The following is a 72,089-nucleotide window of genomic DNA, read 5'->3' on the forward strand; positions in this document are numbered from 1 at the left end:
GTAGCATTTCAGGTTTGTGTCGTTACAGTGAGTGGCATCTAGTTCTCGGGATAGGAAGTCGGCAGTTTGGTTTTGTTTTCCTGGTAAGTGTGTGAGATCGAGATCAAACTCTTGAAGAGTGAGAAACCATCTTGACAGTCTGTTGTGGTTTAATTTGGCTGTTTTAAAAAATGTGAGAGCTTTATGGTCGGTGTTGATATAAATTTTGTTTCCCAACAGTAGTGTGCGGTATTTTTTACAGACTTCTACTATACTTAATAACTCCTTTTCTGTAATCGAATAACGTCTTTGTGCTGGGTTTAGAGTTAAAATACTAGTACTCCTTTGTCTCCTTCGGCACTTTTCTGAAATATTTCCGCTCCTATGGCGTAATCTGAGGCGTCTACGTTTATGTAAAATGGTTGGCTCATATCGGGATGACTTAATACAACCGTTTCAAGAAAAGCTTCTTTCAATTCTCGAAATATTTTCTCTTCTGCTTCCGTCCACTTCCACGCTTTGTTGGTAGATAGCACGTGACTTAATTGGGCAGTGTAGTGTGACATATGGCTGTTGAAACGTCTATAGAATTGAAGAAATCCAATGAATTTTTGTAGTTGCTTTCGGTTGGTGGGTGAATGGAATTTTCTGATGGCTTCTAATTTACTGCTATCTTGGGAGATGCCGTCTGGGGTAATGATGTGTCCTAGATATTTGCTGAGGAGATAATTCCATCATCTATGTAGAGTGTACAGAAGTCGGTGACATCTTCTCCCACAGCTTGACGAAGACAACGAATAAATATGGCCATGGCGTTCCTCAATCCAAAAGCTAGGCGGGTGAAGCGGTAGTTTCTTCCATTGAATAAGAATGATAGATAATCTCTTGATTCTGTTGCTATTTGGATTTGCCAATAACCAGCACATAGGTCAACTGTAGAATATACATTCTTCCCACTAAAGGTTTGAAGTACTTGTTCTATCTGGTCTGGGCTCTCACGATCATCCTCTAAAATGCTGTTAAGCGCTCGTGCGTCTAGACATAATCTCACGGTGCCATCTTTCTTAGCAACACAAACAATTGGTAAGCTATATTGAGAGCTTGATGGTTCAATAATCCCCAGTTCCAACATTCTATTTATCTCTGCTATAGCTGCCGGGCGGTATGTAAATGGGATTGGATAAGATTTCCGATAATAGGCTTCATGAGGCTTGACGTTGAGTCGGCATTGAAAGTCTTTGGCTAGGCCGGGCTGTTCTGAGAAGACATCTTTATTTTCAATGAAAACATTCGCTACACGGTTTTTTGTATCTTGATCCCATTCGGCATAACAGTTTATCCTATCCAATAATCTTTCCAACATTTCTTCAGAGGAGATATCTTTATCCGTCACATCGTCATCTGCTGTCATTGAACTCAACACTTCAAAACGCTCCATGGTTTCTTCGATTTCATGAATACCCCAAGTCCTAGGGACGCCTTCCATGTGATATGCAAATTGTACTATCTGATTTTCTCCAGGATGTCTTTTTAAACTGAGAGGTATAATAATTTCGGTGGTGGTGGTTTCAGGGCTTGCATGGAATTTTAGCGTACGGAAATTCAAACAGGTTCGAAAATACTGTAGAAAATCAGCGCCTATTATCATTGATGGACCTTTGACTGGTAATACTAGGAAAGTATATTCGAATATAATTCCTTCTATTTCCACTTCTAAGAGACATTGAGTGGTCACTCTTATTCTTCTGCCAGGATTGATACCGGAAATGTATACATTAGTAAGGGGTAGTGTAGCTATTGCATGTTTATCTTTGATGTTTAAAAACATATCCTCTTGCAATAAACAGCATTGTGAGCCACTGTCAATCAGGGCTTGTAGTTTAGTCCCATACAACTTGCATTCGATATAAGCTTGTAGCTGACTGTCTGATGTCACATCGGTACTGTCAGGATTTTCTAAGAGTGTTTCACGCAGATCGTCCCAGAAAGTAGTGTCTATGTGGAGAGATTTAGTAGGTTCCTCTAATTTGCCAGATGAATAATTATCCTTTACTTCTGGGGTGTCATATAGTCATGTAGTTTTAGAAGCACTTATTTCTTGGTTTGGTGGTGGGTTATTTGCATGTTGATTTTGGGTTGTTTTTGTTGTATGTGCGACTGTGTAAGATGTATTTGTGCGGTTATGATTTTGATGTGTTTCACCTTGACTCTTGTGACCTCCATCTCGCTTGTAGTTATTCCCATTTAAACGATCTCGGCCATCATAATATGCTCCTTTATCCTGTTGTTTACTATTGTAATATTGAGATCTATTTCTGTAATTATTTTCAAATGATTGACCTCTGTTAATATTTTCGTTGTATTTTGGATATCTAGTGTTTGCTCTGGCATTTGACATTTGATTCTCACCATTATAGTTTTTCCTGAAGCTATTGTTATTAAGCTATTGTTATTATGAAGAGAATGATTGGAATCTCCTGCGTGATAGTTCACCTGACCTGATTCAGAAGTAACGGATTGGATACAGTGTAAATGTTCGATCAGTTCTTTGCAACTGGAAATCAAAGATACTGCCAGTGTCATGCGAACATTGAAAGGAAGCTTTTTTGATAATATATTTGCTAGTGATGAGTCCGCCAGAGATTTGTCTAGTTGCGAATTCTTGCACATCATCTTAGCTACAAATTCAGTATATGACTGTCTGCCTCTATTATCATATGTGCATGATATAATCTCTGATAGTGCGTCCATCTGTTTACGTTTACTCCAATACTGCGGCAGGAACTGGGAGATGAAGTCCTCCAGGCTATTGATATCTTGCATCCGGCTCTGAAAGAACATCAGTGGCTCGCCGAGTAGTAGACTGGACAGTTGGAAATGCCATACTAACCAAGAGGTGGGTATCAATTCCTGAATGGCTTTTATTTGATCTATGAATGGACAGGGTTGCATGTGACGGTGGGAGTTGTCAAATTTTCCGAGATTTTGGAAAAGTTGAGTGCCGTTTACTACTTCAGTCGGTGTGTAATGCATTCGACCGACTGGGATACTTGCCATATGTGTCTCTATTCTGGAGACTTGTTCTTCATTTGCGATCCATTTATCATTCATAATTTTCTTGTTTGTATTCACTTCCTCATACAATCCGGTTAGTTTCAACTGTAGTCCGCCTATAGCATTCTCCAATATGCCGTACCTCTCTCTTGATTTATCCCCCTCCTCTCTTAGGCTTGCTATACATGTTTGCACGTTGATCTGTTCTTTAACTATCTCTACTATTTTCTTATTATTTTCTTCTACCTTTGATTCCATCTCATCCTTATTTTCTAACACTTTTTCCATGACAGTTCCCATGATAGTGGTGCTTAACTCTTTACCCAATATGCCCACCTGTTTTCCTACTTCCCTGGGTACCTCATCTAACCGCTCATTCACTTGGCATGTGACATCATCTATGCGGGTTTCTAACGTTTTTATGACTGCAGATTGCGTATCTATCTTGATGTCTATCATGTTTTTCATTTCCTCCTTGAATTCAGAGAATTTTCCCTCAACTTTCTCTTCCATTTTCTCCACACTTCCTTGTACAGCTTTGACATCTTTTTGGATGATTTTGGTATTTTCTTCCCCTTTATCCTGGCTTGCTTTTATCTCTTTCATCAACTCTGCCATAGCTTGGTTGATCATGAGTTTGAACTCACTCGAGGAATCATTCATTAGGTGATTTGTAACACAGCCAACTGAAGAGTCTAAGGTAATATTGCGTTTTTCCAGGTTTGTGGCGGCGGATGGCGGTTGACTGGTCATGTCAGATGGTGACTGGATGGCGGCCTTCTCTGTTCCCTCGGCGGTGCTTGGAGCGATCTGCGGAGACATTGGTACCGGGTTGGACGCCCTCACTCCCTCATCTCTGCCAGCTGGACTCTCATCAGGATTTATTACATCGACGACATTATCGATCCTAGTGGAAGACAAATGGGCCAGGTTTTGCGGGTCGAAATTGATGGAGCATATGCTGCCTCCCTCTCTCTCTCTCGTGGGGTCTCCGCTGCATTGTCCTGGGGTTGTTGATTGGCCGGTGTCATGGTTGTAGGGTTTTGGGGGTGGTCGCTAAAGTAGGAAATTTGTGAGTTAGCTGGCGACTGGCTCATTGTGACGATATTATGGAATACTTCGAATAAATTGCCAAGTGTACTACCAGATTACAGGGATATTAAAATGGACTTATTGATAGTGCCTATTCTGGATAAAATTGTGTGGTGTTAAAAGTTTCAAGTGTCATGTACATATATTACGAAAAGAACATCCAGTGACTCAGGTATGAATGCCAACATAGACAAATTACATTAATATAACTCTTAAAATTTTAGGTAGGGTCTTATCTTCCTTAATACTAACAATGCGGTTGTATTTCAAATAATCTATAACCCTGGTCAGCATACAAGATCTAGATTCAAAGATCAAGATCAAAAATTTGCTGTAAAATTTTATGGAAATTTCCATCCAATTTTTCTCTATTATGCGAATTACGTTATCCAACTCGTGTGATACAGTTTGTCTGTATTTATGCAGCTTGAAAAATTTCAATTTGGAGGGCAACTTACTTATTTTAGCCAGAAACTTACAATAGATCATCAGATATATCTTGTTGAATCAACTTCAGATTATGTTTCTTGCAGCTTTCCGTTTTATCAATAATTTCATCAATCATTGATAGTGAGATTGAGTAGGTAAGCTTTTCATCATGCCTCACGCTTGTGGTGCCATTGTATAAAGTGGTAAATTGCAAATCCTTCACAGATGATACGATGTTCTTGATATTTATAAGAGCAGTTGCTAAGTTCCTTCTTTTGCGAATAAATTCACAAAAAATTAAGGCCATCTGGCTCGCAAAATTGCTGGGTTCAAACCTCAGCTCTAGCTCAGGGGTAGAAACATGAATTTTCTTAATATAATTTGTCACCATAGGGTTCAATGACCGGTGATTATTAATTCTTACTGCTGCCTCTTTGAAGTTCTTGAAGAATACCAAAGAGGAAATCAAAAGAATATTTGATGACTGATTATCAGTAAACATGTACCCACTAGAGAATAATAAAGACCAACTATAGTTTTTTCTAGTTGATTCTTGAAACGCTCGTCATGAATACAGGTATTCACCAATTTATCCTTCTGAAATTCCTTAGAACTTACAGCGCCAGTTCTTGAAGCTCTCTGGATCCTTATATGATATAACTGGAACCTTATTAATATAATTTTCAATATACTTGTTCTGGCAGACTAAAATGATTATCATCAAAGGATGATAAATACTGAGTGCTCTTAATAAGATCAATATTAATTGATTCAATAATTTTATGGGCTGCTGAATATTTATTGGTATCAAAACAGCTCAAACTGTATATCACGAGATGAGTTAGGATATAATAAAAATTCTATGATTTTGTATGCTGACATAAAACACAAAATATATTCCCATAAAACAGCATATATAAAATTTTCTTATATCTATAATTTTTCTTAAATAAATTCTTTTCTAAAATCTGAATAATTATCACAGCGTTTTATAGTTTTCACAATAGTGAGTTTCAACATTTAAAAATATATTATATTTAATACTGATGCTTAGACTTCCAGTCCATTCAAAATTCTAAAAATAAAAACCTGTTTGGTCTATAGATTTGATATGATATACTTTGCTCAATTAGCAAAAAATAATAATTAATAAAATTGATATTTAACAAATAAAATCTCAGGGTTTTATATGAGTTCAGGCCGTGCATGGAAGTAAGCTTCCTACATATATCAAATAAATTTATAAAATGTTCTTATGAACTATGTGATATCACTCAACACGTTGTGACTTTTTCTTTAATTTAAGTTAATTTGAATAGCGCTTTTTGATTAATTCCCCCACTGTACGTAGAAAGGCCTTAAAATGAGCTCGTTTGACTTATCACTCACATTCATGAAGTTCTTGACGGTCTCGTGGATTGAATTAATTATTTCCAATAATTAATTAGGCCGGTCTCTTTCGTCACTGCTGGGCTAACGCGTGGTCCAGATTTCTCTTAGATTTCTTTCTAAATTAAAGATATATTTATTGGGAATAATTACAATCACGAACTCTTCAACAACACTGAGTTCACAGATAATTTAACATTTAATACAAATATTTCACATTTAAAAAAGGGTTGGCTTGGTAATATTTGAAATTTAAAGGAAGAAAGAACCCTAAACTCTATGTGCATCCTCTCAGGTCAAGATCTTAAGCCAGAAGAAGGTGGTTTTCAGAAGAATTTATCTCTTCCTAGAACAATTTTGTAAGCTTCTTCCTGATTGGTCTTCAATTTAGTAAATTTGATACAATTGGTCGCCTCAAAATCAGGGCTTCTTCAACTTTATAATGGAAAAAATTAAATAGAATGTTTTTCTGTAAATATATGGAGTGATTATCTTAAATTATATTCATAAATAAATCACGATATACGATGTTAATAAACAATATACATTTAGTTTTTTATATGAGTTTTGTATGCTCTGGATTTTCGTGCTTTTTAGATTATAATAAATATTTATACAGCAATAATAGTTGTCCGTATTTCTATACATCAACCTTCCTTAGTATATATAATACATCTTTTGTGAGTAAATTTTTATAATTCAACCTATATTGGTTGATTGATAATCAGCTGATTCGCTAAGTATTGATTCAAATAACTATCGATTTATTCTAGATCGATTGATTCATTTAAAAGTGTAAACAAATAATTCTAACCTCAATGTACATACAAACTTTTATTTTTTATAATCCGCCAATAATAAATAAGCTGCTTTATAATTTTTAATTCTGGCAATGGATTCCTTAGTTGTTGAATCACAGTTATGCATGTTTTTCCTTATCATTTTAGATAATACAATTACTCTTTATTGCTAACAATATTCGATTTAAATGGATTGATCCTTTGACTAGGTCTAACTTTCTTTTCCATTTTATAATTCTATTGAAATTCACTGGTTCATTTCAAAATATTTGATGGTACTTAAATACCACGTGACAATGTGAGAGAATATATTGAGGCAAAGGACATTTACAGCTCAGAACAATATGGCATATTCATCCAAACAATAACAGTAAACAACCTGAACATCTCAAATGTATACAAACCACCATCCGCCTGGCCAAGCCCCCCTCTTCAAACTTTTCAGCATCCTTGGTTGGCGTTAGGAGACTTCAATAGCCACCATACTGACTGGGGGTACAATAACTGTGATTCAAATGGCTTCTTCCTTAAGAACTGGGCTGACTCTAACAACTTGTCACTTATTCATGATCCTAAACTGGGCGGATCGTTTCTGTCAGCTAGATGGAACCAATTTTACAATCCAGACCTGTGTTTCAGCACCCAAAGTGCTGACCTAACATCTGATCATATAAAGCCTATTAAAATAAGGAACTTCCCAAGAAGCCAACACAGAGCCATCATTTACACGTATGGGCTGGAAATTCCCATTATAGAGTCACATCCAGTGCCAAGATGGAACTTGAAAAAGGCAGACTGGGAAAAATTCTATGCTATACTTGACGCAACTGTGAGATGGATCCCTCCCAAGTGTTCATTGATTCACAGGTGCAGTTTTGATAGCTGCAAAGAAATCAATCCCCAGAGGATTCCGCAAAAAGTATATTCCGGGATGGGATAATCACTGCTCTGACTTGTATGACAGGTATAAATTGGATGGAGACCAAGAAACAGCCGAAGAGCTCCTTAGGGCTCTTGATAGTGCAAGGCGAGCTAGATGGATTGAGAAAGTAGAATCTCTGGACTTTACAAAATCAAGCATCAAGGCATGGTCCTTATTGCATAAGCTTGGATCTGCAGCTAACAACTAAAGGAAAAAAAATGGAGCTGATCCCAATGAAATTGCCTCTCACCTAGTCCAATTGACTAGAGGAAAACTGACCAAGGGAAACAGAAGCAAAGTGAGCAAGTCTCTGAAACAAAGAAAGCGTATAGTCTGAGATCTGCCTGCTGGTGCTTTGGAGGATCCATTCACCACAGATGAAATTGAAATTGCTGTCAGAAAGATGAAGGCACAAAAGGCACCAGGCATTGACGAGATACTCCCAGAATTTATTATACACTGTGGGAAAGGTGCAGTCAGATGGCTAAGAGGAATGTTCTCTGAAATGCTCAGGAATGGCACTCTCCCTGCTATTTTTAGAAGAACAAAAATTATTGCCATCCTAAAACCAGGGAAAGACCCAAATAGCTGTGCAAGCTATAGGCCAATCACACTTCTTGGTGTTGTCTTCAAGCTTTTTGAGCGCCTCTTGCTGAATAGATTACAGCCGATTATCAATACTGTTGTCCCAGTGACTCAGGCTGGTTTCCAGCCAGGGCGAAGTTGTGAGGACCAGGTGCTGGCTCTGACATCTGCAATTGAAACTGGCTTCGACAAGGGTGACAAAAGCATTGCTGCATTCCTGGACTTATCTGCAGCCTATGACACCATATGGAGAAAGGGCCTCCTTCTCAAAATCTCAAGGATTGTCCGAAGCCTCAAAATGATTAACATCATTGGTGAAATCCTCAGCAACCGGTACATCAAGGAGTTCTCTTCAGGAAGTGAAAGTAGCTGGAGGAGGCTATCAGATGGATTACCACAAGGCTCTGTACTGGCACCAATATTATTCAACCTATACATAGCTGATCTGCCTGAGTTGAAGTCCCAGGTGTTCACTTATGCAGATACTTACTTTTACTTTTTCGTGTCCGGTCTTTCAAATTTTTCCAGCCCAGAAGTGGGCCAGGTCCTCCGCAACTGCATTCCCTCTCCAGAGGTCGTCATTCGTGCAGTGAACAGGGCACAGTGGGCACTGTGTGAGGTGGTCGATGTCCTGTGCCTCTCCGCAGTCACAGTAGATATCGTCCTCCGCTAAGTAGCCCCACCTCGCTAGGTTGGTCTTCACAGGGGCCACGCCAGTTCTTATCCTATTTAGCGCCCTCCAGGATTTCCATGGCAGACTGGTTCCAGTGGTCTCAGGATCCGGAGTGGGTACCAGTCTGGAGGTTCTGGCTGTGTGAACCTCATGAAACTTCTCCTGGATTTGAGTCGGCTGCGCGATGGCTCCAGCTGACCGTGCATCACGTGCCTCTCATCGAAGGTCTGTTTGAACCTCTCCAAGTATTCGTGGTTGGCTCTTCTGATCTTGGGAGTGTTCATTCCTGCAGCCCTGTAGAGTTTGTCGATGGGAGTTGGTTTCATGCAGCCGGTTGCAATGCGACACGTCTCGTTAAGGGATGTATCAACCTTCTTTGTGTGGGCTGACCGACACCAGACGGGGCAGGCGTATTCCCCAACAGAGAAGCAGAGAGCCTTTCCTGATGTCAGGAGCACGCTGGGATTTGCTCCCCATTGGCTGCTGCATAGCTTCCTGATGATGTTGTTCCTGGAGTTGACTTTTGATGATGTATTCTGACAGTGCTGTTTGTATGTCAAAGTTCGGTCCAGGGTCACGCCAAGATATTTTGGTGAGTCGGTGTGTTCCAGGGCCTTGCCCTCCCAGGTAACGTTCAGTCTTCTCCTAGCCTCCCTGGATCTTAGGTGGAAGGCGCATACCTGTGTTTTCCCTGGGTTTGGTTTGAGGTGACTCTCCTTGTAGTAGGTTGATATTTCCTCCAATGCATGAGTCAGTCTTTGTTCCACTCCTTCAAAAGAACGATCTCTGACCAATATAGCCAGATCATCGGCGTACAGGAAGTGGAGAGCATTGGGTGTGATGGGCTTATGCAGATGATATAGCACTCCTTTCTGGGAGAAGTAGATTTGGTGAAGCTGAACTGGATTTAACTGGAGACCTTGATAGGCTGGATAAGTTTTTTGAGGAATGGAGGCTAAAACCCAATCCTGACAAAACGGTTATAACACCATTCCATCTGAGCAACAAGCATGCCCGTTATGTGCCAAAGATCCATTTCAGGGGGCAGTTGCTAAAGTGTGAGGAATCACCCAAATATCTTGGTGTGACACTAGACCGGACCCTCACTTTCAAGAAACACCTGGAAAAGACTGCTCAAAAACTCCAGACAAGAAACAACCTGATTAGCAGGCTAGCTGGCACTACTTGGGGTTCTTCTGCAAATGTGTTGCGCACTAGTGCACTATCACTTGTCTTTGCACCTGGTGAATATTGCAGTGCAGTATAGGCCAGGAGTAGCCATACCAACAAAGTTGACACTCAGCTGCACAGGGCAATGCATATAATAACTGGTACCTTGAAGTCTACTCCAGTGGAATGGCTGCCGGTTCTAAGCAACATTGTCCCCTCACACATAAGAAGAATGAGTGCTTTAATGAGAACATGGTCAACTCTGCAGGGAAAACCACATCTCCCCATTCATCAATATATAGAAGCACACACAGGAAGACTTCCTTCAAGAAAGCCCCCTTGGCAGTTAGCTAAAGAGCTATCAGACTGCACATTCAGCCAATCAGGCAACTGGAAAAGAGAGTGGGAGGAATGTATTTTGAGAGCACCTTTCAAGCCTGAGGATCCAACACTGAGACTCAATGTTTTTGAGCTACCTCGCCGCACCTGGCTTCGTCGAAATCGCCAAATTACTGGGCATGGCAGATGCGCTGACCTGCTACACAAATGGGGATGGGTTGATTCCCCAGCTTGTGACTGTGGTGCTGCTGTGCAGAACATCGACCACATAATAAATGCATGCCCCAGAGCCTTCAATGGAACATTTGAAGATATTTTCAATATGATGGACCACGCTAAGGCATGGGTAGAAAACCTAGACATTTCTTTGTAATTAGAAATTTAGATCATGATCGACAAAATATATATACACCTTCAACTTCAAGCAATATGATATATATATACTGTCAGTATTCCTCACTAATAGCATCAATGGGGAGCATTCTGACAAATTAATGTGAATCTTACTATAATCTGGTTACTTCAGATCAGATGGAGATAATAATGTTAATGATCACTACTGTTTCAATTTCAATCATGTTTGACATTTTTGCTTTTGATGCCAGCTGCTATTATTATGTGAAATAGGCTCTCCTTGAATGAAATCATAATCATCGAAGTCGATTATACTAAGAAAGCAATTTCAGTTTGAATATGTGTGTTTGTGGATATGTATGTATGTTGGACGGATCTCGAAAACGGCTCTAACGATTTTGATTAAATCAAGAATATAGTGGATTTGCGACAAAAAACATTTTTTTGGAACAGGTCTCAACTCTGGGAAAACTCACTGGAGTTCCTTGAGAAGGATTATTGGTCCCTCAAGTAGCAGCTGATCAGAAAAAAGTTTTCCATAGTCTGTTGAAAACGTAAGAGAGTGTGAAAAATATTATAATAGCTGTAGTTGAGTTACCAATTTTGGCGACCTTATTTTAAAACAATGCAGTATTCATGGAACATCTGGAAGAATAGATTCAGAAACTGACCGGATGATAGTAAAAGAAATTTAAAATCGGTCTTTCCAAACATATGGTAGTTGAATGTGGTGTTCATTGCGAGGTGATAAAAATGTGACTAATTTTTTCAGTATCTATTGTATTGGCTCCTTTGTTGCTCTATGTTTGTACGCAGCCATGGCCTTGAGAGAGCCAGTTGCACTGTCTGTTAATTCATAATCCGGACTAAATACCACGAGAACCAATCAGAGAAGCCTTCTATTAAAAAAAAAAACCCTGCTCTGATTAATTCTCATGGAATTTAATCCTGATTAAACAGGCTTTTGTGCTACCACTAGGCCTAATATTTTCATGTTTCAAAATCAACTAAAAACTAAAAAAAAAAAAAACATAATATTCCATCAGCTGCTCCTATTTCTTTTCGTGATGTAATTGCATGGCACAAGCCAAATCTATTGATATTGATAGATCACAAGTAAATACTAAAGTTGTCAATTTAGAAATTAAATTGAGTTACATGTTAGTTTACATCCAAATTTTCATCCCTAAGCTTTCGGTTTTAAGCTAAGATCGAAGAAAGAAATCATATAATGGTAGTCATAAATAATCAAAGTGATTGAATACACCCTATTCAGATTCATGTAAATTCACATTAAAATGATCCCACTTTAATATTTATTATAGTAAAGTTTAGGATATAAGAAATCAGCCACAATATGTTATACTAAACTATTATGAATGAACTCTCATGTATGAATGAACTTCCATGGGAGAAAGAATCAGTGGATTGGCTGCTTTTACACTTTTGGATGAGTGAAACGAAAATTAAGCGACAAGCTATTCCGAAAATTCGAGAATAAGGAAGAGATCCATGGATAGGCTACCAGAGTCATCAAATTCCGAATCAACTTAATTTGGAATTTAATGTTCAATTGCATCAAGCAAAAACAAAAATAACATGATCACTGCTAATTTTATAACTGTCAACGGGAAATATTAATTTCCAATGAATAAAGTCGAGATCGGCTCTTAAGCCCCGCCCAATATTTAAAAAAATTCGCTGCAATAAGACTAGCCTACTCTTCTACACACACTTCCAACACATTAATTAATTATTCGAATGTTTTGACTCAATTATTTTCATGCCAAGTTGTGGCGTAATCTCAAAAACAATTTTAACAATTATGGTAGGATTTAGATTATAAATGTTTCACAAAAATAATTTTATCTTTCAATTCCCGTAGCGAAGCACGGGTACCCTGCTAGTATATAATATAGAAAATACTTAATGTTTTCTCAAAAGAAGATGTATTGACCAGTCACTCAACGCGGCTCATGTCATGGTTGAAGTAGCATTTTTGAGATTGGCGTTGAGTGTAAATTTAAGTTATACTATAGTTTATAGAAACTGAGAAAATGTAACAACTCTATGACTTTTCCTTTTCTATCCTTCTCATCATAATTTAATTTTTTCAACGATTCTGTCCATTTGATTTAATATCTTGAACATTGTTGAATGATTCCAATTCTATTATACAATATCAATATTTTATTATTGTAGGTATACCTTTCAAGAAGACTTCTGCCTCTTTCTCCAAGGTATCGAAAGCCATGAAGAGTGGTCACGTTGAAAAATTTATTCATGTAACTCCATGCCGGATGGAGTTTTCTTGAATTGGCCGTTTCTGAGGTTGACTGAGAAGACAAAATGAATGAGAAAAATATTAAAGTAGAAACATTTTCACAAAATGTGAAGGGAAAATAGTTGAAATTATTGTCAGGCATTAAATAAGTGTGAGCGTGAGGTTGTTTTTTTAGTATGTTGAATGATTGATTAAATGAAACTTTTGTCAATCTCCGTTATATTATTGAGTTGTAGAATAAGTTAGTCAAGGGAGAAAACAAGGGAAAATAGAAATACAAAAAAAAAAACTTTTTAAATAGGACGGCAGTAAATCCCCGTATTCTCATAATAATGTAGGCTTTCTATAAATGAAGAATATTTTATGTATTGAAAATATAGCCTAGTAGGTTATATTCATTTGAATAGTATCATACTAAAGTTTTTAATTTTTTTCTCTTGCCTTGGAAAAAGGTTAATTATTTTTTCTTCTCTCCTTATTCATCAAACCCATTTGAAATAAATATCAACTATGTATTTATCCACTTTTTTCAGTAGGCTGCAAATTATTGCAAAAAATCTTTCCTCTGTACATAGACTTTGCTTAGAAAGGAATACCTGTCCAATTCAGTAGCCTAGAGGCCTACTCGATTATTTGAACGATCGTATGTCACGTAGAAGAAAGTATAATGTATTTCATGCTGAATAGGGGAAACTATAATTATTATTAATAATGTGTTGTATTATACATATATTTGTATTTGAGACAATATACGATACCTTTCTATTATTTTCATTACGATGGATTGGGATCATGCTTCCCGACCAGACCTACTTCTGGAATGCCAAGAAACTATGATTTCAATCTTTTAAATGAATACTTGAATAATATATTGACTAAGACTGTAGTATATTGTGATTTTTCTATCTCTTTTCTTTTCTTTCTATCAATCTTTTCAGCCCTTATTTGTTTTTAATACAGCTAGCAAATAAAATAGTACATTATTGTATTGTGATAATATAGCGATAAGCGATTCACATTTTTGTGGACTATTACTTGAACATGCACTCTAGTGTTGGAGATGTAGCCTGTTGATCGGAATAATAACATTTTCTTGCCCAATTCAATCAGTAAAATGTTTACCAGACACTCTAACAAGAGTCGATGGGGTCTACTCACATATTATTTGTGCCACAAGATTTGTATTCATAATACTCCACACTCGAGAAAAGTTCTGATAAATGTATTTTTACACAGAAGTTTGTGAATGATATTATTTCTCAAAATGCTTTGCACATCCAATGCTCGAGACAACTATTCGATGGATTTATTTCTATACCTTACTTTACTGATTCATATCTTTGAAAAATTCTATTAGGACTTTATTTGGGAAGATTTTTTATGATAATCAATGGAATAGTATGATAAAGCCTATTTGGATCATGGTAAATGATGGGAATCCCAAACCGGTATCATAATTAATCAAATCTATATGTTGATACAAACTTCCAGAGGGGAAGAAACCAGCTTATTTCCTCGACGGCAGTGGCATATAGCTAGAATTTTTAAATGGGGGGGGGATGTGTGATTAAAAGTAGGGTCTCCAATAGATCTTACCTAATGACCTTGCCCATATGAATTTGAAGGTCGAGGGAGGGGATAAAAAATCTTCTCTTATCAATACCCAATCATGTAGACTATTGCTTTTTCAACTTTGTTTTTTGGATGTTTGGGTTACAGATTTAGGCATCAACGAGACGATTTCTTTCAAGCAATGGGATTGTTATTGCTGTACTCAATTGCAAATCATTTCAATAAGATATGAGTTACCGTATATAGTTTAGTCATAATATGAGTTTGATAGTTTTTATCAGTAAACAATATTGTAGTTGGGAACATTATTTGAGGTCACTTTTACATAGTGCATCTTGAATCTTAGATTTTTGGATCATGTGGTGGGGGTTGAAACATGGGAAACCTTCTCCCCCCCAATTCACAACGACGCTGCCTAATGGAATGAAGCAAATCTATCGATTTATAGGAAACATGATCCAAGAAACATATTAATAACAAAAATTAATACCATTTTTAATATTGATAGCATTTTAATATTGAAACCACTTTCAATAACATGAACTATAGTTCAAAGGCATGACATTGTATCTATAGGCATGTTTATACAATATCGTAATTCATTGCGCTTCATACATGGTTAGACTACAATCAATGGGTCAATGTGTTTAGCAATGCAGACTTGACAGGAAAAGTTGAGATCAAATCGTTTAGAAAGATGATGTATGACTTGTAGAGTCCTCTGTAGATCAAATGGGGGACAGCTGTTGCGAACTGGAAGAGGAAACAACAAAAAATCAAAACCGGTGAAATGTAGCAAACCAGTTTGTTTGACAAAAAAAGGCTCAAAAGTAATGCAATATAGATTTCTAATGCATTTGGAGAGAGAAGCATTGTTGATTCGGAGAATCAATATAGCGTTAACTGCTGCGTCTGCCTCGATCGGGTTCTTAATTCATCTTGCATAAGATCATAATCCTCCAACTGGCTGGTTATGTTGGTATAAGGCTGCTGCATCGCAACACTTCCGGCCAAACTTGAAAGTAAATCCCCAATTATTACAGCATCATGGGGAGCATAGAGCCGGCGAGTCGGCGAGCATTGACCTCTGAACCTTTGGAGATGTTAAGGAAAAGTGTGATTCGAACGAATTGTTGTTATGCTATTTGAATACCTAATTCAATATCGTATCAGGCCTACACCAAAGTTTTTGCCATCCTATCTTGTCCTGCCCAGTTCTACTTTTTCAACCAAAAAACAAAACCACTTTCAGATTCCATCTCCTTTTTCGTTCTAATAGAATATCTGACTCAATGTTGTTTTAATTGATTCAATCGATTTGATTGGTTGAATCAAGTGTAAGTTGAGTTGATGCATTTACAACTACAAAACACAAATACGAGTACCTTTACAACAGGTTTTTGAAACAACCATATTTACTGTGATTCTTTTATTTGACAAATTTAATGGGAATTATACATGATTAAAAAAAAAAAACAATTAACCAAACTTAATAAAGAATTTATGATAAAATGGTTGATTCGTGATTCCATACTAGCCTTGTCACCAACATGGATTTAAAACTATCTAAGTTACGTGTTACACTTGACAGAATAACAAATCTCAACATTGTGTCATTAAAAAAATCCAAACATCTCCAGTTTTACAATTCGTTGAAAAATAGCATCAATTATAACAGCTCAACAAATTTCCTCAATCCATTTGTAAATTACGCTGGCTGTAAGCCAACAATTGCTAACAAATAACAGAACAATCCAATTAGTTGACGCCCAATTATTGTGGTACGGGTATAAGTATTGTATTGTAATATGTAGGCTACCGTATACATAGATAATATAGTACCACGGTATATAGAAGAATCTATCTACTTTATCTATAGTGATGCAGATGCTCGGCATTGTTTACGGAGTTAGTGATCTGTATGCGGGAGTACTCTTTATTGTTGTTAGCGGAGCGCGGTCGATTTCCATGTAAACCGTGCCGCGGTAACTTATCGAGATCTTGTAGTGGTTGCTAGCTGGCTCCCCACGATGTGACGTAATAGGTTAACCGCGAGATTTGAATAATTCGCCCTTCGGCTGAACTCGCCTATAACCCAGAGACTACCCATAGACTATAACAACTACATTCAGCTCACTTTCAACTGGACTTCCTGATCTAAGTCACGTGTGTTTGCTTACTAACTTACTTCCTCCTCCTTCTCTTTCCTATTTTCCTCATCTTCTTCTTATTCGTCTGTGTTCTTTCGCCGCTTATGTGTTACACAACGGCGGTAATGAGCGTAGGGGTCATCTTGAGGGGGCGGGAGGGTGTTAGTGGGAGACATTGGTGGGAGTGAGAGGGAACCGTTAGAGAGAGCGAGAGGGTGACAGTTGAGGGAGGCTGCTTTGGCTCATCAAATTTAGTGGCAATGCACTTCAGCTGCATAGTGAAAGCACCTTTTTCAGTTCCCACACGCAACATTAACTCTCATGTAATATTCTCAATTTCGGAAGTGGTATACAATAATTATTTGTTATGTATGAATGGTGTGCTGTTTTCAGGAAATTCCAGATTCTTCCAATAACTGTGACACTTATTGTATAATACTTGAAAATATCACCAAAATATCTGAGAAGAAAGGACGCTTTGTATGATGCTTACAATAATGCCGACTTTATTTGAACAGTTACTATTCTATTGATGATAATGATTATGGAAGTTTGGTTTAATTAGGCCTTAATAATTGATAATACTTGTGGAAGTTAGGTCTCATTTGGCTACAAATCTGTATTCGAGAAGAAACCAATCTGAGAGTAACAACAAACAATGATGTTTTTTTACAGGGTGTAAAAAAGTCAGGATAGACTGGATTTGAAGAATTGATCGGAAATTTTAATGTCCAAAAGTGGACCAGTTTGAATCATAGTAGGATCTAAAAGCTCGATAAATAGAGGAAGAATATGTATTATTCTCGTATGAGTAATGCTAAATGGTTAAAAAGAGGAAAAATTTGCAGTATTTTCACCTGATAGTGCGAAGATAAAATAAATTGAGGAAAAATATGATCATGCTCATGACTAAATAGATAAATATAGATGAAAGAAGAACATGGATAAGAAGAATAGTATCGTATGGAGAAGGCAAGAATGATAGCAGCAACGATAAAACAGAAAAAAAATGATACGATAATTTGAGGAAGTATAGAAAGAAACCCAAGATAAATGATATCAGATTGGATACATCTCAAGTACCGATCTTGTTTCTCATTCATATTGTATTGAATCATTGATCATTGTTACACAACGCAACGCACTATTCCTGTTCCATGAAGGTAGAGGATTCTACCTAAAAACAAAGGAAATGCTGTCCTATTCAACCGCATGAAATCTAATTTGTATGAAAGTATGAAACGCAATTGGTGAATTGGTAATGCAGCCTTTCCTCTTGAAAGTCAAATACACAATTCCCACTGAAGATGAAGCCCACCGTTTGCTCTGAATGCTTTTCTTCGCTGCAACTTCGAAGAATAAAAAATAAAAATCAATCGGATTGAACTTTCTCAGGAAGTGAAATCGTCTGCAAATCCTGAGTGTGGATTGAAATGATCTTTTCAGATATGGGGGATCCAACGCAACAAATAATAATTTGTGGCCAACCTGGCATGGTCAATGATGGCCGCTGACTGCTGCTGCAGTAATGAACCAATTATTGTGCGCTTTGTCCATTCACACCACACACCGAACAATCCTCCACTATTTGATCATTATGTGGACGGCATCTTGTCATTCCGCTTCTTACCCATAGATAACAATTGTTCGAATTTGATTACGACCGTGTTACATAGTTAATGAGGTAACTGAGAGGCGGTTAATCTCGCCACCTTCCAAATGTGCTTTCTAATTTCATTGGAAGTCTCATGTCATAAGCGACTTGTACGATATTTGATTTAGGTATTGAGTCGAAATAAGAACAAACTAAATTTTTGAACTTGAATAGATAAAAAAGTATTGGCAGGCCTAGGAAAAGATGGAATGAGGATGTTAACAATAAAAACATATTTTGAGATAGAAAATCTCTTTCAAAATTACACCGTTGAGCTAAGAACCAGGTTTAGTTGGGAATAAAAATAATATTCCTACAAATAATAATGATAATATTTTGTGATCTATTGATATTATTATTTTAATATTCCTACAATAAACAGTAGGCTTGAGATAAATTCTACAGTAACAAATAATATGCATTCTTCACAGTCAAGTTGACAAAAAGACCAGTTGTCTGCGTGTGGAGAGAACAGAAAAGTTTGAAAATACAACTGTTGTTTTTATGCAATATGAAACTTATTAAATACCGTATTATTTCATATTCGTTTATTAGATCAAGCAAATCTATATTTGTAAGAGAAAACAGGCGCTGGCCCAAAACTTCTTATCGAAGAATTTCTTGAGAGTATCGACGAAGATGATAGAGACAGTAAATGAAGATTATATTAAAGAGTAGGGAATATAGAGACAGATTGAAAATTAAAAATTCTTTGGACTTATATAGTTTCCTGAATGGAAGAATGATAAATTGATGAAGGTAACTCATTCTATTGATATGTAAATTGGATATGAGAGTTTCAATGTTGTTTACCAGTATAACCATGGAGTTAAATTTCTACTTAAGTGTTAAAGTTCAATTTTTAGCCTATCTGAAACTTTTCCTATAATCAATAAAACTTGAGAAGAATAATCTTGCTAGCAGACGAGCAATTATAATTTCAAGGGCCGTGTTTGAAACGCGATATGAATAAATTTATTGAATTGGAAGATTAAACATCTTTGCTAGGAATGCGTAGTTATAGTATTGGCCAAATAAATATACGTATGTATATGTATAATATAATTATGCATATGTATTCTAGGTTCATTGGTATGGGCTATGAGCATCTACTGATCTGAACTCTGTCGGATAATCACCGGATTTTAATTCGTCAATAAGGCCACAATTTGACACATCAATATTATAAAGGGGGCGAAGTGAACAGAGTGTCCAACGAAAAGTGTAACTGCCAAACACGATAGATTCTACATTAAATTTGCAACAAAAATGGCCAGTGCAATTTTCTTATGTCGATCTTAGTTTTCAAGATCTATCGATTCTTTTATATTTTTGAAAAACGTCAATAATTAGAAAAATATCAGTCAAAATCGTCTTTGTTTGACGTTTTTGAACTTTGTATGAGCGCTCTAAGTTGAAAGTACGATAAACTTAGTACATTTTTGTCGAGTTCAAAGCCTAATTTCAAACAGTTTGAACGCTCATAAAAGTTCAAAACCGTCAAACAAAGGAGCAAATTGTATGAATCTTATTGCAAATTTCTTCCTATTTCAAACCATATACTTATGGAGTTCGATTTTGACTGATAGTTTTTTGTAGGGTTTCGGGACGTTATAATAATGAAATATGTGTTTCAGAAGAAAAAATCATGATACAAAAATTGTTGAGAAAGGGTTTTCAAATATTTTCATGTATTAAACGGTGGAATATCTTTGACGGTTATCAAAATACAAGCGATAAAAGGAAACCATGAAAATGTTGGTTGCCATATTGTTTTCAAGGTGATTGCCTGTGATTTCGATTTATCGTGATAGTGTTTCTCATTCTACTTACTAGTCCAAACGAAGAAATTGAGACATCTTCCACGGTTGCTAGTTACCCAAAAATGACCACGGAGTGCCTTTTCTTAGTACATTTGCGCCTGGGCTAGTCACTATCTTTTTTCGGTCTACGTTGTTCCTAATGAAAAAATAGTTGTTTCTTCCCCAATAATTCAATTATTAGTACTTGTATGAATGAATAAATACAATCCAGGTAAGAATAGTGAAGAGTGTTTGATGTTTTTGTAAATTAATAAAATAATTTTTCTGGAATCACTTCTAGTAACCTTCAAGTCACGAAGTCCAGCAGGAAAAAATCAATATAATTGAAAACATAAAAATAGAATGAATCCTACCGATATCTAATAACTCGAATCCTATCCCTTCTCATTATAATACAAGATGGAGGTGTGATACTGTAAAAATTGATTATCGATTATCTATACTTATAATCTTAACACGCTTGAATCTATCAAATTCATTGTGTACACAATGCAAATAAATTGAAATTCTACAGTGTCAAACTTCTATTCTGTAAAGGTAGGCTTCTTAAAGGCCTGCTAGTAAATATCTAGAAAATAGACTTTATACATCTTTATTGCACAAGAGTTCATGTCGGAATAAACATTCAAGAAAAGAAAAGTATTATATTTTCAAACCCTCTGTATGAACTTTTATTTACATTTACTCTCAACTGAATTAAACTATAATTTTTAGAATAACCTTTAGGCTATTCAGAATCCAGTAATAAATTTTTAGAATATCCCTGTCATCACAAAAATTAATGGTGGAGTTGCTTCCAATTATATGTATTACGTAAATAACTTTTCAAATAGACATCTTATTGAATTATTGATTGAGATTATAGAAAATTCAGGCTCTCATGAGAATTTAGAGTGCATAGCATTTGTTTTATATGTAATCTCTAACTCCCTTAATAATTTGTCTTCGAAATGATTTTGAATTAGTGCAGTAATTCAAAGGCCAAGTCCACTATTTGTTGCCTGATGAGACAGCATCACAACTCCTAACATAATTTGAGTGAATCAGTAAGAGATGAGTGGAATTGAATTTGGAGGGGGATGTGGAGAGAACATTTGAACGATGGCCAGTCTTAGAGGAAGAAGAGGAGGAGAGGCGGAGAGAAGAAGAAATGGAGAAGAAAGTGGAGGTCACTGTCAGAGGAGTGAGGAGTACATATGGGCGCTGGTATATTGGTAGAGGGATGTTACCTTTATATACCGGCTGCACTTAGTTTCTATACCGGCATTTGAGCTGATACGGTCCAGAGGATAAGACATGGCTCCCAAAGCTGTTGTAAGTATAGTTGTGCATTCAATTTAGAATAATGAATCTGATTCTCTTCCAAATGACAAGTAAGTGATTGTTTTTGTAGTGCTGTACTGAGTGACTGAAAATCAATGAACTCACTTGAATTGTGAATCAATTTGCTTATCTCTTAGATGGATTCCAAGTAAGTGGTGATTATGTTTCGTGTGTGTTTTACTCATTGTAAAACTAATACCTCAACTTCTCGCTATCTTGATCTCATGATGTGCTGCTATATATTCTATATGAATTTCATACAAATACATAAATATTAAGCATTCAATTTTGAATATTTGCTCTTCTGAATGGATTCCGATTTTAAATAGTGTTGTTAAAGAATAAGCATTCATCAAAATAATTGGGGGAGGACAAACAGGCACAGCTCAAAACTATCCTCCCTCGAATTTCGATTTATATAATAAATTTACCAGTCCAGTAAGAAGGCTATGGTTCCACTATGAAAGTTTTGTCCAATGTAAGGAATAATTTGTGTCACAAACTATTGTGAGGATCTGAGTAACAAATAGACATCAAACTGGTTGAATCTAGTTCTTTTATCATCAATTTTATATTCTAACTATCCTTACTTCATTTTATGTGCTGCCATATATTTCAACTAAACATGAATTGATATGATATTTCTCTCTAATTTCGGATTCTTTATACGTTTATGTATTGATCAATTTTCAAGAAAAGGATATCAAATTATTTATTTATCCATGTAATCGATTATATACTCTATTTAGTCAACGATATTATAACAGTAATAAAACATATGTTTTAAGAACTACAGTACTTTTCCATTGTAATCTCTCAATCACTTCCAACTGCGTGGAAGTCGAATATTGAGTTATTAGATTGTGATTAATGAGCAGACAAGATATTGAATCGTTATTGAAGACTATTTCGTAGTTAACAATTTGCAACTAATTGCCGGTTCACTCAAATCAATTGCATCGAATACTCAAAACTGATTTGTCTTATTCTTCAAAAGTGGAATCATAAAGAGCTGTAGAGGTACATACTAAAATTAAAACAAAATTATAGTTATAAAGTACCCTTTCTAGTTTATCAACTAGTTTCACCACTCTTCAAGAACCATTTTTAAGTGTATAACTTTCATTGTATTTCAATAATTACCGTAGAGTAGCTCTAAAACGAAAAGTGAGTGAATATTAATATGTATCTCACAGTGTGTTATGGAGATTCACTCACTTAGTCTTCAAGAGCTTTCTATAAAAAAACATTTCTAAAAGAGTATACGATATTGATATTTGAGTACAATATCTGCACTCTTCTCTCGGCAGCGCTTTTGTACAATTCCTCCAACTAATCTGGGATAAGTGATGTGATTTACTGATAAGTAGTTTTTATGACCTTTTGTTCCGGGTTCAGTATTGCCATGTAAGGTGTGACTCCTTCTTCTCACTGATAGCATCGCGAATTACGTGAAAGCATTACGTTACATAATTCGATCGTTAATTGGAAAGTATGTTCAATTTGGAATGATATTTTAACAGTTCGTCCTTTAACGCTTAAAACCAGTCATTGGAAGTGCTAGAACTGATTTGCTCATTCATTAAAAATTGTTTAATTTAGTACATCGTAAAGTAAACAAGATTAAATCCATTTCCCATCCGTCCAACTAATGGACAGGATTTCTTATTTCATTTTTTCTCAATGGGTAACAGGACCTTGTCCTGTTATTATTATTATCATCATCCAAAATAGTATATTCATCTAGATTAATGTTGTACTTTGGATCAGATTTATAGAGAAAAATACATTTGAACCACTTTGCAGTTGATATTTGGAAGATCTATGGTGATGAAGGCTTCTTTAACTGAAAATAGTCACAGAGTTCTAAATTATCGTACTAGACTCGATACTAGATTTTTCCAGTCGCTTGTTAACGATTTGTATCCCATAAAAGAGAGAACCACTATGTCAAAACTGTTGAGAGTCTATTTTTTCTGAATTCAATTTATGAAGGAGGTGGTTGGAGGGGTTCTCCAACTTCAATTTATTAGACTTCCTCTTTTCAACATTAAGGGCTTCCTTTTTTCTGAATTTGAATCACTAATCTGAATAGCAGGAAACAATGGGCTATCACTCGATGAGAAATGGAGCGAACACGGGCGTTTTTTCATGCGTTCTTCAGATAAGTCGGCAGAGCAGAAAGCTCTCCGATAGCCTGATTGGGTTAGTGTTCGGGAATCATCTGATTCATCGAGAATCAGCTGATCGGAGAGCTTTCTGCCCTGCCGACTTATCTGAAGAACGCCTGAAAAAACGTGTTCGCTCCAATTCTCATCGAGTGATACACCATTGTCTCCTGCTCTTCGGAATAGTGATTCAGGTATCACATATTCAAATCTGACCTTCATGGAGGGATTGGACAGGGTCAAAGGGTTGAAGTTTCCGAGCTACCTCGCCATCCCACACTTAAACTATTCAATGTAGTTTATCGAGTTGGCTCATTATTGTTAAATTTGAGGCGGCTCAAATTCATTCAAAACTTGTAAAATTTGAAATCTTTAATTATAAGAATTTTCAAATAATTTAAAATTTCCATGGATGTGATCTCAAGTGCTTGTGCTCGTAAAGAAACTATATTATAGAGAATTAGAATTTTTAATATTAAAATGAGAAATGACCATACCTTGCAAACCATCACACGCTAATTCTATCTCAAGTTCGCGGTGATAGCCTTGATACTCTTTCGCGAAACCACAGATTCCATTTGGTTTATAGTACTCCATCCCATGCGGTAGAAGTAGAATGTGAGTAGTTTCACAATGAAAGTTGTTCAATTTTTTAGAATGATGTTTGAGAATGCAATTCAACAGGCAACAGTACGTAAGCAGTTCTGCAATATACATACGTAATACAGACCTTTGCAAGTATGAGAACTCGATCCAATGAATTTTCAGCAGGAAAAAGAGAGAGAGAGAAGAGTTTGAGAGAAGGATCAAAGGAGAGAGATAGATTAGAAGAGAGGATTAAGAGTGAAGGTTCAGTCTCAGTCTGATACGTGGGTGTGGGTGTAGAGCCAGGCCTTCCCCAACTACCTTCTGTTTCAGTATTACTATAATAATTTATACTCTCGTAGGCTATCACATAATAGTAGCGAAAGGCTACTGCACCTATGCTACGGTGACCCAAGAGTTCATTCACAAGCTTCCTCGCGTCCTCCAGCTTCACCTTTCCAGTTTTACTTTCTTCATGATGATCCTGGACAGCAACAAAATCATCATCATCATCATCATCATCATCATCATCATCATCATCATCATAATCCACATCTTACCCTTACCAGGTCTAGTCACTCACATACGTCCGCCCGATGACAGTTTTATATAGCGCAACTCACTTTCTCCCGTTACGCATAAACAAGCGACTCACTCATTAGCATTTTAGTTGGACTGACAAAAACACGATTGAGTGCATTTGTAACCAAAAACATATAATTACAGAGTGACTGCTGGTCATCAGCATTGGTGATCAGACTGCAGACTAGGCACTTCCTGGAGTTGCCGTCTTGGCTCTGTGGAAGCGGACTTGGTTGGTGCCCGCATAATCATGCAATTATCTTTTAAGAGCTTCACACTTGGAAATTAATAAAGACATGATAAGCACACAAGTCATCTACTTCAACTTTGAAGCAATATTATATGATCATTTTCAAATAATAACAACCTGCTGCATAAAATCTTGGACTTTTAAAATGAAGGCAAAAAACGTTTCTAGAAATATTGAAATATTGTGATTTGGCTTTGGCTGAATAGCAAAGCTGGGACATTCTCTAGATCCATTTTCAAATGAAATATAACTTTTTTTTCTCGAATTTGGCGTCTAATATTTACAACGCAATAACGTTCCATAGCGATGAAGAAGTACAGCATGGGTTTGTTATTGAAATTATAGATACAGCTTGCCCTATTCTCCAATTTTAATTAATATGATCAAACCTTCTATTCTTCTCTTCTATTACATTCTTATATAAAAGTTTTATAATATCAAATTTCATTTCATGTCACATAGTGAGTTAAAACATTATATGCCCATAATAAGAAAATAAGAACTTCCATTTGTTTGGGAGGTTATCATTCCATTGATATTACTCAAGTTTGTGATTCATGAATGATGAGTTCATTATTTGTCTCTTCCAAAAAATGAATACCACATATTACAATGCAATAATTTTCATTTAGCTATTGGTATTTCAGTCACGGAATAGTCATAGATCAACAACTGTAGATTAATCGTTTGCTATACATATACATACATAAAATACTCATAGGATGATCATAATTCGTAATACTTTTGCATTTGGTGTAAATTGCAGTAGAATCAGTCCACGATGAATTCCACGTGATTGTCTTTCTCTGTCATTAGGAATTACCGTGTTGAACAGAATAGGTTTCTTAGATAAGTGGAATCCTAAATTACTACCTATGTGTTTATTAGAAATCAGAACAAGTTCATCCTAGATCCAACTCAAAACTCAGATTCAACATGAGGTTGAAAGTTAGTATGAACAAACCAAGGATGCTCTTGCAATAATAAATGCACAAAGCGTCTAACAGTTACTAACGACCTGCGTAAAAAGTGAATAAAATGAAAGTGAAGTGAATTATTTCATAGAATATCTTGAAAATTTAACGATTTCGAGAAAAAGAGAAAGCAGAATAATACGCTTATTAGCTGGGGTATTGGGGAACTGGATCTGAGCAGGTTTTGATGGGAGTATCGGTTGAAACGAATTCAAGTTCACACACTTACAACTTAGATAGAGAGTAATTTTGATATCATCCATCTACACGTCCTTCCAGTATCTACAATTTCCTCAGTTAATGAATATTTTAAGATTCGTGAAATTTCTTTTCTTGGCCATCACACTTTACAGAATTGCTAGCCTTTTCTCTATTTTGTAATAGGCTTTCTTTTTTATATCTGCATTTTCATAAGAGCACAAACGCTCACTCTTTCTCATTAATTACTGGATTGAGTGTGAGCACAGCTTCATTTCTGCTAATAACTCTCTTGATGAAACTCTTTAAATTCCAGGCGTCACATGCAGTCACACAATCTATAACATACTGTCAGTTCTAGAGTTGAAGAGCCAAAAGAAGCTCTATCCTTTAGAAGAAGAGAAGAATCTCTATCCTTTACAAACTCATTAGTACACTGCACAACTGCTTGAAACAGATTAATCTCTAATAAGAGATATTTCAGACTACTTTTACACTGTATTAACTTGACCACTTCAGTCATTAATAATGTTTGGTAGTTGATTGAGTCATAGAAATGGAGATGATCACTTTCAGGAGTGATGAACTATATTATACTTCTCGTATCATGACAGAGATGAAAAACAATTTATTATTCGAACGAGTCATTCTACAGATGGAATAGATAAGGTCTTTATGAAAAGACTGAAGAGAAAAACTAAACGAGTGGTGAATTTAGCAGAACTCAAATTGAAGAGAATCGATGATGAGCAAATTTATAAAAATGATTATAGGTTGGACGAATAGGCCTAATCAGGAAGTTCATAGAATTATTGGAATCCAGTTGAGAATACAAGCCCGTAGTACAGTAACGAATTATTTCTTCTTTGTTCCAAATTACTCATGTAGAAAATATGTTATCCGATAATCTATTAAACACCAATTTATTCTATTTCCAGGTCATTTGTCTGGTGATAGCCACTTTTTCAAGGATATCAGAAGCAACATTCGGGAAAGAACAGTGAGTTATTGTTATAGTAATTTACCATTATAATAGTGAAGGCCTACGGTATCACTTTCTTCAATCAAATTTTATTTTTATAATAATCCACTATTCATCTATCGGTACATGAACAACTTCAAATTTAGTAAGGTAGTAAGGTACCGTACCTTACAGCATCAGTAATCACGTTCTTAGAATACTGTAATTTTAAAAAAGTATGTAGCTGAGAATACAATTTTAACTCACAATATTTTCTCCACAACATCAAACTATCCATATCTCTCATCATACATGGTATTTAACACATTTGTAGTTAGTCAACAACTGTACTAATTGCTTTCGATTCATTCATCTAATTTCAACAAACTGCAAAATAATTTCCAGTAGAACTATTGTATTACCTATTTAATGATGTAGTCTACATAATATGCTCCATCCTTACATACTCATAATCATAAATGTTATATCTGTGTGGAATCCTACGGAAATAATAGCTCATTAATGTTCATGCCGTTCTATTGCAGTGTACACATCAAAGTACACGTACCAACCGTTGTTAAGGAGGTACACCACGAGAAGAAAGTACATCATCACATAGAGGAGCACCACCATGACGATCACGGCTCCAGTGACTTCGGGGGCGGCTTCGGAGGCGGATATGGAGGCGGCGGCGGTGGTGGATATGGAGGTGGCGGTCATGGAGGTGGCTTTGGAGGCGGTCACGGAGGTGGTTCTCAGATCATAAAGATCATCTCATCGGGAGGAGGATTTGGAGGCGGTGGACACGGAGGTGGTCATGGAGGTGGAGGCGGAGGCGGCTATGGAGGTGGTGGATTCGGCGGAGGTGGCTTCGACGACCATCATGGAGGTGATGATCATCACGGAGGCAGCGGAGGTGGATTTGGGGGCAGTGGATTTGGCGGAGGCGGTGGATACGGAGGCGGTAAGAATATTGAGTATTAATACAATCTGAAAATTTTGTTTTTGATTATGAAAAATAATATTCGTTGTTAAAAATTTAGATCTGTCTATGAGATTTACAATAAATGCTTATACAGGGTGTTCCGATAAAAGGTGCCCATAAGCCAGGGGGTGATTCCTCACATCAAAAGAACAAAAAAAAGTTCCAATTAACATAGGTCCGAAAATGCTTGGTTACCAAGTTATACAGGCTGAAAGATATCGTCTTAATTCCAGTTCCCGTGCTGAAACGAAGCCCTACGGGTATTTGTTGGCTGTAAATTGAGATGTACAATTTAGAGTACTTTATATAAAATGAACTGAAAAATTGAATAAAACCGTTTCCAGACCTGTAGCTACAGTAATTTTAAGATATGTGACTAATTACTCGAAACTTGGTACCGAAAAACAAGCTCCTTTTTAAGGTTTGAAGCAGATTTACTATGTTAAATGTACAATAAACACAAAATATTTTTCTACAAAACTTGTAGAAAATGCAATTTTCAAGAGAAAGAGTTAGTCTATAATAGACAAACGCAATCTTCAAAAAAGAATCCTCAATAACATACAAAACCATAGCCACCTCTAATACAAGGGATTCGTTTCAGCAGGGGTACTGAAATTCAGACGAAATCTTTCACCTGTATAATTTGGTAACTAAGAATTTCGGACCAATGTTAATTAGAACTATTTTTCTTCTTTTGATGTGAGGAATCACGCCCTTACTTATGGTCACCTTTTTTCAGAACACTGTATAGGCCTACTTATCCATATAACTTTACTAACGATAAGTGATAGCTTACTATTCAATGGATTTTACAAAGTATGAGCTGTATTTATTAAACAAAAAAAGATCAAATTCAATTTGAATTAACGATAATTAATTATACTTAGCTGAGCTTCAACAGATTACTGCCCATTTTGGAGAAGAATATAAAAGAATATACTCTGAAGATATTTGATGAAGTAGAGTTGTTGTACATATTTATATCAATATTCAAATGAATTAAATACTCAAATTGATAGCTTACAAATTGAATAGCTCAAGGATCGATGCTGTCAGAGGGCCAAGCCACATGAGGCGTTTTTCAGACGAGTCGGCTGGTCAGGAAGCTCACCGATTGACTGATTGGGTTGGCGTTTGGGAATCAGCTGATAATCAGCCAATCGGAAAGCTTCCTGCTCTGTCCACTCGTCTGAAAAACGCCTTGTGTGGCTTGGCCCTCTGAGAGCATCGATCCTTGAACTATTCAATTTGTAAGCTATCAATATGTGCCTTATCACAAAAGAAGATTTTTCAAATTCATGTACCTTTTGTTTCAAGAAATCGTTTTTATTTGAACGTTTTTTAAAAATAATGTTCCACCGGAACTAAGAGGATACAAACCGACTTGATCTTAAAGCACAGATTAAAATAGATTTGGGGTTTCAATTTATTGCGATATTAAAAACGAAACTGAAGTTTCTTGGCGGTCAATATCGAGAATGATGAAGTAATAGGTAATTATTTTCAATCCTATATATGATTTATTTATTGTATTGGTATGTGTTTTTGTTTTTAAATATAATTTAAGAATTTTTCAATTTTCTGACATTGTTATTTTCTCTTCAAAAGTCACAGGGATTAAATCAAATCAAATTTGTGAGATTATTTTTTAAATTTAAATTTTGCATGACTAACAATAAATATATTTTACTGTTTTACAGGCTCTGATAGCTACAGCTACAGTGGTGGAGACAGCTTCGGACACGGTGGTGGAGGTGGAGGCTATGGGGGCGGTGGAGATGGAGGATTTGGCGGAGGCCACCACGGGGGTGGTGACAGCTACAGCGGGGTGAGCAGCTATGGTGGTAGCGGGGGTGGTGGATACAGCGCTGGGGGCGGACATGGTGGTTACAGCTCTGGAGGCGGACATGGTGGTTACAGCTCTGGAGGCGGACATGGTGGTTACAGCTCTGGAGGCGGTGGTTACAGCTCTGGAGGCGGTGGATATAGTTCAGGAGGTGGATACAGTTACGGAGGCGGCGACAGCTACAGTGGAGGCGGTCACGGAGGTCATGGAAGCAGTGGAGGCGGTTACGACGGAGGTAACCACATTGAGAGCTTTGGAGGTGGCGGCGGATTTGGAGGCGGTGGACACGGAGGTGGCTATGGAGGTGGTCACGGAGGTGGTCACGGAGGCGGTGGTGGCTTTGGAGGCGGACATGGAGGTGGATTCGGAGGCAGCGGATTTGGTGGAGGCAGTAGCTACAGTGGAGGCAGTTCATTTGGGGGCGGTGGTCATGATCATCACGACCATCATGGAGGCGGAGGCTATGACAAGTAGGAAGCCATATTGTTCTCCGTTACATACACCACCACACAAACATATTTGTAATTTTTCCAAAGTGGAGACTTGACCAACTGCCAATACAAAATTCAACAGAGAATCTACTGCCATATTTTGAAAAACTTATGAGAGTAAACTAATCGTAGGTAGTTATCAGCTTCATCATCATCATCGTTTTTAGTTTCAATGAACAGCAATTTGATCTCTAGTTAATCTGATATCTGACAATATGGTACCATCCTGGAGATACTCTATAGCTGCATAGTTGAACATTATAGCTTTCATTATCTTCCATCATCATTTAATCTCACTGTCATGTCATGATTCCACTTATAATCAATCATTTTTCATTATCAAATCTTTCAATCGACGAAAATTCATCTAATATTTAGATGCTTTTTGAGATTGATAGTTATGTTCTGAAAAGCCATGCTAAAATTTGGAAATCTTACTACACACTCAAAAATCTGATATGTTGTTCTTCCTCATTCTGAAGAATCGTATTAACTATGTTGTGACAGCTTTAATGTCATTTTCAATCTGAATTTGCTATTTGCAATAACAATATTTTTTTCACCATAGAAAGTTTTTCATGCTTTTTATGTCAACCTATTTCTTATTTGTCTATAAGGTAACGTAGCTTTATATTTGATATAGCGTACATCTAAGACTGATTATTAGTTTTTAATTTTTCAGATGAAAACGTTCTTCAATTCTTACATTAATACTTGTTTTTTTTCGAAATTTCTCAAAGTTTTCTCAATCATTGTTTGATACAGGAGAATATTCGGATAATCCACTACTATTTGAGTTCTGTTGATAAATGTAAAGAATCTCACCCTCTGAACAATGCACCTCATATCAATCCTCAATCGTCACTTTGTGAGTTTACAATGTACAGTATTATGATTCGTTGACTAGTTTGTAAATATTGATTGTTGAATATTTGTATTAAAATCGTTTTTGAGATGTGAGTGTTTTGCTGTTGATTGTACACATATTTCGCATCCCTCACTCTCCCTCTTCCTTACTCTCTCTCTCTCTCTCTCTACATTGTAATCTACATGAATAAACTATTCAATCAATCTCTGTGCTGATGCAGCGAGTGACAACAGGCTAAGGAGCAATGATATTGTTGTGTTTCATGGGATACTTTGATAGATTCTTATTTTGTTGATGCTCATCTCAGTATGTAAAAGTTTTCTTCTTCCTCTCCCTCTCACTTTAAGAAATTAATATCTCTTCTAATTTATTTCTTATTTATTTTATCTATTTATTTATTTATTGTGGATGATGCCCACATGAGCTTTTTGCTTGTGTGTGGGTAATGGGGAGTGCGGGGGTGATTTCCTGAGATGATCAGATATGATATTTATGACTAGGTAACCCGTGCTCCGCAAAGGTCTATTTAAAAACTTGACAAACTGAGAACTTGACCTACTGAAATCTTGTAGAATTTAAAATAGGCCTATAACTATCCTTGGTAAATAAAGAATCTTTATGCAAAATTTGAAGTTAATCAGTCCAGTAGTTCAGACGTGATGATGCGCCATTCGTGAATTTCCTATCCTGTACGCGTATAAGCCTATTCTTTCCTTTATTATATTATACAATACTTGTCCCCCCACACACACACTCAAACAAATTTTATCAGTAGTCAATAAACATTTTGCTCCCCCCCCAAAAGATTCGATTTTGGGCCTGATTTTATGTTTACAACTTTACAAATTCCGATTACTGTTTACAACTCGAGATCGAATTATAGACACTAATCTCTAATACTTCAATGATATTGATATATCAACGAAGTTTTCGGAAATGTTACAATAGAGAAACACACCAACAATCCCTCTTTTAAGCTTTGAAGAAAGGCTGGTGCAAGGGAGACTTTTTAGGACGTAGAGACACGGATTTGGCGCCACCCGCCAATAACTAGTGAGCTTCGCTCGCCTAAATTTTTCATTTGAGTTGCTTGCTTCTGTCTTGCTTGCTCCCTTTCTCGGAAAATCTCTCTGTAACTCCTGCTGATCCTCTGTAACGAATATTGACGTCTTCTGTCCTCTAGTTCTGGAAAAAGGTGATATGAGCTTTGTAGTTGAGGGTTCAAAGTTCAAAAATCTCTGCCATTCTAATCAAGTTGAATAAAAAATATAATTTCCCACGTAAAGAAATGATATTTCGATAAACAACGTCATTTCCTAAACTAAACCTGCATATAGAATCTTAGACTTTAGACTGTATAACCTCTGTAGACTCGCAAGTTCAGTCGCTCCTGGAAACCCTTCTTTCAGAATTTTTGAAACCTCTCTTCACAAAGACTGTTCGTACGGTAGTAGTTTACAGACTAGCTGAATCTCTATTACAGAAGTTGAAATTCTCATATATTTTCGAAAAAGCTGGAAAATGCACAAAATTACCGATTTTAGACGTATTTTTGGTGTTATTTAAGCATTCCTCATTCAACACAAATTTGTAGATAAGATCAGTATAAAAAATTCAAAATTTCAAAGTCAAAAGTCTATCAGTAATAATTAAACTGAGAAAAAACAGAAAAGCGTCATAAACAAATAAAAAATAAAAAAGCGTTGAAAAACGCCGATTTTTGGCGAAAATTTGGAAACCTTTCAATACGAAATAGCCTAACTGACATTTTCCTGGACATTTTCTGTTCTTATGCTCTCGATGATGCTGATAAGAGAACGCAGGTAAACGTTTGAAAATTTTTCAGATTTTTTAGCGAATCTTTGGCGTGATTCCAAAGCCTTTTCACAATACAACATCACTACACCTCAGCTGCACCTGTATACGGTAACGAATTTGGAAGTAAGAAAACACAGAGAACGGGAAACGCTGGGAATCGCCTATTCTGGGCAAAATTTGTCATGATTTTGAAGTCCTCATCTAAGAAAAAATTTCTAGACTCTATGGTGAGGTCCACGTTATATTTCATGTTTGGCATTGACTGAGTTTATATTTAATACCCAAAATTTAACTTTTGGTCAGAGAGAGCTTGTTCGATAGGACTGAAAGTTAAGTCCGGCTGATCCAGTGAAAGAGGCTAGATTTCGGTTCGTTTAATAATACAGTTATTCTGTCACAGATCGGGCAGTATAAAAATAATTGTATTGTTAAGGGAGACGGGTTCTGAGCCTATTCATTGGTTCAGTTAATATTTGTTCTTTTAAAATACTAAAGTCGCGATTTAAAACAGTGGATGCCAAAGGGGGAAGCCATTTCAAAAAAGTAGGTGACTACTGAATCATTGTTCTTAAATTTTCATAACCACAAAGATTGAATCATCATTAGCAGCAAGCGAGTGTTTTCCCCATTAATTCATATCGATAATGTTTTTATATTAAAATACCTACTTGGATCTAGGTGCATTTACACCGGAGTTGATAACAAAAGTTTTTAAAATTGTTGTTATTACCTGCGGACGGCCCTGATTTAAAGGCAAGATTGGATGATTTAGAAATCGAAACATCACACAAACTTACTCTCACAAGGATTAAGAAAGAAGTTGTACAAGAAGACAATTCTTAAGCTGCGTTTACACCGGAGTTAATAACACAAGTTTTCAACATTTTTGTTATCAACTGATGTTAATTACAATAGTCAATAACATCATATTAAGTTACGTTTACACCGGAGTTGATAACATGAGTTATTAATAAAAAGTTGTCAACTTGACTGAATCGACAAAAATTTCTCTTAACAATTGTAATGGGCTTCCTGGGGGGTTACATCTTGTAATGGTCTCCACGTTGTTTGAGGTTCACCTCCGCCCGGGAGCAGGAAGGCCAATACAAAGAAAGAGTGGAATGAGTCCGGAGTAATCGGTCTGGGAGGTAGCTATTCTCTCCTTTCAACTCGATTACACCGTCTTCATAGAACTCAAAAAATATATAAAGATAATATCCAATCACAATAATGATGGAATGTGGTGTAACGTGGCGTTTGCGAATATATCAATAAGCTCAACACTTCCGGCTGACTCCCACAGCCAAGAATATAGTTCAGGGAGACCTTTGCTCGTCTTATAACTATACCTTGTGAGTTTGCCAAACACGGGATAATATGAATTGCTATAGGTTGATAATAAACTGCAAATATAATGCGCACAAAAAATCCACACTTTATACGAAAAATCACAGTCTAATGTGTACAACACATTCAACACTATGATGATAATTTGAAGTGTTACTATATTTAAAGTTTTTAGCAGGATATTTGATTGAACAAAGTCCAGATATTGAATTGGAGAGATTTGTTAATATTTGAAAAAAAATAAATTAATTACTAGCCTTGAGCGACTGAGACTCAGGGGGCTGGCGTGGAAAGCAAGGAATGAGATTACAATTAATACAAATCTCAGCATGTATTGTCGGAGACTCTCGATTTCAAATAATTCGTCGTTAGCGCTTTGTTATATTTTATCGATGCACTGCACTATGCATTGGGCCCAATACAAAATGATGAAATGAAATTACTCACTGGATGTCTTCGGATGAAAATTGACTGGACCTCGGATATGGATCGCTCACGTTGTGGCACAGGCAGAGTGTCGGCAGCTAAGTTCGGTGACGTTTTAATTTTTTATATTTCACTTCACTCCGTAATTAATCAGAAAATATATAAGAAACGGTATTTGGTGCTGATTTACAATTATTTGAGACATTTACTTTAACATTTAAAACAGTTAAACGGGGAACATTCAACCATGGTTGTCTACCGCTAGATGATCATCTCGGAGGAGTGGCCGTAGTCGAGTGGATCAGATGCTGGCTTCATGATTCAGTGGCCCGGGTTCAAATCCCGGCCCGGGCAAGATATTTATCTCGGGCCACTCCCGTGTTTCGGATGGACACGTTAAGCCGTCGGTCCCGGCTGCCTAAAAAGCAGTCGTTAGGTCATGTCAGAGGCCCTGAAATTGATCAGTTGTGACCTGAAAACTCTGACACCAGACCTGAGCCAGCCAGGTCACTCGATATTATTATTATTATCATCTCGGAAGTGGTTATTTTTCAAGATACTTCAGTTCATACACCCTTGGATAATTAAATCTGGGCTTCTGATAGGTTGAATTAATTCAAAATGGCTTTTGTCACAATGACGTTTGCAAATAAAGAAAGTAGTTCCCAGATGTAGTGATTCAAAATCAGCAGTTTACATAAATTTGAAACCGGGATATTTTTTAATACAAACAAAAGTCGAACCTCTTATCACTAGAACATACCGTATGAAGCTAGCTTCTCCCTTATCAGACATCACACTCACGTGGTGATTACAAGAATCACTGACCTACGATAGCATTGGCACAAGCCATGTGATACAGTGATGTGAAGTGTGAGGAAATAAAAAATAATTACAATAAATAAATTTTAATTCTACGAAAGAAAATAAAGCAATAGTAAGGGAGGCTAATTTTGATAATAACGGTACAAAGATAAGCGCTTGACAGGTGATTGTCTGCTTATAACAACAATTCAACTACTATATACCGGTGAGTAAACACTACTTTAATTTATTTATTTTATTGCATGTTGTCTTTCAATATTTTCTAATTCGACATCTTCAATATATTTTATAAATTCAAATATGAAAAATAAAGAACATTCTTCTCGTCTTATTGACAGGTAAATAATTTATGAGGCTGTGCCCCTTTGACATATTTTAAAAACATGTTGACTAAATGAGGTTAGTTTTCTAATAGTTCCCATTCACAACAATAATTTCATATGGAAAAGAGTGTACAATAAATTCATTATTATATATAAATGACATACAAGAAAAGATACATAGTGAAACATTATAAATATAAGGTGAGATAATAGCATTAGTTATGTTAGCTAGGTCTTGTATTGGTTTACAACAGCTTCTCATGATAGAAATATTTCTATTTTCTATAATTTGATTTCCTATAATTTATTTATCAATTTTAGTTCCTTAAAAAGAAGGATATCGTGACACAATTTATAACTCGTGTTTTTAACAGAAAATTCCTTGTTATTAACAAGATTTATGTTATCCATCGAGAGTCGGTAAAGATCAAAGGAAATGTGTTATGTTAATAACAAAAGCCTCTCTTATCGCATTAGCTTTTGTTAATAACAGGTTACTATCTTCCCCGCAACCCCCTCGCCAAGCATCCCTACCCTACAACTACAGCTGTTCCATAGGTACAGCTGCAGACTAAACACGTGACAAAGTTATTAACTTTTGTTGATAACAAAACTAGCAGCAAAAAGAAATGTTATTAACTTATGTTGAAAACTTTTGTTTTAAACTCTGGTGTAAACGCATTATAATTTAATATCGGGGCACCGAGGTTCGATCGTTATTTTTATTTATTGATAAACAGAACACAATTATTCTCTAAAATGATCGTGTTTATATTCCACAGCCGGCTATACGTCATCTTATGAATTTCGGGGATGCGATATTTTGATTTTTCACATACTCACTTTTTTACTATCCACAGCTGTTTCAGCCAAGGATGAATTATCCTTTTAATGTCGTTCAGCGAGTTTTACCAAGGATGAGACCTAGAGCAATCGAATCTTTGTATCATAAACCTACTATGTTCCAAATTTGAAAATCGTTAGAGCCGTTTTCGAGATCCGTTAAACATAAATAACCATAATATAAAAATAGCCAGATATAAAAATAACCAGATATAAATAATACAGAAATTGCTCGCTTAATATAATAGGATTTACATTAGATCAGATGAACATCATTATGTTAATGATCACACATGTTTCAATTTAAAGTATTTTAAAGAAAATTTTTTGCGTTTTATTCTTGCTGTTATATCATATGAATACTGTCATTAAATGAAATCATATGGAAGTCAATTATATTGATAACCAGATCTTGTTAACAAGGAATTTTCTGTTAGAAACAAGTTATTAACTTTTGTCAAGAGCAATTTTTGACGATTCCGTCAAGTTAATAACTAGAAATAAAAATAAAAATAAAAATCTTAGTACCCTTTTTGAAATATTTAATCACAACATTCAAAAAGGGTACTAAGATTTATATTTTTCTTTCTATTTCTATAAAAGTAGCCCTAGACAGAAAAGAGATAAATAAGTTGATAAATTTTTTTTAATAATTCGTGTTATTAACTCCGGTGTAAACGCAGCTTTGAAATATAATAGAATAGACAATTAAAATTCTCCAATTTAGGTAATTTTATGCTGAAAATTATTCAATTTTTATAATAGAAGCACAAATTAAATGAAAATTATGCTAAGTTTCATGTTAAATTTTGGATTAGTTTTTGGATGAGTCAAATTATTGTGTATTTCCAATCCCTCTAATCCAATATTCAGTGATCAATCTGAAAAATAGGTTAAAAATTAAAAATTGCGGTACTTTGTGACAATCAGTAATAAACTTACATGTCTCTGGGAATGAGTTCCTATTCGGAAAATAATAGTCATAGTAAGGTACTATTATCTATTATTCAATATTATTTTGAAATTACTATTATAAATCCATCCAAATTTAAAATTGTTTGTTCTATTCTAATCGATAAACTCAGATTGTGATTTGGTGTAGAAAATTGAAATAGACATAACCTATGTATAATATTTGGACAATTAGAAACTAAATTGGGAAATTGAAAAAGTTTCGGGCAGTAACCTCTTTTTTCTTTTCCGATCACTATATTATTGTTTGTGCTAACCTAATAAATAAATAAATATTATCAGATAAGTAATATTCACAAAGGTTATAGCAATATATGGACATTCTGTTGAACACTGTAGATCCATTTATCTCTCATTGTCATCCGCATCATCACTCACGCACAAGCCTAGAGAGTGTGAATCACCCTCAGAAAAAATTATTCTTTTATTTCGATGATCTTTGTTGGTATATTTTGAAACTAGCTTATCTTTATCATATTATTTTTCATGTACGTAATTTGAATTATTGAATAAACATTTGTTTTGTCCTCCAGAGTCCAAGATGAGCAAGAAATGATGTTTCATGATTCAGTATTCACTTTCTCAGATATTATTATTATTTCGCCTACATATTATATTATCTACAATATATTCGCCTACATATATTATTATTTTCCCAAAGAAAGTGGGACCTTTCATGATTTTGCAATTTTATCGACTCCAGAAAATAAACTAATTCAATGAAATTGGTTCAAAGAGAACTTGATTGGTAGTTTTTCCACATAAAGTAATAAATCACAAAAATAACGCTATCTGAAATGCTTTCTTGTGTTTTCATTTTTTATAAAATCATGAAATATTATTCTAGCAGCGATATTACACTATGATTACTATTTATGGAGTAGGAAACTCACTGAGGTGCTTAAGTTTGAAGAAATAGATAATAATTATTCATTGCTATTGGATAATAAATACAATGTTTATTGATTAATGCAATTTGCATTATAAAACACATTATATTTTAAATAATTAATGTTGAACCGTATTAAGGAATCGTCTTCCTATTGGAAGGCTAAGATAAACTATGTAACTACTAGAAACATTGGAATGATATGAAATATGTCAATAATTTTGTAGCTATTGTGTTAGTTCATTGCAATATTTTATTAAAGCCAAGCTCTTGGGAATATTGCTCCTTGACATTTAATTACAGAATGTAGGTAATCTTCCTAATACAACACCATAAATACATCAATCCAATATTTTCATCTGTATTAGTAGGTCATGCCAGAAACAGTATTATTAATAATAATTCATCAAAATTAGGAAAACTAGACAGTTTAACAATATGGAAAATAACTTTTGGAAAATGCAAATAATAAAATTAATTTCTGGAAAATAACTTTTGGTTATTTTCTGGAAAAGTTATTTTCCAGAAATTAATTTTATTTTTGTATTATACCAAAACTTATTTTCCAGAAATTAATTTTATTATTTGATTTTTTCCAAAAGTTATTTTCAATATTGTTAAACTGTCTAGTTTTCCTAATTTTGATGAATTATTATTAATAATATTGTATCTGGCATGACCTACTAATAACATTACCGTACTTTCTGAGTTCAAACTAATATTGTATAAAATTAATATTTTGTCAGATATAGGTACTACTTATTTATTCTACATGTAAATATTGAATTTATTCAATAATAGAACTGAACTGTTTGTCTCAATCAATTCCACAGGAGATTTTGCTCTCTATTATGCTTTACATGTTTTTTCAACTGTTGTGAAGCCCTACCATTCATTTAGAGTGGTTATAATATATTGTATGGTTTTCATTTTATTGAAGGGTGGTAATGCAGTTAAAATGATGGTAAATAGGTGAAACCCTATCAATTTCGAGTACAATACATAATATGGTTTCAATTTCATTGAAATATGTTACTGCAAGTTAATGATGCAGTTTGAATGCTTCAATTAATACATGCTTTGGTGATATTCTCTCATATTCAAATAAATAGACTGTTGTACAGTATGTCTTTGTTTTCAAAAATTCTTCTGTGTGAATGTGTATGTATGTGTTTTTTTCAACTCACGTACCGTACAAAAGCTTCTCGCTTCTTGTGAGTAGTAAAATATTGTTCACTTGTTCATTGTTTGTATGATGGAGAATAGCAGAGTCAATTTCTCAAAAAATAAGCATTTTAAGGGCGCAGCTTGAAAATGTTGCCGGTTAAATAGCCGAGTTGACTAAGGTGTCATCCGCAATTAAAAAAAAAAAGAATGTGCAGATTTTCAATTCTATTAATATTGAAGATTTATCTCATTTCAACTACTTGATCCATTATCAATTAAAGCTTGAATTTTTGGGCACTTCAATTGATTTTATCTTCCACCCTATAGGCCTAAATGTTTCCACAATAATAACCAACAACTGATATTATTGGCACATTATTGTAGAGTACGGTATATACAGTCGTATGGCGGCAGAAATTTGTAGACTTTTACTATAATTTGTAGACTTGGACAATAAAAATACAGTTATTAGTTATAAGTTTTAATTGAATAACTTATTGATTTATGTTGTTTAATAATTAATTGTGCGAAATTCATAATATCAAGTAATTAAAAATCATCAGGTTATATGGTTGAATCTGTGTTGTTCTCAAAGTGTCTTTTGCATTTATCAGTTTCCAAATCTTGCAAATATGAAATTTCCAGAATCAAAGTGAGTGTTTATGAAATACGGTATACATAAGTGCTTACCAAAATTTTGACGTACCATATAATACCATACAGGTACGCATTATTATTGGAGATGGGAATGGTTTAATCAGAACTATTTATTACTGATAATTAAACATGGCACTGTACACTGCTGGCTACCATAGTGTACTACTTCGTTGAACTAGACAAAGCAATATTGTTGTTTGACAAAATGACGATCACGACTTTTATGTCATAGGCAGTTGAAATTAGTCAATTGTGATTTGCCAATATCAATTCTATTATATGAAAATTCAAACAGAGGCTAGGCTATTTATTTATTGGAGACCCACTTGGAACTTGGAGTGGAATGAATAGTGTGTTACAAGGCTAGTTGATATTCCTGCCAAGAATACTTAATATGCCAGAATGAATTTTATTCAGTTATGCCATTGTAAATTACTAGTTCAAAATAAAAATATATTGAGAGATTTGGTAAAGCAAATATATTTTTTCGTATAAATATATTTTTGTGAATATGTGTATTAATACCATGTATTTTGTGTGAGTAGGCTACAGTACATTTGTATGTTAGGAATGATAGAGTGGGATAGGACGATTGAAATGAGAGACAGCTTTATGATAGAGGAGAATAATAAATATGAAGAATGTTGGTTCCAGTATGACACCTAAATCATGCCAGGAAGTTTGCTAACTTTCACTGAATTCAATGTGTTTAGTGCTTGCCAACTGGAACAATGCGGAACGACATTGAAATAAATAAAATCATTCCATGGAAAATAATTACTATTTATGAAATTCATCATGAATGAATTTCAGAAAAGAATCATATTGATAGAAAGTAGTTTATGAGAATTTTGAAGTAAGTTGCTATTATGAATAATTTTCATTTATAAGCTGAATGCCATTGAAAAACAAACGTTGAATTCAATTTCAAATCAATTTGATAAATTGTACTTGTATTCATTTCTTTATTTGAATCATTTAAAAGTAGAAGTTCATTATTATTGATAGTCTTTTTATCATTTTACAGTCTTTTGTCTATCACTCTTCAGAGTAGCACTATAATAATGTTGAGACCCAAAGAAAACTTGTAATTTTTACTAAACAGTTTTCATCATTCATTTGAAATGAATTAGAATAATTAATGTTTATCTCAAAATATGCCTGAATATTTCAATTTCCAGTGAATAGGAATATTCATCCAACATTCACATTGTAGACTAGTTAGTAACTTACTGCTAATAATTTAAAAAAATGTTTAAAATGTAGTTAATTCAAATTCATACATCCATTGAACGTTTTCCTTGCCTCTTTTTGTATTGCATATGAATCTTTCCATAAGAATTCTGCATAAGGGTAATGCAGACTACAATTCCAGAGATATTTAAAAAAAAACATGAGTTTTCAATGCAACCACTACTTACGTTGTTGGCTCATCTTTAAAACGCTTCACTCAACTCTACTTTTGGAAGATTTGTTATTTGTGTTGCAATACTGCACAGTATCTGCATAGATATCTCTCCAAGAAGTGAATATACTCATTATTACTTCAGGAAATTGAGTAATACTTGAATAATAAGACAAATGATTATTTTCAAATGCTTTTATCAGAAATGCAGAAATTACGTCTGAACAATGATTCTCTTGCAGAGTACCTACAGATTTTTTTCAATTTTTACATTTTTCGGTTGTAGCCTACTACATTTCTAGTTGGTCTCTCTTTTTTACAATCAAAAAATGTAGGCCTATACCACTCAAATTGCAATAATATAGAATATACAATTAGATTCTGAACCTTGATACTTGGATGCTAAGATAAGATGAGACATAACCTATGTCTCAATACATGCTTACACTTGATTAATACTCTCTAAAATGTGTATAGACTGTATTTGTTAATTTCTCTGAATGACTTGTGATTGAGAAACCTTGTTTGAAAGAGTGGAGAAAAGCATTAACAATAAAATCCATCCCCTAGATTTCTAGTTAAAGTGAATGTTTATGTAAGTAAACGCCAATAGAACTTATCAAAAATAACTTAAATTCAAACTTGGAAACTAGCAACAATAATGAAAATGAGGAAAAACAAATTGTAATAAGATTTCCATCAAGTGCCGATTATATCTGGAAGGAGTATCAACTGCTTGGCTCCAAATAGAAGTGCTAAAAATTATGAGACAGGAGCATGCATTGATAATTTTGATAGCAACGTTGGGTACCTACGGTAATATGTAGAGAATGGTAATGTATTTCTTAGCACATATTTAAAAAAATCCATCTTATATGGATGGTCTTCTTAGATCAATCACACTAGTAGAAAAAGAAGATATACGAAAGTTTTTTGCAACCTACTAGAAATTCCAGATATTATTTTGATTTCAATGGTAATACAGAAGTGACCTATAGAATAATGTTCTGAGATTAATAATTATATAGAAATTATTGAAACACATAGGATCCAAATAATATCCATAGCCTATAATTAATTGTCTTGAGATTTGATTAGAAGTTTGCTTATTTGTTTTCTTCTTGAAGTCTATTTTGAGAATAATTGTATTAACTTTGTTGTAGTTTAGACACTGTGTTACATTTGTAAATATTTGAAAAACACTTACTTTTCTTGGGGTATTTAGGTATCCATTTCACTCCCATCAGGCTTATGAAGCTCCTCCTCAGGAGTGAAATGCATACCTCAATAAGCCAAAAAAGTAAGTGTTTTTCAAATATTTACAAAGATACACAGTGTCTAAACTACGACAAAGTTATTATTATAATGTTTCGTCATGGAAAGTAACAACAATAATTTTATTATTGAAAGTTTCCCGGTTTTTATTAATCTCTAATATAGAACAATAATGTAGAACAATACCGTCTAGAGCAAATATCGTATTTGAGGAATCGATATAACTTGAAAACGGTGCCTTGTTTATGTCATCAACTCCACCATACTCATAGCAAATAAGGTATTATTCTTCAAATACAGTTAGCCTACTACAAATACATTCAAGTAATAAACTATTTTGATAATGCTACATACTTAATTTTCAACTATTATAGAAAACTACTTGAACCCTTATTATATTTTCATAAAACACATCTAGTTTCAGGTATTCATCCCATTCTCAAGATTTTTTCCCTTGTCCCTTGAGAATAGGATAAATATCCAAAACTAGTCGCATTTATGAGAATATAATTAGGGTACCTACTGACAATTTCTATTGAATTGAATTGAATTGAAAATTTCTTTATTCATCAAAATGCACAAAATACATCTGAACAGTGTCAAATTACAACAAAATTATTAATATCGTCACAAAATCATCCTTTACACATAAAGAAATCACAAATTCTTATAAAAAAAAGATTCTAAAATCTTGCAGTCAAATTGACATACTCCTGCAAAGAGTATAGGGATAGTCCCACCAAATATTCCTTTAATTTTTTTTGTAGGTATTCAACCTCCTCTATTTCTTTCAACTCTCTAGGAAGTATATTGAGAAATTTTCTCCCCATAAAAAATGTTTTTTTCTTAAAGAAATCCAATCTATGCCTCTCCTCGATCCTTCCAAATCTGGTGTTGTAGCCATGTGTTTCGTTTCGTGATCCTGTTGACGAGTATTTTTTGAAGTACATGACTACGTCAAAAATATATTGCCCATAGATTGTTAAGATTCCAAACTGTGGAAAAACGAGTTTTACTGAGTCTAATCTTTTTAACTTAATTATTATTCTGAGAGCTCTTTTTTGTTGTGAAATAGCATTTTAGTCTATAATCAGACTAAAATAAATAGGTACAAACCTTATTAGTATACTACTATGCAGTATTGTATTAAATATTGTAATGTCTGAAACTTTTTTGTAACGTTTATTGAACATGTTGAATAATGGGATTTGCAAAATGAAATAACATTGCTTGTAATAAGTCAAATTTACTGTAGGCTATCAATGATGATGGAGTAATGTCTGCGGTGTGTCTGCCAACCAAAATCAGCCTACTGACCCGACTCTCAATATGCCTAACAGGTATTGTAGCCTACCGTACTTGATGACAATAATGCATTTACTATGGATGACCATACATCGATTAAGCGATATTCCCATAGACAATTCATATTGATCAACTTTCGATTGGGACGTGCTCTTTCGCTTTCAAATATTGAAACGCCACTAGACTCGAAATTTCAGCCAGGAAATCGAATCGTGCGGGCAGCTTAATGAGTCGCAGGTCCCCACCCACCCAACACTACAATTTTGGCAACATTTCTGTTTAGTATTCAGTCGACAATGGCTTTGTAATTCAACACTTCACTATATAAATCGCAGCTACCGTTCGATTGAGCATCAGTTCATTTGTGTGTATCATCACATCAGTTCAACACCACCACAACCCACAACATCTGTAAAATGGCCGTCATCAAGACCCTCGTTGTAAGTGCTGTGTATAATTCGACTTCAAATATAATTCAGTTCAATTGTTTCATTCGGATATCATTGTGAATATTGTGTGGGGAAAATTGAACTGAGTGCTTAGTAAAAAATGAACTATTAATAGGTATTTATTGGGTTGTATTGCTGCTTCATTTGTTTATTGTTTTACAAACTTAAAACTGAGTGCTTGAACCAATATGGATATCGATATGGTTCCACATAGTCCATTATAAACTTCTAGAATATTTGATTTCAATTTTATTGTTGGAACAGAGATAGTAGCCTACCTATCTCACAAGTTTTATTCAATATTGGCATTGCCAAAAATTGATAATTTTAAATTTGTCATTATCATTGCTATATTAATGGAATATTATCTTTTATCATATCAGGAAGTTCTCTTCAAGCATTTTTCAAAAGTCATTTTAAAATACATATACGGAGTGTTTTCGAACTCCCTACCAATATTCATTCTAGGGCAATGGCATTGTTTTTGGGTATGAAACATTATTACCTGAAGATCATTTTCAAACTGTTGGAAGTCTCTAGTTACTCACACAGCTGCACCATTTTGATTTTTCACTAACCATTTTTTCAAAATAATGGTTGAACATACAGGAGTGAGAGTTTGCAGAAATATTTATGACAATTAGACAGAGCTACAACAAAACAATGACAATATTTGATATGGTATTCATAAAACAAAATCGCGGCTATTTGAAATTTTATTTAATAAATAACCACAAAATTAACTTTTTTTCAATGAATTCAATTACAAATCGATTGACACCTGATTTTTGGAGATTGAACGAATATTAAGAGTGAGATATGGCAGCTTTAGTGTTCAGTGACCGCTGGAGGTATGTTGCAGTGCACCACAATTCTGCCTAAGTAATGAGACTACAATATCCATTTAATTTTTATATTATTCACGAGCGATTCTGAATAATTTCAAACAATAATAAAACGTTACATTGCCATCTTGGTGTTGGTATTCAGTGGACACCTATAACTGAGCTGCAATATCTTACTTAATTTTGAAAAATTATGTGCCAATCGATTTGTAATTAGATTTACTGACAACGGTTTTTTTTTGTTTATTCAAGAAATAAAATCTAAACGGGCGCCATTTTCTTTCATGAATTTGCAAAATAATTGTCATAATTTGTTGTAACTCTGTCTAGTTGTCATGGACGTTTGAGGCAAAGCCAATCATACATAATACTTAGGTACTTGATATAACTTGTTGCAAATTTAATAGAGTTCGGTAACAATAATTCATTAATTTCTAATAATTCATCGATTCAATATAATGAAATTCACCTTTGTGAGTATTTCTTTCTATACTTTATTCATTCATTTATCTATTACAATATTTACAATCACTTGCGGAGTAGGCATTATGATACATGTATTTTCAGTTTGATTCCGCTATTATTCTAATTCATTGTTTGACAAAGTGATTTTTCTATTATTAATTATGGGATATTTTTCTTTGAAAAATAATCATTTTTATTGTGTTGTGGAGTCCCATGGAACTAGACACAAGTATTAATTGGACAATATTGAAGTTCATGGAACATAATCATTGGATAGTTCCATCTCCAAATCACATGCCCACCAACACAGATGGAAGAAGATATTACTTATGAGAATGAGCATTAATAGAATGGAGATAGGTACTCCATGCGCTCACTCCCATTAGAATGTAAAATTTCCCCTTGACCGATACCCATCTCATCAAATTACATTGATTCCATCCAGCAGAGAGCATTTTGCTTCTGGCTGTTTATCAAGTGAACGTATAACAAATTGCTTTTGAGTATGTAATCTGGATTATATTATGCACAATAACGGCTTCTGGCTAGTTGGAAACGAAATTCAACGAGTAAAAGGGAGATATATGATTCTAGTTGATTGGAATCATGTGTGTTGATGATACCAGTGATTTGAAACATTTTTGATCCTATCATTGGAGAGGAATTCTTATTTCAAAACGTATTCAACTGATAATTTAGCTTTTGAGTAGAGTCGGGAAAGTGAGAGGCTTCTACAGAGCCTTGTGCACACCACTGCCAATGGCATGACGATTTCAAACCACGGTTTGAGAATTCTCCCGCTCTCATCGGCGTTATCCGATTGATTTGCAGTGGTGTGCACAAGGCTTTGTTGGAGTAAAGTGGTCTAAAACTACAAACTTCAGGCTCAATAATTGTTACCGTACTCAACCCCTTTTTTCAAATTGATTATTGGTAGCGCGGTAATCATTGATCAAGATAAAGATTCTCATTACGAATGAAACATTATTATAATACCTACAGTAATTTTACACATTGTGAGATGATTTGAAATTATAATTGTTGGGCTATTTATATAACTAACATAGATCCTTCCACTAATCGTCTGATACAAACTTTGGAAGAAAACTAACTAAGCAGCAATTCTGTTGGTATTATTCAAAATATTTGAATAGGCCTATTCCCATTATTCTATTGAGATTATTTTCAAATATAGATTTATGGTTTTGCAGTCTGCTCTCCTATTTTTGGCTGTTTTCGCCATCGTAAAAGCTGAACCGGAGGCCAATCCCAGTGGAAGAGCGTAAGTAATACATCATGCCAATCATCTCATAATATTGTCACATTGATTAAATTTGAACTTTCTGTTATCAGAAATTCTGAAATCTGGCTATCTGAAATTCCACTAACGTACACTATTGGTTAAATAATACCGTATCCTATAGTCGTACAATAATGTATTGGAAATAATGAGTAGATGAGAATGGAGTTAGGAGCTCATTTCGTTAGAATTCACAAGTAATTCTTAATTGAAAAAAATATTTTCTTTGATCAGGATTACAAGTAATCCTGATATAATAATCCTTACATTATTCATGGATTGGAAAAGTCCTTTTGACAAAGTTTTAGAAATAGTTTGTTTATCACTTCAAAAATTTACTGTAGGCTATGTGAATGCTTAGAATGGAATTTAAAATTTCTTGACTGAGATCCATAGGTATTTTATAATATTAGTTTTAAGATTCAGATTTCACTTCACTTGAATGATACTGAGCACAATACTGTACGAATAATATGGGAAATCTTATAGGAGCGATGAAAGCTCAAAATAAAAATGCAGGAAAAGATTACTGTATTTCGTTAGTGAGCTTAGCCTAAATACAACTACAGTACCAGGATCTAAGTTATTGTATAAGATTATCTCTCACAGTAACTGTAGGTTACCATAATATACTTTCCACTTCAATTTTTTTTTCTAAAATTATAGCAAACTTCAAAACGAGTTTGTTTCTGAATGTGTGAATAAACTACTGTACAAGAGTACAATGTAAATAGAAAGAGAAAAATATTAACTTGAATACATAGCAATAAGTCACATAATTATTAATAATACAAAGCGAAAGTGGAGCGAGAGATTGATTATTTGCCTTTATTAGGGAGGAGTTAGGACTGCTGGTCCTCTCTGCCACACAACCCAGAGAGGTATACATAATGATGAATATAATAATAGGGTACTAGAATGAAATTAACAATGCTTCCAGAAAAATACTACACTAATAGTGTACATAATAAAAATATTTTTTAATGTTGTAAAAAAAATATTACGAGTGATGAAGTAATTTTTGGAAAAATAATATCTGCATAGGTATTAAACCTGTGGGCAATAATATTACAATATTACGAATGTAACGAAGTATGTTTTTTTTCATTTTTGTAAGTGAAGTTCCGGTTAGCGTTTCAATCTTAATATTTCTATGTACTATAAATATAAAGAAAATAAAAATCTCAATACCCTTTTTTTTCTTTATATTTATATTACAAGTAGCCCTATACAGGAAAGGTTTCTATGTACTGTATAATTACACACATCTTCACTCATCATACATCTCTTATCCTGTAGATATATACCTGCCATGTACCAATTCCATTGATTTCACAAAATACAACAGATACAGACAGATAGAAAGATATTTATTTCCGAAAAAATTCAATTTACAAAATAAAAATCTTATGTAGTCTACACAAACACAATTTCAATACAAAAAACAAACAATATAATGAATACACTATAATGAAGCCATGCAACTTTTTAGAAAATGGTCTGCATGGGCAAATTGCTGTGTGCAAACCAGAGATGCATACTCAGATGTTCACCGAGAGGAAGGAAGAAGGAAGCACTAATTTTGATGCATTCAGAAGCTTATTGACTATTAGCACTACATTTAGTGAATAATGCCGCATTTCTGTCATACTGTATCATAAAAAACAAGAGATCAGTATTCATGATTGAATTTTAAATTTCAGAGTGGCGAGGTACGTGCATTACCACGAGGAGCCAGTGTCCCGGTATGTCTACACCAGGCATTACCACGAGCCAGCGCATGACCATGTACATGTCGTCAAGTACCAGGCTGTGCCTCATGTCCATGAGGCATATGTCAGCCACCATCACGACCACATTGTCGACTACCATCATCATCACTGATTAATTGACTAGGTACTTCAATCATCAACAATCAGTTCAAAAGCATTCCTTCAACTGGTGAAATGCAATCATGTTTCGTTTCATATATTATTCATACGGTACATAGCAATTATTTTTTTATTAAAATTGAGTTCAATTCTAATTTCTTTATATTTGTAAATGACTTCAAATTAAAAATACATAGATTTGTTTTATAATATATTCATGTCGGTATTTATCATTTGTCTTCCTCCTCTCAGGTACGATTTAGAACTAAAAAATCAAGGTAAGGTGAATGAAATAAATAAATAGATATTTATTGAACAGTATAGTTATTATAGTATTTTTCATAGTAGTTGAAACTATGGTTGAAACATTGAGTTGTCTGTAAATATTAATACAGTAGCCTATTTGTTTCTTTCATTCACTTACCTATTGGCTACTAGTAGTTCTGTGAACAGTAGACCTCACGCAGATATATGAACCTAATCTAATTTTGTCCATCAAATCAAAATAAATTGTGTCCTGTCGTGTCGGCGAGATATCGGTGTGAAAAAGTCCAATGATCAATGACTGATCGACGATGTCGATCGGGTTGGCGTATCGACAATGCTAATCATAGCCTATGTTGTAAACAACCATAATGTCACCAAAAAGCTAATTTCCCAAGGCATACTGTCAGCTGGTCAGCCCGAGTTGAAAGCAGAGAAAGGTCGAGAGAAAATACTATCTGCTACTTTGAGTTATCAATCGCATGCGTCATTGCATGCAATCTATGTTGTGAAAATAATTGAGGACTGAACATTTTGTGGAGTGAACAACTACAAGACTTAACCTATTTTGGACTATGTGTAACCTTATCTAAATTTGGGAGAGGAATAGATCAAGGTTACCTTATTTTTTCTCTCCCTATCATTTTGATGATATACTTATTGTATTAATCAATAAAGAAAAGAATAAAGAATTAATAATCCACTTGACAGCTGATTTGATTTTGAATAATTCAATACGGTAGTCTAGCTTTTACAGTAATATTATCCTTAAAATGCAAAATTTAACAAAACTTAGGTCTATATATATACGTCGACGCGCAATTCAAAAAGGAACTTACCTACAAAAAATCATGAAAATCTATTAAATCAAATCCATTTATTGCCAACGACATTTATAAAACAAGTATTGGCCACGTCATAAAAATCACAATCATTGTTATACATGTACATAATACACAAATACCATCACAATTTATAAATTATTCATATTAAAGCTAAAATATTCATTCAGATTGTAAAAGCAGTTTCTAATTAGAAAATCTTTAATTCTTAATTCAAAATCTTTCACAGCCAAGTCTATAATGTTTAATGATAATTGGTTAAAGAATCTAATTGCACACGCCCTAAAACTCACATGACTGGATTTGTACCGATAATATTCATTTCTCAGGTTCAATTTACTTCTAGTATTGTGGGAATGAAATTCAGAATGACTAGAAAAGGTCATAACATTAGTTTTTACGAACAATAGACATTGAAATATGAAAATACAGAGTGAACACATAATTTTAAGCTTTATGAAAAGAGGTTTACAATGGGGTGGAACTTTCCATATATATTTCTTATTGCCCTCTTTTGTAAAATAAACAAAGAATTAGCATCTTTGTAGTTTCCCCATAATAATAATAATAATACCATAGGAAAGATGATAGTGTACTTAACTATAGTGAACAGTAATTAGGATCTTTTGAGACACTATCTCCTTCAGTCTCTTGAGCATGAAAGTACCCCTTATTGTGACTTTTGGGATAGTATAGTCAACATGACTCTTCCACTTCATATTACTTTGTTTGTTAAAGCCTAGGAATTTGACTAAATGTGGTGAATGCCGATTCCCATAAGACACAGATAAATCCTGTGTTTTGTCTAAATTTAAAGCAAGTTTATCAGCTCTACACCAATCTGACACAAGATTCACCTTCTCTTCTAGAACAGTTTCTCTCATTTCGCTACCAGTAATTACATTTAGACATACATCATCCGCATACATGTAACACTTTGTACTCTCATCCTCAATGTTCCCTGGCAGGTCATTCATATAAATTATGAATAACAAAGGTCCTAAGATTGAATCTTGTGGCACTCCAGTTTTAACAGGCTTGAAACCAGACATGCCTTCATTAAAAGAAACAGCTGGAAATCTATATTATTCAAATATGACCCTATAAGTGCTACAGATCTAGAATGTAAACATAAATTTTCCAGTTTAGTCAGAAGAATATCATGGGAGACTGTGTTGAAAGCACGTGACATATCGAATAGTTTTGCATTTACAGAATTTTCCCCTTCCATACCAGTTAGGATATCCGCCTGAATTAAAGACATCACCGCCTGGCAAGTGAAACCGAATTGCTTATACGATAGTAAATTTTCCCTCTCTAAGTAATCTGACATCTTCTGAATAATTAGAAAATCGAAAACTTTAGATAAGATTGGCACAATGAATCATTGCCTGTAGTTACTACACAGTTGGGGTCGCCTTTTTACCTCGTTTCGCCGTAAATGCGGACCATATTATCGACCGAACGTAGTGAGGTCTATGTTTTAACTTGGATTTTCTTTTGTAAATCTGTAAATATGTAACGCATTTACGGCCAATCGCGTTCAAAGAATTCTATGAGATTTGGCAGGAAAATTCGTTTTTAAACTGCGCGTCGATGAAAACACAAGGTTTTTGGAAATTTTGGCATTTTAAGGATAATATGAAAGGAAAATGAATTTCCTCCATATTCTGATATCAATTTATATATCATCTACTCTGAAGATAAGATTAATCAGACTATAGAATTATTCATAATCAATCAGCTGACAAGTGGATTATCATGTGTAATCATTGCATGAATTACACAGATGTCTGGAGAAGCCGGTAAACAGGTAACACCAGATACTTGTGGATGAGAAAACTGCGTGAGGTCTACTGATCACAGGGCTACTAGTTTAAACATACATAAATTCATTAATAAATATCAACATAAAGATAATGCAAAACTGTCGACTTCAATCAAACCTCATTTTCGCTCGGTCAATGAGCATCTACTCATCTGCAGTCTATCGAATAATCATCGGAATTTAATTTGTCAATCAGGCCATAATTTAACACCTATAAGATATATTAGATTATAAGGGTGAAGTAGGCCTATACAAACACCCCTTTATAATTCCGTATAGATTTATTGTGAATATTATTTTCTAGTATTTATTACGGTAGTTGAAGAATCAAAATTAAATCCAAGTAGGCCTAAACACATCTTAAAAAATAAATAACAGGTATGATGATGTATCGTCATCTGCTCTTATGTGATAGCCTTGCTCTTATCTGTCAGCATCAGTTGAATTAGAAGAACTGATATTGTCAATAAGAAATGCTGACAGTTTAATGTGAATCTACATAACTGTTATACGTAAGCATTCATCTCCGATTTTCATTGAAAGCTGCAATCCATTTTCTTCATCAAACCAATCAATTTTGGGAATAAGGAATTGGTAGATGAAAATGCCTTATTGATATTACAGATATTTTCACAATAACAACTATTTTCCGTTTTTAATGCAACATCCCTATACTCGCCGTGTAAAATTGTGGCCTAATTCACGAATTGAATAGGAAAAGTTTCCGCCATGGGCGCTTCCGACGTTTTAAATATTCCCCTCACCTACGTGCTCATAGCGACTGTAAATGCTGGAATTTCGATTGTAAATTTTTCAACTAACATGATAAGCCTCTCATGAAGTGTGAAGTACATGATGAGAATCAACACTCATTTTAAATGACTTCAGAAAATAGAATCAATGATAGATTTTTGAATCAGTATATACGTTTCTTTACTAGCTGGTAACCCGTGGACCGCAAGGGTCTATTTGAAAACTTGACGTAATGAAATCTTGAAGAATTACCTGGCCTAAAACCATCCTCGGTATTAAATTAAGAATTTATATGCAGAACTAGCAGGAACCCGTGCTTCGCAAGGATCTATTTTCAAACTTGATAATCTGAAAACTTGACGTAATGAAATTTTAAAGAACTTAAAATAGGCCTATAACCATCCTTGGTTAATTAAGAATCTAGCCTATAAGCAAAATTTCAAGTTAATTAGTCCAGTAGTTCAAACGTGGTGATGCGTCAAACATAATTTTCCTATCCCATACGTGTATAAGCCAACTCTTTATTTTATTATAGATATGGTTAACAACTGCAAGAGATAGGAGTGTGGAACAGAATAGTTGTGAAACAATGATAGCGCCAGAAGTGTCTCAAACACAATAGTAGGTACTACATGAACTTTTTGAAAGTGATTTAAAAAAAAATGTTAAAACAACAGAACTGAAAGTTGTCAACCTTATCATTCTACCTCCATTTAGAAAGGCTTTTGTTTGAGCCGAATGAAATCTTCTATCTTATATATATATATATATATATATATATATATATATATATATATGAAAAAATGAATGTATGTTTGTGTGTTTGCTCCCTATGACTTGAAAAATACTTAACATAACGGCATGAAACTTTGGGAATATGTTGTGTGAATATTGGGGATGGTTTCTGACCAGAAATTTTAATAGGGTGGCTAATAATGATTATTTATTAATCTACTTTACAGGCCTATGTTTTCGAAATTGTCGGCCTAGCGGCTACCGAAGAACGGAAACATGATCATGATTCAAGATCATATTGAGATAATATGATTTAGCATCTAAAGTTACCAGCTGTAATAAACACGTCACCCTATGATAAATTGTGTAGGCTACTGGTATTACAACGGTAGTTTGGAGTTGAAGTGTAGTTGATTGGTACCAGCTGTAGATAATGGTTCCTTAGAAGACCTATACAAATAATTATCACTCCCCTATCATTGAGTAACCGGAAAATGTTGGAAAAAATTATTCACCTCATGGAAGAGAGTTGTTCATATTGCATTTATTATTACTGAAGAATGTCAGAATAATTCACATTTTTTTGAATTTAGCTTAGCTTATTTTCATCCTGAAAATCCTAAAATGGAAGATGGAAAGAATATGTAATTCCTGGTGATGATTCATCGTACATCGCATATTTCCTGGACCATCTATTGACAATCAACAACTATGAAAAAAATGTTGGAAAAAATTATTCACCTCATGGAAGAGAGTTGTTCATATTGCATTTATTATTACTGAAGAATGTCAGAATAATTCACAATTTTTTGGAATTTAGCTTAGCTTATTTTCATCCTGAAAATCCTAAAATGGAAGATGGAAAGAATATGTAATTCCTGGTGATGATTCATCGTACATCGCATATTTCCTGGACCATCTATTGACAATCAACAACTATGAAAACATTGAACTCATCTTTGAAACACTAATTTATCCTATCTATTTTTTTTAATTCAACACTTTACTGTTAGATATTACAACCAATTGATTGAGAAGAATATGTTTTTGGAATAATGAATGCTGCATGACTAAGCATATAGTAATTCCGTATTTAGATGTGAATGAGAATATTGATTGTCAGATAAATTTCATGATTCACCAAATAAAGTGAAGTGTACATTGACTTTTGGCGGTACGAAGTTCGCCAGGTAAGCTAGTTGTAAATAAAGCTTCATTATTAATAGTCAACACTGAAAAAAGACAGGCTCAATCACCAGGAATACTATAAGTTCTGTGAAGGGCCAGTAAGCCATTAATTTTGATCAGTTTAATCACTTACATTATGGACAATCAATATGTATGACATTTATTAGCTACAAAATAAAAAACTTTGATTGAAGTGACCCCAACTACTACAATATGAATAACCATTTAGATCAAATAAAAGATATTACTCACATCTCTCATCAACTCGTTCTTCTTGTTCACAAAATATTAACACAAAAATATGAGTTATATTGAATGAACTCACGGCTAGTACTCAAGTTTGTCTTCTTCTGGCCATGCTACAAATGAATATAGGTTTATGTTTGACATCTTGTTTTTTAAAATCTTGTTGTCTATTAAGAAATTTTTCAATGTGATTTTTGTTTCCAATAAAATTTGAAAAAAAGAATTATCATCAAACTCCTAACCAAAGAAAATCTCTATGCTCTGTTCTAATCGGAATGTATGAGACTCATACAAAATGGAACAAACACGTGGCAAGCTAACGCTTTCAATCTATGGAAAATTAAATTCGATCAGCTGATTGATGAAATTATTTTAAGCTTTCCAATGATTATAACATATGTAAGAATATCATGTGTCAATTGTCTCAGTTCCATATGGCATTCACCTTACCATGTTCATAACCTTACGAAATATGATCCTTTTTCATCCTTTGAAACCCTTAGAGGCAAAATATCTCAAAATCCGTTCTTAGTGCGCGTCTAGCATGTTTGAAGAATATTTGTGCAAAGTTTCAAGTCTGTAGGACAATTAGTTTGAGCTGTAGTGTGATTTTACATCAAAATTTTCGAAAAATGCCCTCTCCTGGACCCCCCTGTGCTCCTGATCGGAATTTATCTGCATAGATCTAATTTTTTTTTGTAGCTGAACAAAAAAGTTCCTCATGACTTTGCTGTGCAATGAGCGGTTAAAAAGTACAAAATTTTGGGGGGCCCCAGCTCCCTCAGGGGGGCAAATTTCTGAAAATCCTTTCTTAGTGGATGTTTTCAGGCTACCATAAACAATCGTGCAAAATTTCAAGTTTTTAGGCTCAGTAGTTTGGGCTGTGGTGTGATTTCAGTCTGTCGTGGCTTAGCCTTTTATAAGTATAGAGATTTCAGGTTAATCTGTCCAATAGTTCAGACGTGATGATGTGTCAAACTTGATTTTCCTATCCCGTATGTGTACAAGCCAGTTATTCCCTTTATTATAGTAGGCTGTAGATTTGTGAGATGATGATTGCTTGGTTTAAACTTTGCTCATCGAATAGATTATTGCAAAAACTTATTAATTAACTGCAGTGATTTTTGATGAGATCGATGAAAAACCTTGAGACACTTATCAAAGTGTAGCTTCCTTTCACTTTCATGCGATCTGACTTCCCCACTTCTAACGATACTTTCTATGAATACTTTCAAAAAAAAAAAATGTTCATTTTCCACTGAACATTCATTAAAATTTATAGGAATAAGGAAAATAGTGTGTGTTCAAAGTTAGCATCAAGGTGAACACATTTGCATAGCAAAGCAAGTTCTCATTTGAATTGTCTGCTCCGACCACCATTTCTTCTTCTTTTCATTTCAACTGAGCTTGAATCTGGATTGATAGTGAATCACCAGCTAACAACTAGAATAGAGTTATTTTGGCAGATTACAATGTCCATATACGCTTTTAGGTTTATTCGTAGATATGCTCGTAATATAGGCTAAAAAATCAAACTTACGTACATGGGCAATGGAAAGAATAATGTCCAGCTAACAACTAGAAAAGAGTTATTTTGGTAGTTTACAATGTCCATATACGGTTTTAGGTTTGTTCGTAGATATGCTCGTAATATAGGCGAAAAATCAAACTAGAATACGCTTATAGTAGGTAGTACGTACATGGGCAATGGGAGGAATAATGTCCTACAGTGCTTTTGGTTGATTCCGAACTGGTTAATTAACGATGTATGCAACAAATATAACAGGGATACCTAGGGATATCTAGGATACTCCAAACAAATCTGCTTGGGCAAAATATTCTGAATAGATTAACCGTATTATTCTACAATAATTTTGTCCGTCTTGGAACACTTTGAACCAACACAATCCTTGTGTTTCACCAAATTCCTTTTTTCCAGCATATTCTCAGATTAGTTAAGGCGTCCTCTCAACTAATTTCTGCCCTCTTTGATTGGGGAATCTATTCAAATTCATCGAAACATGAAATTTTTAAGAATATTCATTTTAATTTTTAATTATTCTAAGTTCAAATTAAGGGGGGAATGTTCCCCCTTCCTAATTGATCATTGAATTTTGATCAGTTTCCCATATCTCTATGTAGAATAGAATGATACATTTAATAAATTTAATCTATTGTAAAAGCAGTAGAAATGAAACGAATTCTATTTCAAGTGCAGCGTGAACTAGAGTGTAGGCCTGATCACACTCATCTCCGTATATCAATCGCTGAACCTGAATTTATATTCCTCTATATTGTATCATATTTCACTCCATATTAATCTTTCTATCCCATATTTCATGTACAGTATCTGGTTTGTATTAGAATCATACTCTGTACAGTCACTTGATTGAATCAACTCATGTTAGTACGCCCAGTGTTGAGGAATGACACATGTCAATCCTTATTGGTAGTAATATGTGTTTATTATGATGCTTGCGATGGAACGCTGCAAAGAAAGTACTCAAGTGCACTAGGAAAATAATCTAACAATAATAATATGTCGATAATGGAGAGGTCCACGTCACTTTCAGTGGTGCAGTGAAATGAACGAACGGCTATCGTAACTAAAGATATAAACTGGAATCCACGTTGTAAGTCACTTGCCTATGCTAAGATTCAATACATCTAGAAAGTGGTTGTACACTTTTCCGCATGTGCATACATGTATGTGGACTGTAACTGGGCATATGCCGTCAAATAGAGAACACGAATTCTTAGCTGAAACACTCATGTGGGTATTTTTATTTTTGATCTTGTACCTGTCTAAGGAATACGTTTTCATGTGTTATTATCTAGCGGGAAACAATTGATTGAGTATCTGCAATCTTGCTGAGAAGTTGCAGATAATTGCACAGATTATTGTATAGATAGATGATTGTAGCGTTGCTATCTTTGAGCGGAGAGTGAACAGGTTGCTCTTTATAGGCCCAAAGGCTGCGGAGGCTCTGCTACTATCTCCACATATACATAGAAACTCCCTTATCCCTTGGTTCAATCTGTCTCATTTGAAATTATTTCTTCTATCTTCCTGATTGAATGAGACCTTGAGTGCCAGCGTGTGAGAGTATTATTGATATTATTTGTTCTTCCTCAAACTACTTATACAACTTATTGGGTATGTTGTAAAATCATTGTAAAAACAGTTCACTTTTAACAAGTAATTTTTTTCTTGTTTAATTCCTTTCTCCTCTGTTTAGAAGCGAATTCCTCACACTTTAAGCAGACACTTATTCATTTATATTTATTATTTGATATATCAATATTTATTTATAAGCACATTATTTATATTGCGTTTCTATGTCATTATGTTTATTATTTATTTTGTGATGTATATATTCTTGAATAACATTAAATTGAATTCCTCAAAGAAATATCAGTGAGAGATTTATGTTTGAAATACAAAGTTTGAAAGCTTTAGGTTGTTTGAAAGCTTAATTCACTTTTACGACGTTGAGTATTTTTAAGGTTGAAGTCTCATAACATGGATTTATTGTGGTTGTAACATAATATGGATGTAGCAGAGAAGATCGCTACAGGAATACAGATAAATACGGACTCAACTCAACATCTTTGCTGTAAGATATAGAATAAATGGGAACAGGAGTGATTAGTTGGAGCATGTTAATAGGATGAGTGATGACCGGATCCCCAAACAGGCCCTATTGCATCAGACATCCCAGGAAGAGATGGCTTGATGTTAGAGGTGGTTTGGAACAGGGAGTAGGTTATTGCCAAACCCTTAAAAGGAAGAAGAAGAAGAGGAGGAAAAAGAAGAAGAAGAAGAAGAAGAAGAAGAAGAAGAATAAGAGGAAGAAGAACAAGAAGAAGAAGACGATAGATAAGGGATGAATGATTGACATTTCAAGGATACATCACACATGTACAGAGCGTGGAGTTACAGTAATGGAGGTGGTTCATCTAGAGCCAGAAGAGTAATAATGCGAGTTCTATTTGACTGGTTCCTTTCGCCGTCCTTGGACACCACAAGGAAGACATTGAAGACTTCGTCGTCGGCAATCCATCTGACAGAGGATGAAACATAATAATGGTTCGTGCGTGACGAAGAACAACTCTTCTTTTCATTTTGCGGATAAGTGAATGTCAAGTCCACGACACGTCGATTGTATTTTCAGTGGACTTGCCACGATAGTAAAAATACTCGTACGATACCTTCACTAATGTTGCAGTGGCCATGTAGTAATTTAGTAATACATACTGTTCCATGTATTATCACTGGTATTGGATTGGAGAATTAATAAGGTTAGTTCATGTATGTGAGCTCGGATAGTATTCGGTAAAAATATGAATGGTGAATGACATTTACCAACTATTACCAATATTTTTCATCAACATTTCAATATTGTGTAGGCCTATTATGTGTATTTTACACATACTTTACTACATTATTATTTGCATTGAACCCATTCAGACTTTATGCAGCAATCGAATTGAATATTGAAAAATTCAAAACTGATTTTTCGTAATACCGTATAACAATAATGATATTTTAACACATATTTTAACACTATTTTAACACTAGCCTTTAAAATTCTCTCCGACCTAACTTTATACTGAGATATAATATTTAAACGTAAATGGCTATCTAATTTCCTCATTAAGCAATCTCTGCGATCCCATTCTGTTTGACAATGATGCTTGAAATGCTGTCTTAATTTTCCTTATTCCACAATTTTAGCCCCAATCACATTGCTCACTCGCCTTACTATTGTTGTCCAGCTTTTTCTTCTATTGGTCTTAATTTCACTCCACTGAGTGAAATAGTCTATTATTGCAAAACTTCTTGACACAATACTGTTGAGTGATTGCCAACACTGATCCAGTTCGATTTGTTCCAATTGAAATTTTCAAGCAAGTGAAAATAATGTTAGGAGAGATAGAATTTCAGTTGAAACATCACAATTTGAATTTGGCTAGATAGTTCACCTGGATCAATATTGTCCCATTCATTGTAATTGTTCCCAAATAAATGAATTGAGTCAATTTTGTATTGTGAATAGTGTCCACATGAGATTTCTGCTTGTGTGTGGGTGATAGAAAGGGAAAGGGTGATTTGATGAGATAATCGAACGTCCATGCATTCCGGCGTGATTCGAACCTGCGGTAAGGTAGCGCTAGCAGACTATGAAGGGTGAAACGCCTTAGTCGTCCCGGCTATGCTAAACGGTTAAAATTATTTATCAAATCATTCATGTTTAACATAAAAATGTACTGTTCCGTGAAAAAATTATGTAGAAGTAGATTATTGAGTGGATTATTATTGTTTCTTCTCATATCTTATAACACATTGTGAATGCTTTAACAAGGCCTATTCAATTATTCAAGGTATTGGTAGATCAGTAAATTAAATAAATTCTCTTCAACGGAGTATCATCTCATTTATTTATTTCTTCTCTGTCATGTAACCCATGTCAGAGGTGAAATAAACATGAAAAAACCATTTACAATATGGAAAAAAAGTTCGTTACATACTTGAATTAATTTTTATAAACTAACATGTAGCATCCCACTATAGAGTCTATGTGTCGGAATGCAGTCAGTATAACATTCTAATTCTAAATATAATATTTTTAATCTAAATCAATTTTTTATACAATACATTCCAATGTGAGCTATCTATACCAATTAAATAAATACGAAATGCAAAATGATATATAATGTGAGTTCATTTTAATGTCAGGATAAATATTTGTCATGTTGAAGAACTCCCACTGTGAAACGTGACTTGTCACATACTGGTAACATATTCTGTGAAACAAAACTGTTACAATTATTCCGATGTAACTGATATAACATTTCAATGGGAATTGTTAGCAAATCAAGCAGAATATGAGATCAAAATGGACGTCAACTCCGAACTGTGAACATTGGTGAACTGTGAGCAATCAGTGGATAGGAAGCAGTGGATAGCAGCATGTAAAGACTGGACATAGAACCTCATTCGCTTGAAATATACAGTCTTCACCTGTGACCATACAGTATGACCGTGATACACGCTAGTGGTCTCTTTCTCTCTTTTATGGTTATGCAACAGTTTCGGACCTTGTTCAACAGAGAAAGTATAATGAAACTATTCTTTGAAACGTCTCTTGTCAGTCTATTTCAATTTATATTCTACAGGTTTTTCCTTGGTCACATAAAAAAGAAATTGAATAATTAAAAATAATTAAAGCAATTATTTCAAGACAATAATATAATATGTAAAATTCAGGACAATAAATAAACAGTTTTTTTTAATATTATTACTGATTTGACAGAGGTCCTTGACAGTTATACTGAGTTGACACGATGCCAGTTCAAAGATTAGTGAACTAGAGACTACACAATTTTTCGGCATCTCGTCGTGTTGCATGATGCTACTTGATATTTCAGCGTATGAACTTAACTATCCAATATCAACATACAATAAATTAAGGAATTACACATATGGATGAGATGATACCATTAGATAATACACATATGGATTTGATAATATCATGAAATCATGATATAGGCCTATTATGAGCAAGAGAATAAGATGAAATTAAATCCAATCCCAATAATTCTATTCAAATGAATATATTGAAAATTATATTCAGTGCTATTCTTTAACAAGCCAACAAATAATGGCTAATCTATCATTATTAGGGAAAAGTGAGACATAAATCATTTTATGAATGGTGACAGATGGAATATTGAATTTTCAAATTCACATGACATCATAACCAATCATAGAAAATTATATCCTCTTCATAAAAGCAACCCCTTTTCGGATCAATACGTACCGTACTCAAATTCGGTGAAGGCATGAAATGAATTCAAGCTATTCAATATTGAAAACGACTCTTCAACTCTTCAGTTCAGTTTTCATCAACACATAATTATTACTTCTATTGGTGGAGGACCCAAAGGTTGTTCCACAGCCAAGTCGTACTTGTCGTACCTATGTCTAATGTGTGTGGAGCATAATGTATCAATCTGTTATAAATGTATGTGTAGACTGAATCAAGGCTATAGAAAAAGATGTATTATATATTTCTGATTCAATTAAGAATCTAGAATTTGAGGAGAGTTCTCATTCTAATCATTATAAATTATTCCTCCCTACCTTGGATGTACTTGGTTTAAAAATTTTTACGCATCTACACTATTTCCAAATAGAATTTTAAGTTGAAGAGGAATATAGAGGAAGACTCTCGGAGGAGAGATTACTCCATTCAAAGGATCAAATCAGTAAATTAGTAGGAAATTGAACTAGGAACTAATTTAGAGGCGTACAAAAAACTAAAGCATAGATGGCTTGTCGGAGGAGTATCTATCCCCGGATGCATATTTCTTCATATCGTTACAAAGTCGGCTATGAAATTAGCTGCTGTTCTGTCAACTGTAACCACTCATGAAGGTCATTCGGAAACTTTCTAGAGAGTTGTGCCCGAAGCAGTTGAGTTGCACTCTGACAGTTGTCATCATTAAATCACTGCAACACTCATTATGACACACTGCAGATTGCACTCACTCACCTTCTTTGCCAAACAGTGCAGCGGCAACATGATTAGTTATCCATAGTGAGATCCACTCTAAACTGTCAGTATTCGTTGAATTGGAAGCATCAGTTATTCCCCAGGCGATGATAGCTTATTCCAGATAATGTCCAAAAGGGGAAACGAACCTCGGAAATATGGATGAAAACAAGAAGAAATCACCTTCTGCTTCCACTATTGCTTGGAAATTTATGATCGGACGAGAGTAGATTAGCGCAGTGCAAGAGTAATATGCGTTCATATTGGAACTATGATGAATAATGATGAGTGTAATATGTGATAAATATACCGCTACTATTTTGTTTTCGTCTCAGCTCTCGTTCCTTCTCATATGGATATGCTCTCTGAAAGCTTCTATGATGCTCTAGAACTCTAGAAGCTCAATTTATTTCTCAGCATCCACCTCTCCATTTCATATATGGGAATCTCTTCATTCCAGAGTTTCCATTTAGATTTTCAAATGTCATCGGTTCGATTCATATTTCCTCTGTAATTTATTTCAATATTCTTATAAATTGTGTTGGCAGTATCAAGCCTTTTTAAAAGAGATGTAGACTTCTTCATTTGTGCAGATTACAATAAGATAGGGACATTCGAAAGGTTGATGACAATGATAAGGTTTAGAAAATCAAATTCCTGTACATGAAACTCTCATCCTGAAAAGTGTACTGAGTCATTAATATGAACTGCATCAGAGACTCGAGAGAGGAAATGAAAATATATTGACCATAATAATGTTTGTCTCTTCCAAACGAATTGAAAGCAAGTGTTCTGAAGCAACAAGTTTCAATATTCACAAGGAGGAATTCGATAATAGTTTGTTATCGTCTGTCATCAAATGCAAGCTCTTTGAACTTTATAGGATGTAAATAGATGGAGTGAGGAAAAAACCATAAAAATATACAGAGTTGATCTTTATCCAATTTCATTTGATTTGAACTGTCATTCCCCCATTGAAAGATATCAGTTATTCCTTGTTGAGATTTCTAGCCAAGAAGCCTTCATTGGAGGAAATATCACTCTCAAAATTCTAGTCTTTCAGGTTAGTGGACCAGATGAGAGTTGACTTTGGGACCCCATAATCTTCATAATGAAATCTAAAGTAACACTAATTGATTAAACAACGTCAAAGTATGTTTGAAGCCAATAACAAATTAGATGAAAAACACTTGAGAGTACAAAATGCCTTTAGTATACTTCCAAAAAAGTCACTTCCATTACACCACAATTTCCTCGAGAGCGAATTGTCACAACTTAGCCTGGTTGAAAATGTATCAGCTGATGGGAAACTAATAGAATCATCAATATAATTTTCCAAAAAAATAGTTGGATTTTTATGATTAAATATTTATTAAAAATCTGGTGTGGCGCACCCACACAACTTTCCTCTCCGTTATGAAAATTGATCACCTGACGCTAGTGTTCACGCACATCTCAAGTCTACTGAATCCAAAGATCCAAGCCAGCTGGTGACAGGACAATAACGCTGGAGACACACGAAGTCTGCTATCTCTTCATAGTGAATGATTTAATAGAATCAACAGTTGCCAAACATCTGCAATTGAAATAATAACATTTTCTAGAATTTCTAGCTTATTTTCAATTTTAGGTGAAAATGTTACTTAACATCAATTGTAGAGATTTTCATGCTCAATCTTTTCCACTTGGAATTTTTTCTTTAAATTGTATCTGAGACCTGATAATTGATAATCTAAAATCAAACTTTGCATAGATGGGGCGGAGCTCCTGAAATTTTTACAGATATGGGACTTGTGGCAGTTGATAGAGCTTATTGATGACTATTTCAGGTATAACTTTAATGAAAATCGTTGGAGCCGTTTTCGAGAAACTCGCGGAGAATCCTGTTTTTGACATTTTCGCCATTTTAGCCGCCATCTTGTATCGCATTTGATCGAAATTGTTCGTGTCGGATCCTTATATTGTAAGGACCTTACGTTCCAAATTTCAAGTCATTCCGTAAATTGGGGGATGAGATATCGTGTACATACACTCATACACACACACACACACACACACAACCACACACACACACACACACACACACACACACACACACACACACACACACAACACACACACACACACACACACACACACACACACCACCACACACACACACACACACCACACACACACACACACACACACCACACACACACACACACACCACACACACACACACACACACACACCACACACACACACACACACACCACACACACACACACACACACACACACACACACACCACACAACACACACACACACACCACACACACCACACACACACACCACACACACACACCACACACACACACACACACACACACACACACACACACACACACACACCACACACACACACACACACACACACACATACAGACCAATACCCAAAAACCACTTTTTTGGACTCAGGGGACCTTGAAACGTATAGAAACCTATTACCTATGGTAATAGGGCGAGGGAAGTAAAAATAAGATTATTGACCGAGCGAAGTGAGGTCAAGATTCAAGTCGACGGTTTGACATTTCTCTTGATGTTTAAATGTTTAAAAATTATTGTTGAGTGTACTAGAGCCCATATTCCAATAAACAAAAAATGGCGAATTTCTATATTCAAAGCTATATGTATCTCGGTAACCCCTTATTATAAAATTCAAATTGAATTGCTCCTAACAAATTTATGCATTTTATAAACAATATTCTATGTGAATTCAGGTTGTCAATTTTTTAATAATTGAATTTCAATAATAAATGCTTCAATTATTCATTTATTTATTATTGAAAATTGTTCTTATTTTTGTAAATAAGGATTATGATTCATAAGGCATTGGGACAAGACAGAAATATGCGAGGCCAACATCAAAAAGAGTTTTAAGTTCCCGATCAATTAAATAAAAAAATCAACAATTCAGTTCCTAGTTGGAATTGAAATATTATTATTCTGTTGGAACAATTTATTTTATTGACCGAGCGAAGTGAGGTCTAAGATTCAAGTCGACGGTTTGGCATTTCTCTTAATATTTGAATGTTTGAATGTTTAAATCTTAAAGTGTTTAAATGTTTAAATATTTAAGTGTTTAAAATGTTTAAATGTTAAATGTTTAATGTTAAATGTTTAAATGTTAAATGTTTAAATGTTTAAATGTTTAAATGTTAAATGTTTAAATGTTTAATGTTTAAATGTTTAAATGTTTAAATGTTTAAATGTTTAAATGTTTAATGTTTAAATGTTTAAATGTTTAAATGTTTAAATGTTTAAATGTTTAAATGTTTAAATGTTTAAATGTTTAAATGTTTAAATGTTTAAATGTTTAAATGTTAAATGTTTAATGTTTAAATGTTTAAATGTTTAATGTTTAAATGTTTAAATGTTTAAATGTTAAAGTTTAAATGTTTAAATGTTCAATGTTTAAATGTTTGAATGTTTAAATGTTTAAATGTTTTAAATGTTCAAATGTTCAAATGTTCAAATGTTCAAATGTTCAAATGTTTTAAATGTTTAAATGTACAAATGTTTTAAATGTTCAAATGTTTTAAATGTTCAAATGTTCAAATGTTCAAATGTTCAAATGTTTTAAATGTTTAATGTTTAAATGTTCAAATGTTCAAATGTTTGAAAGTTTAAATGTTTAAATGTTCAAATGTTCAAATGTTCAAATGTTTTAAATGTTTAAATTTTAAATGTTTAAATGTAAATGTTTAAATGTACAAATGTTTTAAATGTTAAATGTTAAATGTTAAATGTTCAAATGTTCAAATGTTCAAATGTTCAAATGTTTTAAATGTTTAAATGTTAAAGTTTAAATGTTTAAATGTTTAAATGTTTAAATGTTTAATGTTAAATGTTTAAATGTTTAAATGTACAAATGTTTTAAATGTTAAATGTTTAAATGTTTAAATGTTTAAATGTTTAAATGTTTAAATGTTTAAATGCTTAAATTTTCATATGTTGTGCATTTACGGTGAAACGCGGTAATAGATTTCCATGAAATTTGACAGGTATGTTCGACCCTTTTTTAATTGCGCGTCGACGTATATCCTAGGTTTTTTGCATTTCAAGGATAATAATATAGAAGGAAAAATGAGCCTTCTTCATACGCCAATATTACAGTAAAAATCAGTCTATAGAATTATTCAACATAAATCAGCTGACAAGTGATCACACAGATGTGTGGAGAATCCAGTCCATTGCTGAATTTCCAAAAGGTCTATAGTGCAATCAGATACTTGTGGATGAGAATACTGCGTGAGGTCTACTGTTCACAGAACTACTAGCTATTAGAGAACCAACGGTTCGCTCAAGGATAATCTCTATTCAATAATTCTAAAGGTGAATGTCAATTCCAACATCAACGGAGAAATCTAATACGTCACTCAAATTCGACCAATCACGTGCGATTACAGTTGGTTGATTGAAGCTCTGCCCACAACTTGCTCTCATTGGCTGATGTAGTTTGTCATAATGTACATTTTTTTGGTCATAATTTACATTTCATTTTGTTGACAGTTACAATTCAAATTAGTATGGCTAATTGACTTTATAATCTCTACTCATAATGCATAATGAGGAGATAAGTAGGATAGTACTCAGCAATGTAATGATTGGGTGGTTCGGATCTACATCAAGAAAAAAATAATTCTAAATAAAAAAAGAGAGTGAATAAAAAATTAAAAGGTTCTTGTTATTGATATAACAAAGTTCATGATACAAAGTACAGTGCGATTCTATCAGACCTTTTTCTAGAAGGATCATGAGAAATCAAACTAGCTAATTAGCTAACAATCTTTTTTATAGAATCATTTTCATTTTTGTTTTTTAAAGCTCTCACATACCTCTTCAGAGAGTCTGAGACAGTTATTATCAATTTTGCAATATTATGTCATCTAACATCTAAAATATCCGTGAGAAAATGTTCTACTTGAATCTATGTAGAATTACAAACTTGTTAATATGAGTAAAAATCTCATAATCAAACTTTCATGAGATAGTATATTATAAAAAGTAGAGTGCAATTGAAATCAAGTGTATGTTATGACATCTTCAAACTCACTTTACTAGAAGAATTACGGAACATAAAAATGAAATGAAAGGTGTGATCAGCACACTTCATAAATAATTTACAACATGACTTCATATGATGAATAAAAAAGAAGATGAATCGCAACATCAATATCAGATATCACTATTGAAAAAGAGGGAAATGTTTTAGTATTCTAAACAACAATCATTATTCAATCAGCAAGTTTTTGCAACTTTTTTCTTGAGAATTAAGTTGATTATTTTTACTCTATCTATCCATCTATCTGAGTTAATTATTCTTAATGTAAAAAATACAGTAATTGATTGCAGAGGAGAAACCTAATGCACTCGTCAGTTTTTTCTTTGTTGGCTCCTATTCGTTCTGTATTCACCTGAGCGGCGAAACACTAGATGCTCGGATTCGAGCTGCAAGATAAGAGGACGCCACTAGTTTGTACCGCCGAAGGAAACGCAAGGAAGCTGACTGCCAGCCCCTCTTGTGAGTTCTTCCCCACCGTCGAGACCCTGAACCTATAAAAGTGCTCCACATACTTTTCCAGGTTGCAGTGTATGTTAGATTAGCATTTACCGTCCTAGTGTGTGATCTTCACTCATCCCGGCATCATGGGCTATGCGGCTGTCACTTTGGTTTGTATCACTCTTACACTCCAACTTATAGATACATTACAGTTCACAGTACTCTTTATTTTCATATTGAATCACATCTTCATGTTCATTCAAAGAAGTGTTATCTTATAAAATCTTCTTTTTGTATTTTTGACTACACTTGAATCATAATAATGCTTAATAAACCTTGATATCTTAAATAGATTCTTCTGTGATCTATATGTTTTTTTAGTTTGTATTATTTTCACATGAGTTGATAGATAAATCACGTAATCACCATTCTAATTAATTAGAATGAATCATAATGAATCCTAACATATTCAATAGATACATTCACAGACCTGTGATATCTTACTATGATTTGTACCTTTCTCAACCTGTGACAAAAGTCATCAAAAGTGACAAACCACTTCTATTCACATCAAGTAATACATATTATATTACATCCTAGCATCTCACATGTACTCATGTATATTAGGGACTGCAACTATTCTGTTTACTTTCACTTTATTGTGCATGTGCCAACATAAAATTGGAATAGTATATATTTAAAACTTTCATTTATTTTTGAGGTCGGGGTTTGATCTCATTATAATCATACTTGTGGAGAAGTAGCTCTATAAATCATAGTTGATATTTTATTCTTCTTTCTCTTACCTGCCTGCTCATCATTCATAAATCAATGATATTGAAGGTTCCAAAAACAATATATTATTGAGAACTATCTTGTTCTATTTCTATTGAAACGTTCTCACTGTCACGTGTCATTTGATTGGACTACATAATACAGTATGAACTAATATGATGTATAAATTCAATCCAATTAAATTTTTCCAATCGCATCAACAGATTCGAATCTTGAAATACTCTATTATAATAAGTGACTATGATAGAGTGATTAATAAAATTTCAAATACGTTAATATCAACACAGATGGACTAGGATGAGAATTAGTATTGATTGGTAATTATAACAATTATAACAACCTTTTTTGTTTTTGTTCATATATTGTTCTTTGACGAATTTTAATGACCTTGGAGCTATTATCCTCTTTATGGTTTATTTAATCCCTCTTTGTTATAATTTCCATCCTCAACTTTCAATTTCATTGGTTCATGTCTATTAATAATGATATTCATTATAGTTTGATGCTTGATCATGTTTTTGCCTTATACATTATTATAATACATTTTTTATCTCTAAATACTCTCTAAACATATACTGTATAATTATTTATCCTCTGGTGTCGATCAACGATTTCATACTAATTTTTATTCGATATACCGTAGGCCTACCTAACTTTGAAGTGGAATATTTCCATAAATTTCATCATTATATTGTCATATTTACGTTTCAACTTTTCCTTTTAGAAGTGAAGAAATATAATTGAGACTATCTTTTCCTAAAATTTCAATCATATTACCTTGAAATATAGGCTACCTACTAAGGGAGATGTACATTTTTTACTGACAATTCTCTCTGTAATCCTATTTTCATTTCATCAACTATGAATTTATTTATTCTACTCGCTTTGCAACTTTTCTCCCCACAACCTAAGTACTCTTTCATGAACTCTAGTGAGCTTCCTGATCCTTACTTATTTAACTACGGTACTACTCTACTTTTCTCATTGTGCTTCTTTCCTACATACGCTCTGATAGTCCACGATGTAACATAAACAATGGGTAGGCTACGACATGTAGCATCTAAACAATACAACGACTTTTTCACTTATTAATTTCCGAGTCCCGAAAATCATGCATGCTGTGGTTGCATAGTTTCCAAGAAGCTATCTCTATACTCTCTCATTCTCTTGCAATGAGTATGTGGTTTTTCTAATAGATTATACCTCTAGCAAAAAAACCGTAGTTTTCAGAAGAGCATTTTCAAGAGCCAAAAACAGCTTCAGTGAAAATATTTATATCCAAGATGTATAAAAAGATATCATTTGGAAGATTGTAGTATAATATTTGGTTAGAACCCTGTATACTGTATAGTCACAAATCATTCTCACTAAAGCACAATATACAAATGAACCAAAAATATTCCTAATGCAATACAATAAATTCACTATTACAAAATCCAAGGCTATAAACAATTGATTGGAGAGATATCCTCTTATGATCGTAAATAAAAACAGATAATTGACTCATAATCATAATGCATGGAAAACAAGAAAACTTGTGTAATAGATATATGTACTTTTCTTCGTTTTTTTCATTGATATATTTCATGAAAACTTGTACAATAATGTGAGAAGCAATGAATGGAATTGAAAATGGAAATGTATATAAAATTTAAATTCCACTGAGATCTGGTTATCTCCACATAGCTTATCTATAATAGGTATTTTTGTATAGAATCTTGTTCTTCTATAGAAAGCTACTTCAAAACTCTTGAATATAGTTTGTCCAGGTGACAGATAAAAACTTGTGAATCTAATAATTGGATTGACCGTTAATTTATTAAATACCCATAAATTATAAGCATGGATGAGTTGAAAAAAAATGGTTTCTTATTCAAATAAGAGGCGGGTTAGAGAGTTAGGGCTAAGATCATTGAATCGAAGTCCAAATTATTGTAACAATGTTTTATTCTTTTGCTTCAATAAAATGTCTCGTTTGTGAATTCTCACGAAGTCCTACAAATGTAGGTGATAGGTAAATCAATGATTTCATAGAAAAACTACAGAGATAAATACTGTGGAAGAACTACGAGATTACACTAAAATTTCAGATCACACTGAATTTGTTTTTTTTTTTTTAATAGAGTCTTGAAATATTCTGGAAGACGATCTTCAACTATTATAATGTACTTATCAATTCAATGTGCCTGCAATCAGTGTCGTAAGAGTTTGATGACAGAGCTATTGACTAAAAGGTTGTATCATTCTTTTATTTCTGTCCGGTAAGAATTCAACGTGATGAAAAACTTTCTTTGCGCAAGTTGAATGGGAGTGGAAGTTAAGACAAGATACAGTGGTGAATAAAAATGATTTATTCAAGAAAGATTTAATTAGTAAGTCTTTTCCTCAAACAAGGAAATTTATTCACTTTCAAACTGGATCTGAAACTTATCTACAAGAATCTGCCTTCTATGCACTTGAACTTGATTGAAGCTGCAATACTTCTTTCACCTCTGACCTTTAGTAACGATGCAAAAAATTCTATGTTCTCTGCTTACTTACATGAATCAAATTTCGAATCTACATAGTTTATTCATTTCAATTTATTTTATTCACAAATGATCCTCATTGTTAACGCTCAAATAAATGATTATTATATTCATCAGCTTA

The 72,089-nt window shown here is 34.1% G+C and overlaps 3 protein-coding genes across 6 annotated transcripts in view; all 3 read left to right on the forward strand.

The window, feature by feature from the left end:
• Positions 1-21,482: 21,482 nt before the first annotated feature.
• Positions 21,483-31,595, forward strand: LOC111054308 (glycine-rich cell wall structural protein). 3 transcript variants are annotated; one of them, XM_039430455.1, is made up of 5 exons: positions 21,483-21,583; positions 27,288-27,349; positions 27,856-28,274; positions 29,999-30,226; positions 30,275-31,595. In XM_039430455.1, the coding sequence occupies exons 1-5, from the start codon at positions 21,566-21,568 to the stop codon at positions 30,616-30,618; spliced, it is 1,071 nt and encodes a 356-aa protein (XP_039286389.1). In that variant the 5' UTR covers positions 21,483-21,565; the 3' UTR covers positions 30,619-31,595. The 3 variants fall into 3 exon arrangements, with proteins under 3 accessions (XP_039286389.1, XP_039286391.1, XP_039286388.1); XM_039430457.1 differs by having other exon boundaries at positions 29,999-30,199; XM_039430454.1 differs by having other exon boundaries at positions 21,486-21,583; positions 29,999-31,595.
• A 4,691-nt stretch (positions 31,596-36,286) lies between these two features.
• On the forward strand, positions 36,287-49,901 carry LOC120351840 (uncharacterized histidine-rich protein DDB_G0274557-like). 2 transcript variants are annotated; one of them, XM_039430458.1, is made up of 3 exons: positions 36,287-36,443; positions 47,726-47,796; positions 49,518-49,901. In XM_039430458.1, the coding sequence occupies exons 1-3, from the start codon at positions 36,399-36,401 to the stop codon at positions 49,696-49,698; spliced, it is 297 nt and encodes a 98-aa protein (XP_039286392.1). In that variant the 5' UTR covers positions 36,287-36,398; the 3' UTR covers positions 49,699-49,901. The 2 variants fall into 2 exon arrangements, with proteins under 2 accessions (XP_039286392.1, XP_039286393.1); XM_039430459.1 differs by lacking the exon at positions 36,287-36,443 and adding an exon at positions 45,042-45,195.
• An 18,764-nt stretch (positions 49,902-68,665) lies between these two features.
• LOC111054305 (uncharacterized histidine-rich protein DDB_G0274557) overlaps positions 68,666-72,089 on the forward strand; it is a 12,692-nt gene continuing 9,268 nt past the window's right edge. Inside the window, exon 1 of the mRNA XM_022341310.2 lies at positions 68,666-68,815. Within this exon, the coding sequence (XP_022197002.1) occupies positions 68,792-68,815 (24 nt within the window). The 5' untranslated portion in view covers positions 68,666-68,791. The remainder of the gene's footprint in view (positions 68,816-72,089) is intronic.

The sequence above is a fragment of the Nilaparvata lugens genome, chromosome 6 (genome assembly GCF_014356525.2).
Source record: "Nilaparvata lugens isolate BPH chromosome 6, ASM1435652v1, whole genome shotgun sequence".
NCBI classification, from domain to species: domain Eukaryota; kingdom Metazoa; phylum Arthropoda; class Insecta; order Hemiptera; family Delphacidae; genus Nilaparvata; species Nilaparvata lugens.

Coding starts and splice junctions, on each gene's coding strand:
- LOC111054308 (XM_039430454.1), top strand. Junction 27,350..27,855: donor GCAACATTCGGGAAAGAACA/GTGAGTTATTGT, acceptor GTTCTATTGCAG/TGTACACATCAAAGTACACG. Junction 28,275..29,998: donor AGGCGGTGGATACGGAGGCG/GTAAGAATATTG, acceptor ACTGTTTTACAG/GCTCTGATAGCTACAGCTAC.
- LOC120351840 (XM_039430458.1), top strand. CDS start 36,399: ATGACATACAAGAAAAGATACATAGTGAAACATTATAAATATAAG. Junction 36,444..47,725: donor TGAAACATTATAAATATAAG/GTGAGATAATAG, acceptor ATGGTTTTGCAG/TCTGCTCTCCTATTTTTGGC. Junction 47,797..49,517: donor GCCAATCCCAGTGGAAGAGC/GTAAGTAATACA, acceptor TTTAAATTTCAG/AGTGGCGAGGTACGTGCATT.